At 34.8% G+C, this 72,089-nt stretch overlaps 5 protein-coding genes and 1 long non-coding RNA gene across 11 annotated transcripts; 2 read left to right on the forward strand and 4 right to left on the reverse strand.

Annotated features, from left to right (window-relative positions):
* Positions 1-9,122: 9,122 nt before the first annotated feature.
* On the reverse strand, positions 9,123-10,679 carry LOC120079794 (photosystem II reaction center W protein, chloroplastic-like). Its single transcript, XM_039034191.1, has 2 exons — positions 10,487-10,679; positions 9,123-9,641 (listed from the first exon to the last, which is right to left on the reverse strand). Exons 1-2 carry the CDS (start codon positions 10,569-10,571, stop codon positions 9,325-9,327), a joined length of 402 nt encoding a protein of 133 aa, XP_038890119.1. The 5' UTR covers positions 10,572-10,679; the 3' UTR covers positions 9,123-9,324.
* Positions 10,680-11,658: 979 nt separating this feature from the next.
* On the reverse strand, positions 11,659-18,105 carry LOC120079792 (E3 ubiquitin protein ligase DRIP2-like). Of its 2 annotated transcripts, none has more exons than XM_039034190.1 (7): positions 17,656-18,105; positions 15,905-16,001; positions 14,375-14,711; positions 13,749-14,251; positions 13,614-13,664; positions 13,034-13,106; positions 11,659-12,025 (listed from the first exon to the last, which is right to left on the reverse strand). In XM_039034190.1, exons 1-7 carry the CDS (start codon positions 17,768-17,770, stop codon positions 11,852-11,854), a joined length of 1,350 nt encoding a protein of 449 aa, XP_038890118.1. In that variant the 5' UTR covers positions 17,771-18,105; the 3' UTR covers positions 11,659-11,851. The 2 variants fall into 2 exon arrangements, with proteins under 2 accessions (XP_038890118.1, XP_038890117.1); XM_039034189.1 differs by having other exon boundaries at positions 13,614-13,670.
* A 2,913-nt stretch (positions 18,106-21,018) lies between these two features.
* LOC120080027 (probable prefoldin subunit 4) lies at positions 21,019-22,639 on the forward strand. The gene is made up of 3 exons (XM_039034560.1): positions 21,019-21,144; positions 21,257-21,367; positions 22,138-22,639. The coding sequence occupies exons 1-3, from the start codon at positions 21,136-21,138 to the stop codon at positions 22,396-22,398; spliced, it is 381 nt and encodes a 126-aa protein (XP_038890488.1). The 5' UTR covers positions 21,019-21,135; the 3' UTR covers positions 22,399-22,639.
* Positions 22,640-27,411: 4,772 nt separating this feature from the next.
* LOC120080593 (PRA1 family protein F3) lies at positions 27,412-28,776 on the reverse strand. The gene has a single exon (XM_039035311.1). The coding sequence runs from the start codon at positions 28,496-28,498 to the stop codon at positions 27,857-27,859; it is 642 nt and encodes a 213-aa protein (XP_038891239.1). The 5' UTR covers positions 28,499-28,776; the 3' UTR covers positions 27,412-27,856.
* A 1,498-nt stretch (positions 28,777-30,274) lies between these two features.
* LOC120080104 lies at positions 30,275-31,578 on the forward strand. Of its 2 annotated transcripts, XR_005482422.1 has the most exons (4): positions 30,275-30,650; positions 30,742-30,807; positions 30,892-30,935; positions 31,516-31,578. It is a non-coding gene; the product is annotated as an uncharacterized LOC120080104 (long non-coding RNA). The 2 variants fall into 2 exon arrangements; XR_005482421.1 differs by lacking the exon at positions 31,516-31,578 and having other exon boundaries at positions 30,277-30,650; positions 30,742-31,054.
* A 1,875-nt stretch (positions 31,579-33,453) lies between these two features.
* LOC120079947 (ankyrin-1) lies at positions 33,454-57,431 on the reverse strand. 4 transcript variants are annotated; one of them, XR_005482372.1, is made up of 19 exons: positions 57,228-57,430; positions 57,025-57,087; positions 56,728-56,898; positions 56,030-56,161; positions 55,425-55,564; positions 49,709-49,795; positions 42,905-43,030; positions 42,083-42,235; positions 41,408-41,476; positions 40,571-40,672; positions 40,277-40,447; positions 40,051-40,130; positions 39,424-39,532; positions 35,997-36,724; positions 35,768-35,917; positions 35,210-35,690; positions 34,189-34,512; positions 34,080-34,116; positions 33,454-33,998 (listed from the first exon to the last, which is right to left on the reverse strand). XR_005482372.1 is itself a non-coding variant. In XM_039034420.1 (13 exons), the coding sequence occupies exons 1-13, from the start codon at positions 57,256-57,258 to the stop codon at positions 39,478-39,480; spliced, it is 1,380 nt and encodes a 459-aa protein (XP_038890348.1). In that variant the 5' UTR covers positions 57,259-57,430; the 3' UTR covers positions 39,222-39,477. The 4 variants fall into 4 exon arrangements, 1 of the variants encoding a protein (XP_038890348.1); XR_005482373.1 differs by lacking the exons at positions 33,454-33,998; positions 34,080-34,116; positions 34,189-34,512 and having other exon boundaries at positions 35,046-35,690; positions 56,036-56,161; positions 57,228-57,431; XR_005482371.1 differs by lacking the exons at positions 33,454-33,998; positions 34,080-34,116; positions 34,189-34,512 and having other exon boundaries at positions 35,046-35,690.
* Between the last annotated feature and the right edge of the window lie 14,658 nt (positions 57,432-72,089).

Below are 72,089 nucleotides of genomic sequence, written 5' to 3' on the forward strand. Positions count from 1 at the left end.
AAAATGGGAACATAGTGAGTCGAACTTCCTCAGTTGAGATATTCGGGAATACAAAAATGTTGCAGATTTCTATGAAGCTCTAGAGGTGGGCGTGCAGGTCTTCGCCACGCCTTCCTCCAAACTACCAGCAGCTTGGATCATCTGCAATATTATCGACTTCATTTAAAAATTCGATCCATCTAATGCCGACCTCATGATTCCTGGAGAGAAATCATAGAGGTTAGGTGACGCATAATCCCAGATGGGTATATTGCGGTCATTCGCCAGAAGGATGAGGTTGGCCATAATATTGTTCGCGTTAGCGGCCCTTGCTTCCGGTTGCTCCGCATTCTTGGTGTTCTCTCTTGTTGTTGGCAGTTGTCTCTTAGTCTGCGTCTAAATGTCCTCTTAATCTCCGAGTCGTAATTCGCCAGAGATTGAGAGTCTGGAAAGAAATCAGAAAAATCATCGTTAGCATATTATTTTGCCGAAGTCCCCAGCAACGACGCCAAAAACTTGATGTTTGATTTTATGAAGTAAATTGTGGATGATATGGGATGGTGAAATTGCGTTATGCACTCAAGTTTCCTCAGTGGAATCCAAGTGTAAATTCCACTGAGTTTTCTGGTAAGTTCAGGGTCGAACTCAAGGACTTGTGAAAATAGATTGCAATGGTAATTTTATGAAAACCTTGTGGTAACCGATAACTCAATTAATTGGGGGTTTGTTATTGATTGCGTTAATGAAAAATAAACAAATGCGGTGAATTTGAGAAAAGTCAGTTGTGTGATAGATGCACTGAGTATACGGATGAACGGGTTGAGATGATCTTTAGCTAGCGTTATTTGGGAATGCATCAGACTATGCGATCATGCTACAACCATGCACAGCAAGTCATTTTCCAATGTAAATATGATGCTCCTAAGTCTAGGACGCATGTGTTGAATGCAAAAGTGTCCATAGAGCTTATCCTTAGGTCTCTACTTTTTTCCTATGCGATGATGCAAAATGCATAAAGGCAAGGTGACCGCATACAATCATATCCTATCTCTAGGATGTATGCGATGCGTTGATAACAAATAATGCTTATTCCTAAGCTCCTATCTCTTGTTTATGCATTCTAATCTGACTCTCCCGAGCCTAGATTCTAACCTAACCTTCCCAAGCCTAGATCTTGTCTTTAGACTACCCTCCCGAGTATCTCTAATGGACGAATGAAGCATACATAATACAAGATAATCGCATAGAATGAAGATTCCCTAGTTGTGCTAGCTAAATGCTTCTCAACCCATTCAACAGATTTAGCTACTCATGCGTAAATAACAAAAAGTGAATAGATATAGAGAAGGAAATTCCATTTTTATAAATGAGTTTGAGTACAAAATAACAATGGAAAATAAAGGTAGAGAGCCTGGTAGAAATTCCTTGCTGACCGAGGCTGTTACACTGTCAATCTTTATTCGGTTCCAAAGATATTCCTGCTTCCGCAGGCGTCGACCCTCTCTCTGTTCTGGCAGCTTTCGGCGCTCTCCCAATATTACCGAAATGATCTGTCAGCACCACCTTCCTCTCTCGCGTCCGCCTTAAAACGAAAGGAAAACTATGAACAAAGACGTGCGAACTGAAGTATGAAATTTCGAACTGCTGAACCCCTTTTCTAAAGGTTGCCTCTGGTATTTATAGAACATCCAACGTGAACGGTGGCTTCTCTTTCATGATTACACTAATAGGACGGCTTTAATTCCTATAACTGATGCACCGAATATTTGTCACCGAAAAGCTAAATGTACTTGTTATCCTTAATCAGTTGTCAACTTAATTCGGATTCGACTGCCATCAGCTTTCTGTCCCATCGCGATTAATTAACCTTTCACCCAAATGCGCCCACCATGTTGCGCTAACCAAGTTGCAGCAATGCTTCTCAGGCGAATATTTTCGAACACAATCACCACAAAGCCTTGCGGTAATGCTGCGTTCGACCAATGATTTCCTATTATCGCAATTTCCGCCTTGCGTCATCGCATATTCTGCACAAAAATATAAAAATCAACTATTCTAATGCGATGAATGCATGTGACCGCAATATTATGAAATTGATGCTTAATGGACGCAATTTAACATGTTTTATCAACGCAAGCCAACATTGTTTAAGAACTTAGCACTATGATAACATGCATTTCTACCCGTTATCAGCCGCCTTTTTTCATCTTTCCTTCTCTTCTCATAACTTTTTCTTTTCTTTTCTCATATTTTTCATGTTTCTACTAATGCGTTGAACCTTCTCCTTTTCTTTCCTCTTCTCCACTATCTTCTCTCATCTCTTCCTCAAATGCTATTGTGGCACGATTCGCACTGTCCATTGATTCTTCTGTTTCACGCGTCGCAGCACCAGCATCTTCAATCTCTTCGTCGCGTGTCTCATGATGGAATTCTGTTGTTACGATGAGGGATTTGGTTTCTTTCCTTGTCTCCTTGAAGCCTTCTCTAATCTTCTTTACTTTTATGGTCACCTTGGCCGCCAACTGCTTTCCAGATGAGGCAAGCAGAACTACTTCTTCCTCTAGGTTTATGTATAGTGTCGTCATCCTTTCCTCAACGCCTTCCTTCAGCCTTCTCGTCACCTGCTTTTGCTCAAATGCGATGAACATATTTTTTTTAAAGATCGTTCCTTGACCCTAGCTAGGCTTGGTGCATTGGAAGCTAACACCTTAGGACCGCTTCCAGCCATCGCCTTGCTGGGCCGCTTCACTACTCCTTCTTCATTTAAAGACTCAAATTGCTTAAGATTCATAAGAATTTCCCCATAAACTCCACGCTCGTCACTCCTTCTCTCTTCACTAGTACCCTCCATCTTGATAGTGCATGAAGTTTATTGTTCCTCTTTTCTTTTATGGATGACAATCGAGACAATGCCTACTCTTGGTGAGGTTTTGTGTCAGGCGTGAGAAGGTTGAGGTTAAACGGTGGAATTTCTCCAACCATGGGTGGTGGTGCATAGACAAGTGCGGCCATGATCGAAATTTTGATAGGGTTGAAACCTACCAACAACATTACTACTTCGTATAAAGACAATGAAGCTTCCGCAGGGTTGGATGAAGCAAGGCTGAGTTAGTGGGCCATTTCGAAGATTTTGGGAAGAAAATGAAGATGTTTGAAGGTTTGGAAGGTTGAGGGTCTTTGAAAATTTCGTCGGAATCTGAAGGCTTTAGGGTTCTATGAAAGTATGAGAGGATGAAAAGGGGAGAAATGGGGTTTAAAAAAGTTTGGGGAAGACACGTTTTGAGGCTGACATCACCCTAATGATGGATTATTTAATAAAAGCGTGATATGACGGAATTTCAGACGGCGTGCGTGATGGACATCCTTTCATGTACTATCAACGGTCAAATTTAGACGTTTTAGGTACCCTTTCAAGCGATGATGATATAAGATACGTTGAACTATGCATTCCATACTCATCGCAGCGCCCATTCATTTTCCAACCCTAATTCTAAGTGATTCCCAAAGTAATTCCAACCATGTGAAGCAATCATATTTCACAAAAGTTTCAAATAGAAATAATTAAATAAACATAAATTAAAATTCAAGCTAAGAAAAAAATACAAAAAGATGCGATACGTCCCTAAAAAGATGTCGCCTTTGCCATCAAGGGACTTTTCCACCGCACCATTCAGGTTTTCCCAAGCCGATGGAGGTCTTCTCATGATCAACATTGCCTTCATAGTATGGCTTGAGTCTTTGACCATTAACCTTGAATGGGTTCGATCTGTCCTCTTGTGTTAGTTCCATCGCTCCATAAGGGTAGATCTTCTTAATTACAAATGGTCTGACCATCGTGATTTCAATTTCCTTGGGAACAATTAAAAATATGATTTATGTCTAATCTCAAAAATTTTATTACTTATGCGTTAGTCGTGCCAATGCTTCATGCACTCTTTATAGATTTTGTCATTCTCGTACACCTATAATCTTCATTCATCTAACTCATGCAGCTACAATTTTCTTCCTTTCCCTGTTGCGTCGATATTGAAGTTGAGTTTCTTGGTTGTCCAAAACACTTTATGCTCAAATTCCAAGGGCAAATGCAAGATTTACCAAATACGAGCACGTAAGGAAACATTCCAATAGGCGTTTTGTACGTCGTTCGGTAAGACCATGATGCCTCATCCAACTTATGTGCCCAATATTTCCGTGTTGCATCAATGACCTTCTTAAGTATGGACTTGATTTCTCTATTGGACACTTTAGCTAGCCCATTGGTTCGGAGATGGTAAGCTGTCACAATTTTGTGATGGACATTATATTTGGGTAAAAGCTTCCAATAATGCAATTGATGAAGTGGGTGCCCTTATCACTTATGATGGCACACAGAGTGCCAAAGCGGGTGAAGATATTTTTTTAAAGGAATTTTGATTCTGTCGCCACATCATTTGAGGCACAGGAAATCGCTTCAACCCATTTCAAGACATAGTCAACAGCTATTAAAATGTAGCTGTGACCGTGGACGGTGGGAATGGGCCCATGAAGTTTATTCCCCAGACATCAAATAACTCAACTTCTAAGATAACAATTAATGGCATCTCATTTCTTCCAGAAATATTTCTAGTGCATTGCCAATTGTTGCATCTCATTACATATTCCCTGACATCTTTGAAAAGCGTTGGCCAATAATACCCACTTTGAAGTACCTTAGTTATTGTACACTGATGGTGACTCATAACATTGATATAAGATGCGTTGATATGCAGTCTCCGATACACATTGTCTGAAAATATGGTTTGGACCTCGCTTGTAAAGGTAAAGCTCGTCCCAATAATAGAATTTGCATTCATGTACCAGCTTCTTATTTTGTTGTGAAATGTATTCTTCTGGGAATTGCTTGCATACCAGATAATTGACAATATCAGTGTACCAGGGCAAAATGTCATCAATCTTCAATATCGCCTCATCAGGGAAATAGGCGTTAATCTCTAGTTGTAGTCGATTGTATTCAAGGTTTTTAAACCGCGATAAGTGGTCTGCTACCTTGTTCTCTAATCCCTTGCTATCAACATTTTCTGTATCAAACTCTTACAACAGCAAACCCATCTAATCAACCACAGTTTGTATCCTTTTTGGTCATTAGATACTTGATCGTCGAGTGATCTGTATGGATAATAATTTTGAGCCCAACAAATAAGGTCTGAATTTCTCAATTGCAAACACTACTGCAAGTAACTGTATATTTCATCTGTGCACTATCAAGAGTTTCTTGCATATGCGGCTGAAGAATTCTGTCTTTGCATTGTGCTAGGGCTTCCCCCATCGTATAGTCACATGCATCGCACATTAATTCAAATGAACTTGACCAATCAAGTGCGATCAAAATAGGCGTTGTGACTAGCGCTTGCTTTAGTTTCAAATTCTCTCAAACAATCATGGTCGAATTCAAAAGTTCTAGTAACTTCCAACAGCAAGTTCAAAGGATGTGCGATCTTTAAGAAGTCTTTGACAAATCGACGATAGAACTCAGAATGTCCAAGAAAGCTTCGTAGTGTCTTAACATTTGTAGGCGGTGGCAGTTTTTCCAACAGCATGTTCAAAGGATGTGCGATCTTTAAGAAGTCTTTGGCAAATCGACGATAGAACCCGGAATGTCCAAGAAAGCTTCGTAGTGTCTTAACATTTGTATGCGGTGGCAGTTTTTCCACGGCTTCTATTATCGTTTTGTGAACCTCTAACCCCAACTTGAACACCTTGTGCCCAAGCAAAATCCCTTCTATTACCATAAACGATCGTAGTGTTAGAAAGAAAGAACACAGGAGTTTAAGTAGTTCGGCCAAAGTCCTACGTCCACTGTGCAAATCGGGAGGGTCTCTTTTATTACTTCTTCTTCAAAGTTATTACAGAACGAATGCCTTGCTCTCTCTCGTTTTCTTATTCTCTCTTACACTCTTCTCATATTCGTTTTTCTTTTATATACAGGCGCAATGGTCAACGATGAAGCTCTGGTGGTTACAACACATAACAAAATGATGTCGACAACGGTTCAACTGCCTGCAACGATGTTCTTCTTGTTTTCGAGTCTTTCTGTAACACATAGCCCAAAGGACATGCGTCGAAAGGCAAATGTCCCATATGGGTAGGTAAAGGTTGTTTTCTTTTAATCCTTTGGTGCAATCATTATTTGATTGTACCCTGCATAGACGTCTAAAATGCAGAAGAAGTCATTCCCTGCTAATCTATCTAGCATCTGATCAATAAGAGGTAAGGGGAAGTGGTCATTCTTTGTCATTGTGTTAAGCTTTCTATAGTCCATATAGATCCTACATCCCGTGACGTAAGGATGAGTTCATTGTTTTAATTAGGGATTACAGTGAAACCGCCTTTTTTTAGGAATGCAATGTATGAGGCTTACCCATTTATTGTCTGATTTCTTTCTGTATAACTTCCTTCATCGTGGGATTGAGCCTGCATTGATGTTCAATAAAGTCGTCCTTTCCATCTTCAAGTCGAATTTTATGCATGCAATAAGAGGGGTTGATTCCTTAATATCTGCTAAGGTTCATCTATCACCTTAATATACTTCTTCAAAATCTTTAAAAGAGAATCTCTACTCTCTTCAGAGAGTGTGGCTGGGATGATGATAGATAGAGTGTCATTTTCACCGGGAAACGTATACTTTAAATGATTTCTTTTATCTGAATTTCTTTTACTGCATAACATGATTCAAGTTGTTGAGCGTTCATCTTGTCTTTCTCTTCTTTCATCACTTTATTGATTTCAAATTCAAGCCTGTAAGGCCAATCTTCTTCCAACTCAATTACATGACATGCATTGGTTTATTTAGGATATTCCATCACTTTGAGAATGTTAAACTTCATCTTCTGATCGTTTACCTACATGGTGATTTCTCTTTTGTATACATCGATTTGCATTTATCCTTCTTCCTCTACTACAAGTGTAAATCTTGAACTCTAACTCAAGATTTCTCAAATGGAAAACTTGGGTATGTTTTGGACAGAAATCGTGTGGTTATTTATAGGCATCGATGGGGATTTTTTGCGTCTCTCACTAATGATTACACTAACACCAGGCATTAATTTTCATACTTTGTCGTGTCGCCTTCCTCGCGTCAATAGTTCATTGGCTCTATCGCGAACCTTTCATGTAAACTACCAACTTTGATTTGACCTCCATCACTCATGCATCAGTTATATTTAATGTCTTGTCTCCTCTTATCGCATTTAACTTATGTGATTCCATTTTGGGCATCAGGATTTTCCATGTGCTCCGACGGTAGCAATCGCTTCATTGCTTTAAGTAGATTTCTGTGTTCAAAAAACTCAAATTTTATAATTTACGAGGAATATGAATTTTGCATGCTAGTAATCGTGTAATTTAATTAATTGCGTGATTTTCTTTTTAAGCTAACGCATTTTCGATGATTTTTCTTAATTGTTTTAGATAAAAGAAGTAAAATAACTTATATTTCTAAAAGTTATCATCAACCATTGTAAATCATTCATTGTGATTACCTTTGAAAATCATCCATGTATTAATTCTAAAATGTGTGTAAACTTCATCAAATGATGGTTTTACAAAATGGATTATTAGACTAAATGCATGATTTATTTTCAAAGGAAATTTTGTCTAAAAATCTAAGTTGATCCATTTATGAAAGTTTAACAGTTTAATTGATACAATTATAAGCAGGAAAAAAAAATAAAGTTTTACATTCTTTTAGTTTAACAAGGAATCGAGAGTTCCAAACTTTTTATCGAAAGTACACCTTTTATGACAGTTCAAATTCAGCTATGTTCATCAATTTTAGTGTTTTAAATTATTAATATCATGTAAAATTGTTGTTTTCAACAAAGGTCATTGTTTAGAAACAATAAAATTTAAAATGAGATGTCGAAATGTTATAATGGAGTTTTTTTCTCATCAAAATTGATGGTGACAAAATTCACAAGTGCACTTTATCATTTCAAATATCTGGTAAAAGATTGTCAATTTAACTAAACTAATCCTATTATTTCCTTTTTTTTAATACGTGGGATAAAAGGATTCAACTTCAGATATTAAATTAATAGTATAAGTTTATTTCATTTGAGCTATGTTCTAATAATTAATTTTAGTTTAAAACATTATCCAACAATAATTACTATTTTTGTGATGTAATACTATATATTAATGAAAGAATACACATGAACGAACGACGTTAATATCTTTATCATTTAACTCATAATATTACTTTCTATTTAGGTTGAATCTTCAAACGTTTATCCTATAGTTTTTTTAAGTATTATTTTTATCCTTATAATTGTAACATTATGTTGTAATTAAAAAATCATATTATAATATCATTAAAAACATAATAAATTATTATGAAGAAATTACAAAAATAAATTATTATTGAAATGTAGAAGTCTCCATTAAAATTTTTATTATTAATATTATATCCATATTAATGATATTTTATTTATATATCTGTTAAATTTTGTCTTTTTTTATATATAGTGAAAATTTTGATATATTCGTGTTGAACCATGACCACATAGAATTATCAATAAAAATATCGAGAAAAATTTAAACTTTCATTGATAAGAAATCCTAGATTTGGAAGTTAGAGCACTCCGAATGTCAGCTATGATTTTGTGAATGGTTAATGTCCAATCCTCTTAGCAAAAAATGAAAGAAAAGGACAAAAGGATTGTGAGATGATTAATAAACTTTATTGTCATCATACTCATTAAATTACAATTAATTCTCTATTAAAGATTCAAATCTCCCTATCTTTCTATCTCATCATTTTATTAAAATCAAATAAAATATTAAATATTTTATCTACAATAATGAATTCAAAATCTATAAAATAGACATTGACTTGGATACATCTTAAATTACACCTATCTTTTCGCAGATCACCCCAGTCACGGAATAAAAAGAATTCATAAATATTAAAAATATATATAATTTGTCACATGACAAACTACAGTTGAACAGTCGAATGAGTTACAAAAAGATAAGTTTAGCTCTATATTATAATTAACTCATAATTTATATATCTAGATAAAATAACAAACATTTATTATGCATTGAATTCAAAATGTATAATCTATTCTGTACCGTATCCATCTTTTCGCAGCTTAGCCCAACCATACAGCAAAAGAAATACAAAATTAATATTAAAGGGATAAAAATTGATACATGAAAAAACTATAGTTTTAGATGAACGACAAAAAGATGAGGACGACTTAGAATGCACCTCAATATTTATCTATCTTAAAACTCCATTGGATAACGATTACTACCTATTTAAAAATCATTCAATTTTTTTATTAAGAAATTTTGGTGATGGATTCAGAGTGACAAACCAGAGTCTTCATCCTCATCCAAAGATGAAGCATAGACAAAATATAGAGCCCAAATTAAAGCAAACACCCCAGCCAAAATCCACCCAAGAAGGTTGTTGCTTAAACCAAAAGGCAGCCCTGTCCCTTCTGTGCTCAACCTCTCATCCACCAGTGCCACCGCGGGTCCCGCCGCTGCCAATGCAGCCATCGCCACCGCCGCCATCGTGCCTGAAACCAGGCTTTCTTCTGACTTCTTCCCTTCTGGCTTCTCTTCCACCCTACACTTTATCCCTCCCTTCTTCATCTTTTGCAACATAGGCAACCCTGAAAAGGTTTACTCCCCTTTCAACTTTCTTTCCCATCAAACTCAAACTTATCAACTGACACATTGGTTAAATCAGTTGAGGAAATATGCTTAAACCAATTGAGTTATGTTCAGATAAAAGTGTGTACTCAAACTCCCTCTTACCTATTTCCTCGTAATTCGATGACGAATATGATGTTTTCTTGTTTTTTTTCTTTTACATAGATTCAAACTTAAACGATCAACATGACCTAAACTTCAGTTCGTCCGTCGATCGAAGAGCGACTAACAAAAGGGAAAAGGTAGGATGAGCAAGAGTCAATCCAGTTTAACCTTTTGCATATATTCTTTATCAAATCTAACCTTATTACCTGTCTAACCATATCTAATCAAAATATGACAGTTGATAAGAAATTAAAGGCGTATTTAGGAATGATTTTGAAATTGCTAAAATCATTTTTGTTGTATTCAAAATCATTCACAAACATGCTTTCAAGTTTCAACTATTTAAAATCAACTAAATGTTTGTTTTCACACTTTTAAACATTATTTTCATATCATCAAAATTGTTTTAAATTGATTAAAAATGTATTTTAAAGTGATTTTAACCCTTTCAAAAACAATCCCAAATATGCCATAAACAATGTAGAAATTTGGAAAAGCTGCAATAACTGAATTATGGGGACTATAATGCTACTTTTACCAGCAGATTCAGTTTAACCAAAAAGATAATTAAACTATAAAAACAGAACATTGAGTCAAAACCCAGTTCGTTCTTCAAATGAAGAGAAAGAAAGTTGAAGTTTTTTCTGTAATTGGGTAATAAAAAGTAGTGAAAAAGCTGTTTGGAATTGAAGAAACTTACTGTGAGCTGCCACTGGTGGGGATGGAAGAACCTTGGATGATCCTTTGAGTAAAAGCCTGGAGTGAGAAAGCAGGGTGGAAGCCATTTTTGCAGCCAATAACACCTGCTTGAGAGTGAGAAGGCTTTGTTTGGCTGTGATATTTGGATCTAGAGAATTTTCTTCTATTCTTTTGTGTTCTTAAGTTGAGGCGGGTAATGGAAAGTTTTCATTTTCATGCACCACACAATTTGGATATGGGAACAGCCAAATAGTTTTCTATACTCAATCCTTATTCATCCAATCTTTGCTCTCCACGTGTCCATCCCATCCCATGTGCATTAGTGAAATATTGAGTCGTAATCTATGACTCTATGATGGTTGTTGATTGTTTGGTTGGGAGAGAAATAAAGGGGGGGAAAAAAAGGTATTTTGTACTGATGACTTAAATTGTGCTCAACTAATATTTAACTGATTTTTTTTAAAACAAGCTTTTCTAATCATTCACTAGCGTTCTGATTTTTTTTTTTTTTTTAATTTTTATCTTTGAATTCCTCTTTTTCCTTCGTAGGAAGAAGATAGGGAGAATTGGTGACAACTAAACACGACTGAGAGGGATGAAGAAAAAGAGTCAGAAGTTTTGCACAGTAAGGCAGGAGGAGAGGAGAAAGCATGAGGAAAGAGGAGAAGAAAAGCTAAAAATTAGGTCAAATCTAAATTGGACACAATTTTTTAATCTAAAAAATTTCATGAAAATGGGGTAGAAATCCTTTCATTTCTTCTTATTTAGTACAATTGGAAGAGTGAGAATTTAGACCTCTGACCTATCTAAAAGATAGTAAATGCCACTTAGCACTTCAGAAGAGATTGATATGATATTCTAAATTATCATTTTGTTCCCTTCTTTTTATTCAGTCACAATATTTGGCAAACTCTAGATTGTGGTGTAAAAGAGCCCCATTTCTCAAAATCTATCTGCTGTTCCTTTCCATACAAATATTAACATTTTGTTGAAATACACAAACTGAGCTCAACTCTCAAGACATTAGCAGAGCCTCCAATGAGGCTTAAACTGGAATATTCTATCACAGAGAAAGATAAAAACTACATTGTGGGCAGATAAATTTGGTAAAATGAGTGAGACCTGAGACCTATGACTGAAGTAAAAGGAGTCAAAAATGGAATGAGACAGCACTGGACCAATGTTCATTCTGTATGGGTATACCGTTGAAATAAAACAATCAAAGAATTCGGATATATAATAATCACCTGCATGTTCACACAAATATGACGAACCCGAAGGGTTCGGGTCCCTACTCTGATACTCATTAAACATAACAAGAAGATGCAAACGACGTACAGAAGCAAAAACAGGATTTTGAAAATTGTCAAGGGGTCTGGACTTTTCGACAGTACGATAGGACCATAACAAAGTCCTTGGCAGATGAACCAACAGATGCTGGAATTTTCTTTGCTGTCGATGCCGTTCGAAACCACAAGTCGACCAAGTTCTGTAGCTGCTGTGTTGGTCGTACCGGCTGACCCCGACACAATATTTCCACCTGAAACGTAAGATGATTTTTAAAAATATATATCTATATAGGCAATGTATTTGGGCACTTTGAGATCAATCAAGAATTCAAGCTCATGTAAACATTTCAAGTTTTAAACACACCCCCCCCCCCCCCCAAACAAAGATGTCATTTTGCATTATGCTACAAAAGTAAAATTACCCAGATAATATAATCAGCAACTATTGAAACACCAGGTGGACCAAGATTTTCAATGTGATCAAATCTTCACACCAAAACTAGAAGAAAATTTCAATTTCTTAGTGTAGAAAAGAAAGAGGGGGAAAAGTTAAAGTGAGACCAGAAGCAATTCTAGAGACATGCAAAATCTCATTTATGTATGCCATGATTAAGTGGATGGAACATTATTTCTCAAGGATTAAACAGTAATTCCACAGAAGGAAAAACCATGCTGAAACACTTTGTTAATAGGAAATGGAACATATTTTAGAAAAAGCTATGAGGCTTTTCTAGATAAAGCCAACATATTGCATTGATAAAAGCTACCATACTCTTGAGTTCAGCCAATAGTATATATTGTATCCAGGGAAGGAAATATCAACTGCTATATTAGTACAGGTTCAACAATGAGATCAAAGAATAATTGATATTTCTATTTCATTGTAAGAATATCAATGAATTATAAAAATATATATACCAACAAAACATCGCTAATGTGAAGATGAATTGCATTTTAGTTGTGAAATGCTTATTTGTTTCCAAGACTAATACTAATAATAGTTTTGATTTTTTTTCTTTTTTCTTTTCTTTTCTTTCTTTCTTTTTTTTTTTTTTTTTTTTTTTTTTTTTTTTTGTTTCCATGACTTATTAAATAACATCCATTCATCAATATTTTCATCGAAAATTCAATGACATTGAGATCGACATGTTTATTGACATCGAAATTAAATCTGTGATTAAAATACATGTCCAAGAGGTTAAAATTTTATAACTTTGGTTAGTTTCCCCAACTTTTTTGGAAGGTAACAGACAACTCACCTCAGCTTCACTCTTAAGATCTAGTTTCTTTACAAGATACTTTTGGATAGAAGAAACAGGCATTTTCCCATCCCTGTAATGTAATAAATGATTAAACAAAAAGTCAGAACACCATAGTTATCAGCAAGTGAGAATCAGTTACTTCATATATCTTAGAGAAATAACTGAACTACAATTGAAAATAGAAACAGAGTTAAAAGGATGTCACAGAGATTTTGGACATTATGCCATATGAATTACATGGAAAATGATTGGTTTGACCATACAAATTCCAAAAAACTACACTACAAATTACAAAATACAAGGAAAAAAAAAACTTCATGCTTTCAAACCATGATTTTAAAACTTAATCAGCACAAAAATTAATACCGATCAAGATCATTTTCTTCCTGGGGAGTTGTAACATTAATGTTTTGACACAACATAGAAAAGTATATAAAGATATCACTGTCTATATGCAGTCTTCTGAACGTATTTGATCTAACAAGATTCATACAAGGTATGCCTTTATAGTGTCAACGTAAAATAAAATTTAATAAACAGACAAACTAAATGAAGTAATAAGACGCGAGGAACTTACTTTATTCTCAAGTAAGAAGTTGATATTTGAGGCAACGGAAAACCTCCTTTCCTAAAACTTTTAATAACAAATCAGTTGCACAAAACTTAAAAACAGATTCCACTTTACAAAAACTTGATAGTTGGAGTATAATACCTGTCTTCGGAAGCAATTAATGTGAACCAAATTGGACTATTTCTTCTACATTTAGCAGCTGATGCATCAAGCAGGACTTGTGCTGGAGAACCTAGCTCACCAGATGCAGCTGCCTTGTTACGAGCAGTTGCCCGCAACCTTTTGCGTTTCATGGATTCCGGGAGTGATGTGGTCCCGTTGTTATGGTTATCTTTTGCCTTTGGGTTGCTTCCATGCTCCTTATTTCTTGTTTTGGGCATATATAATCCATAATTTGGAGCACCAAGGGACAGTGCTTTCTCCTTACTTTCTTGTGCATCAACATCACCATTGGCAACATTGGATGGTTCTAGTTTGGCCACCGATGACCCTTGGAAATTTAGCTTGCTAGACTTTGTTCGGTTAGCCGCCTCAACCAAACAATTCAAGGGTGTCCAGAGATCAGCTTTTCCTTCTACTGCTTCAACATTATTCTCAAGATGCTCATGTCTTAGACTGTTAGACGGCTCAGCCATAGATGAGTCCTGCAACAATTTCGTACGTTTATCACTATTGAAAGTTTTCATACAGCTACAAATGTGGGAATTTTTCCAATATTCTAACAAAGTTTCTACAACACAAACCGCCCATCAAGTAAATCCCCTTACCTGTCTTCTGTGCCAGACACTTTTATTCATATAATCGGAAGAGCTGGAACTAGGTGTATGATCTTCTCCAGAATCTTCTTCTTTCTTTAGCGGTTCCTCACTGCCAAAACTACATCCTCGTAAAGCAGCAGCCTTTCTTCCCACATTCTTGGATCTTCTTCCAGTCAAGCCACCACTCTGCATTGACACTTTGGGAGTGTTTACCACCAATGAAGATAGCGATCTCTCCTTCCTTTTTACAGGCAATGAAGCCAAGGGTGAAATTTCAGGTGCATTAATCTTTCTCCTCTTGAGAGGAAATATTTTGGCCCTTATATCTTGCAAATTGTGGTCTGGCCTGCAAAAGATAAATAAAAATCTAAATGTGGCTGCTGAGCACATTTAAATCATGCATCGTCTATTCTTCTTTGTGGAATTACTCCAGCACCATATGGATCAATATTCAATAATATGCAAATCTATTTTCAAGCATATTTAAAAAAGAAGAAAAAGGCACTGTTTTCAGTCTGAGCACATTCAAGATTCTTATAAAATTAAATGCCTGAGCAGCCAAAAGAAAGTGTCTAAATTTCAAAATTACAAAGTCCCATCCAAGGAGACATCAAATTGGAGTCCTTTAAACTTGTTAATCCATATTGATTTACAGGCAAGAGAAAGGGTCTAGACGTTAGCAGTAAGAAATCAAATCCAAGGAAACAACAAACTGAAGTCCTTCCAATAGATTGTGGATCTTAAATGAGTTAATTTACATCTTGAAAGCCATCATATTAACAGCACGTTGTCTTCCTGTCTTGCAATGGTAGTATGAGAAGTTCTAAGAAAGAAGAAGACAATGAATATTTTTTCAGTTCAGCAGCGTTTGGACAAAGTGCGATGCCTCCCCACATTCAGCACAAAGTATCACATATATTTCCAGAATTCTTCCACTAAATATTTCTGTAGAAAAGTTGACATTTTCTTTGAAATCCTCTGTTACGCATGAAAACAAAGAGGTAGTGTGTAAATAAACCTATGCACATCTTGGCTACTTCAGAAAACTAAATTTTAGAAAACTTTGATTGGAAGAGCCCAGGCGATGGTTTTAAACCATGTAATACTGTTCTATTTCTGGTAGTAGTCTAGATCACACTTCACTCCTTCATTTCCTTAAGTGATTGAAGGTTGATCATTAGACAAAAGGGATGAAACCCCCTTGAGGACGGATGAAGTGAACCAGACTAACTCTTCCATAACCAATTTCCCTTTCATCGTCTGTGCTCCATTTCTGTTTTTTTCACTCTTTCTCAATTTCTCTTCCTTTAGGGTCAACCACTAAATTGTCCCGATATCTCAAGCAACACTACACTACCACTGCCGATAGTATCATCAACACTCTTTATAACAAAGAAGAGCATGGAAGCATAAACCTTGATAATTTGTTTAAGAACTTAAGGCAGCTCTTTCTTCCCAACAAAGTACTACATCTAACAGCTATATGCTCAAGAGATGTCAAATTAAAAGGTGAAAAACTGCAAAATTAATATAACAGACCTCAGTTTTTCCACAGGAAGACATCCCAGATCAATGTTGCATACAGGACAACAATCAACCTCGTCTGAGAGTTTCTCAGATATGCATTTCCTGCAAACTGGTGTACAACCAAAATTTAAATGTATTAGAAAGCAAGCATTTGAAAATCCACCAATATATGAGTTTGAGTAAGTAATGGTATGTTATTTAGATATATTCACAAAAGTCACAAACAAACACAGTATGAGAGGTGCAATTTCAGAGTTTGCAGACGAACATACACTTATTTTAGCTGGCAAACAAGATCTTTAAGAACACATTTGATGAAGTTTTTTGTTTTGGTTTTCTGTTTCATAAATTAAGTTTATTTGCCAACAATTTTCTTCTTATTCTAATAACTTTATAAAACAAAAACCTTTTTCCAATAAATTTTGAAATTATTAAGAACATTCGTTTCCAAAAATCTGTTTTTTGTTTTTAAAATTTGGCCAAAAGTAACAAAAAGTGAAAACAGAACAAACAAAACATTAGTACAACTATTTTTCATAAGAATAGGTTTTAAAAACAGAAAATCAAAAACAAAACTATTATCAAATGGGACCAATAATTTTCAAAATTGAAAAGTTACTAAAAAAATATACAGGGAAGTCTTATTATCCCATTTGTAGCAGGAGGCTTCAATAGACAGAACAAATTCGATGCAACAGCATTGTTGGGCGTGTCAATACAGAAAGTACAAAACACAATCATCTAAAAACATATGCATTATAACGTCTGACGAATAAAAGATCGATTTTGAGAATTCCAAACATATTCGATAACCATGTAGAGTTAGAAATTGCTTGATGTTCGATAGGCAAACACAGAGACGAGAAATATTAATGTAAACATCAACAGACGATATCATTGCATGCATAAATCCATTGATCTGAAAAGTTTATATTCTTAGAAGATTAGGATTAATATCTCTAGGACTTCTAATACAACACATCTTGATCTTAGTTCTTAATAATATGTGAAGATAATTATCCACCACATTAACAATAACCCACAGTACCACGCAAAAACTACAGTCAATTTTGCAATTTTTGATTCACATGTAAACAATTAGGCATCTAAGACAAAGGCTCGCATATCCTTAAAACATCCCGAGCAACTATCACAATATTAGCTTATTAAGAAACACAACATCATCTAAAAATTCCAGTATTTAGTTATTTAAGTAGAATGCAGAGCAACTGAAATCAAGTCAGTAAAGATATGAATTCAGTTAAAATTTTGAATCTTTGCAGTGTAACCAAATGATCAGCAAACAGACTTGTTGAAGGACAGAAGAAAAAACAACCAAAATCAGCTAAACCCAGCTGGAGTGAACTGTTCAAAGAAGCCATGAGAAATCAAAGAATTGGGGAAGAGAAGAGAGAACACTAAACACATATATTGATCCAAATATCATGATACGAGAATCAAAGCCATAAGATGAAAAATTTTACGTAAGAAATTTGGAATAGTTCAATCTAAAGAAACAAAAAAGCTCTGGCTATATCACATTAGTTCACATGAATCAAAATGAAAAAGCTCCAAAAAGCCATCACAAGGAGCAAAATTGGGAGCAACCCAGATCATAAAACAACTAAAAGAGACAAACCCAAGAAGGGGAAAAACATGCAGAACAAAAAGAAACAGAGAGAGAGAGACATAAATGGAAGGAAAGATCAAAAATAAAGAAGAACCATTAAAAGGGAAAAAAAGAAGAAAAGAAAAGAACTTACACGTGTGAAGGCAAAGAGATATGGTAGTAGCTTCCTTCAAGAGCTTGTTGCAAAGAGGGCACGTCATGCATGCTTCAAGAATTTCCCTCTTCACTCTCACCACTTGACCCGCCATAACCACACCTTCTTTCTTCCCTCTTTCTCTTTAAACCCTTTCTCTAAACCACATTGAAAGAAACACAGAGAATCACAAATCCACACAGAATCAAACCCAGATTGTGAAGGGCAGAGTTTTGATTGAGTTAAACGACTGAAAGCTATGGATCTGAGGTTGAATGCGAGGCAAAAGGGAATTTGGGGGAAATTCAGAGATGGGTTTTGATCCGAATGCGGAAAAATTACGTGGGGTTGGGTTCTTGGTTTGATTTCGGACAAGAAAGGTATAGGAGAAGGGGAAGGTTTGAGGTTTCGATGAAATAGCATGGTCTTTAAGAAATAAATGTATATATTTTATGTATATCTTATAAATTATATATATACGCATCAAAGGGGGAGCGGGTGCGAGCACTATTTGGCAGATTTGTGCATTGTTTTAAGGAAAAAGTGAGTTGGAGATCGAGTTGAAGAGTGAGTTGGGGTTCGAGTTTGGTAATTAGGTAGGAGAAGTGGATAAATTGCGCCGTCAATCCTTTGCCCACGTTATCCAAAATAACCCTATTTTTTCACCATTTGCAAAATTCTCTCCTTTTTTGGGTTGTAAATTCTTTTTCCTTCCATTCATTTTGGTTCTTTATGTTTATTTTAAAAAAGAAAATACAACTCTACTTAAATAAATAATAATTACGTATATTTATCTTCATATATCTCTTTCAATTACAAAAAAAAAATGATAAATTTGTCACATAACGACTTGTGATTGAACATTTGGATGGGCCACATAAACATAGTTACAGCTCATAATGCATCCAAGTAATTTTGCTACTCATTTTTGTGCATCCATCCAATTGACAAACCTTTTATTTTTTAAAAATATTTGTTAATTTTGTGTGTGTGATTTATGAGATGCATAAAGATGGGTACATCCTCATTTTGATTTTTTTTTTATCTCTGTATATATATTTTTATTGTACAATATGTGAGGTGAGAGAATCGAACTTGTGGCTTTATAGTTGATGGCACGAGGTGTATATCAGTTGCGTTATGCTCATTTTGACTATCTTTATATATTTTAGTACATATGCTTTCAAGATGTTCATTTAGTATTTTTAAGGTTTTTTTTTTCTCTACTTGCAAAATTCTAGCTCAAATGTTATACATGTGGGTTGTTGTTAATATAGAGATAGGTAATAGTTTAACATTTTCAACGAGTATCTTATTGTGTTGAAATTTTGATCAAAAAACAAGATAAAAAAGAAAATAAAATGTATTGTAATCATTATATTTTAAAATATAAATATCAAACCATTGTAGGTTGGGCTGGTGGTAAAAAGAGAGACATAGTGTCAAGTTAAAAGGCCAAGGTTCAATCCATGATGGTCACACAAGTTGTCCCATTAAATTAGTTGGAGTACGCTTCAGATGGCCTTCGACATTCATTAAACACTCATTATATATATATCAAAATAGACTTTTGGTTTTAAAAGTATGCAAGACTAAAATAGGGGGCCAATTGAATATTTGAGTTATTAAATTGAAAATATATGTCAAATTGGGATTGTTTTGTTTGGAGCTTAGATTTGTTTCCATTTTTTGTGTTTTTCAATTCCTAGACAATATTTAGCTTTGGTTGCATTTATGGTATTATGTTTTATATTTGAATGGTAAAGAAAAAAAATATTTATAATTGGTATGGTATTTTTGTTAAATTTTTAGTTAGGTTGGTATATTTAAATTTCCAATCATATGTTCCACCAACTAAGGTCTTGTTACCAATTCTCGGCATAATTAGGTCTAAAGTCCCTTCATTTGAAATTTCTTCTTTTTTTTTTTTTCCAATTTGAGTTCAAATATATAAATCCATCTTTTGAATATTTAATGGTAATTGATGTCTTTAGTATATTATACTTAGGTTGGTCTTTCATTTGTAATGTTACACCAAAAATATAGTTTTTTAATCGAGAAAATAGATAGATAATTTTTATTTTTGAATTATCAATTATATAAAGAAAAATTAATTTTTTTTGGTCTATGAGATTTTTAGGTTAGATGGTACAAGGGTCCATGAGTTTTCATTCTCAACGATTTGCTGCCTTAAAGTTTAAGTATCGTGTCGTTTTAACTAATTAACGAAAAAACTATGAAATTGTTAAAATAAAATCAAACATAAGCTTCATGGGTGAAATCGTTGAATTTGAAAATTTAGGAACCTAAATGCAACCTAATACAAACTTAAAAACTAAAAGTGTAGGGCTCATTTGGTAATTATTTCATTTTTTGTTGTTGGTTATTGAAAATTAAGCATATTTCCTTATATTTTTTTTACAATGATTTACATTTTTTTTAAGTAAAAGAGTTGAATTCTTAGTTAATTTTGAAAAATAAAAATAGTTCTAGAAAATTTTGTAATTCGTGAATTAAACTTGTAATTTAACCTAAATATATATTCAATAAAAGTTGCACATACCACCATCCCTTAATTATGGAATTTGTTACAATTAGAACTCTTAACTTTTAATTTGATCCATTAGTTCCCTATAATTTTTTAATGGTTGAGATTGTAATCAACCCAGATAATTTGTTAAATTTTAAATTTCATTCGATAGATGCTATTCCAAAATATATAAAATTTAAATTTTATAAATAAAATTGGCAAAAGAAATCGAACTAGAATAAAAATAAAATTGAAAACTTCTAATTAGAAAAAATTAAAAGTTTAAGAATAAAATTTTACATTTATCCTTATTAGTAAGCTATAAATGTATCTTTAATTTTTTTTTTTTTTATTGAAGTGGCATTCAATAAAATTTCAAGTTAAAATGTAAAAATAAAATTTAAAAATTATTTATTCAAAAAAATTAAATAATTAATAAATAACATTTAAAATTAAAGATGAAGTCGAGGTCAAGTATTGATGTAAGTTAAAATAAATTAAAATATGGACATGCAGTAAGTTGATATGTTTTAACGATTATTATTTGAAATCACTATAAAGGAACATTCAAAATTATTGATTAAAATATCAATATCAATCTCAAAATTTAAATTTTACAAATATATTGATATTCTTACTAATACAGGAATTGTACACCATTATTAAATTATCAAAGTTAATTGATGAAATTAAAAATTTAAGAAGGTAACTGTAACAAACTATATAATATATAATTTAAGTTAAAAGTTTAGAGGGGTAATACTAGCAAATTTCATATTCCTAGGGTGATTTTGTGCAATTTTTCTAGTGTAATAATACCCTAACATAGTAGGGTTAATTTGGTCATTTCAAGCAGGACTCGTCTCCAAGTGACTAGTTCGTTCCATTTCTCTCTTAACCGGGAGAGCTTTCTTTCTTATTTTTCACTACGAGCGATTGACCGTTCGAACATGCAGCAGGTAAACGAAAACCCTAATCAAATTCCTATTCAACCACAATTTTTTTTTTTTTTTAATTTCTCTTCAATTTCCGTTATTTTACAATGTTGGTCTTGATACCTAATGTGCACAGGGCGGAGGATCTGAATCGGAGGTCACATGGGAGGACCAACAGAATATTAACAAATTTAGTAGGTTGAACAATCGGTTCCACGAGCTTGAAGATGAGATTAGAACCGCCAAGGTATTGATTGCATTCGAGGGATTGGATATTTCATGATCTGCTCTTCTTGTTATTTTTACTTTAAATTTCTGACGCCCTTTGCTGAATTTCTGATGGGTTTTGATTATCAATGTGATATGAACTTAGAGTTTCTCCTGAAATATTATTAAAATTTTCAATTGGGTTGTTTCTTGATACCATTTCCTATTTAGATTTAATTTTTTTTTACTTACAAGGAGGCAAGTGGATTTAAACATGATGGAACTTTTGTCCTCTTTTTTACTAGAGGGAGAAAAAAGCCATATAAATGGGGTTGGATAAATCAAGTGATATAAATTCCCTAAAAGATTGATTAGTTTGCTTTTAATTTGTACAATGTGTTTAATTTATTCACCCCCAGATTTTTCTTGTTTTGTTCTTCAGCATAATGTGTTTTCTTCCCCACCTTTACTTTCTGGTGGTATTTGGGAGACTCTAGTTAGTGAAGCGATTCTTCAATACTCAACCTTGTGTCTCCCACAATGTGCCCTGCAACCAAATGTTTATTAGAGTGAATGAGTGTGTATGACTTTTGAGGGTAATGCTTTTAAGGGTTTTTTGTTTTTTCCAATAAGCAATTTGGAAAAAAGCACTGGTTAGTTTCTTTCTCCATAATCATCTCAAAGTGCCTTCAAGGGGAATTTTCAAATTCACTTTTGAATTCCATGAAAATTTTGTGAACTGCTATAAATTGGCTAAACACACTTCTGGTTATTCATATTGAACTCACCTTCAATAGTGACTTTTCATAGGAGACAAATGATAATCTTGAGGATGCGAGTAATGAGTTGATTCTCAGTGATGAAGATGTGATTCGTTTCCATATTGGGGAAGTTTTTGCCCATATACCAAGGGAAGAAGTAGAAGGCAGATTGGAAGAAATGAAAGAGGAAAATGTTAAGAACTTGGAGAAACTTGAGGTAGAAAGGGATTCTATTGTAGCCCAGATGGCTGAGTTGAAGAAAATTCTGTACGGGAAGTTCAAAGATTCCATCAATCTAGAAGATGATTAGCACAGATAAGTTTTCTGAAGCTGTTTTGGTTCTATGTTCTTTGGATCTTGATGTTGTATTCTTGATGTAGTCTTGGAATCCTCTGGAATTTGATTTGAGAAAGTGACCTGATAGAAGGTTGATTATTTACTCAAGATCAACAGATGTTTGTAGCAGCATTTTTGTCTCTATAATATACATGAATACCTGGTGTTCCTTAACTAGTCTTGTTAAATGGATGGATTCACTCATTGGTTGCTAATTGATTCCCTCTTTATTCTAAAACTCTAGGGGAAAAAGGGTCCCCTTGATCTGTTAACTCATGGCTATTTGTTTAGTTGCACGCACACCCAAATTCCATATTGACTCATTGATAGCTTTGCTTCAAAATTTCCACTTATACTTGCCTAAATACTCATTCTCTAAATGTGTCATTGCCTTCATTCATTTCGTCCTTATTTTTCTCCATTTCAGTCATTCTCTAAAGAGTTCGATTATACCTTTAGCAATACGAGTTTTTCTTACTAGTACACCCGTATAGTCTTATATTTATGTCAATTTTGCCTCCCTATCTTGGTTTCAGTTTCTTCCTTGTATTTTAATTGGTTAATCTCAATAGTTAGTCTGTCAATATCAGCCTCATATGTTTATTTTTTATTAAATGCAACACAATATTTTCACCAACTTGAGCATAGTTCAATTGATTTTAGGCATTTATTCTTGACTCGAAAGGTCAAAGGTTCAAATTACTCTAGCTACTTCTATTGAACTCCAAGAAAAAAAAATTTAACACAATATTCCTGGGTTCAAAAATATATGAAGGTGGAGGATTACTTTAGATCGAGGCATGTATCGTAATCAATTGAGATACTTTATTCGTTCATGATAAAAATTACATAAAATTTTCACTCAATCTATTATTTCTTCAACAAAGCTTTCAGCCACCATATGTCATGCCACCCAGCAAACTCTTGTAACATTTGATGCCATATCTCGATCCTTATCGTAGCAACCTTGTTGCAGTCACCATCTTTGCATACCCACCTTGCCTCACCACTGCCCGTTTCTCAAGATCAACCCGAGAAACCTAACCAGGAAAACAAACATCAATCCCAATTGGCTTTGATCCTAACTAATATTTAGTTTAGTTTGGTCTGATCCCTCTAATATATGATATCGAACAACTGAACCCAGTTGATTCAGCTCGGTTCAACCTGTTTGAAAACCAAACTGTATCAGAGCAACTCACATCCGTTTGAGTTGTATGAATTAAGATCTGGTGTGTTAGTTCTTACTGGGTATTTGATGGCAATATGAAAAGGTGAAATCTGCAACAATAGCACAGTGTAGGAGTAGGAGACATTCCCACTTCATCCCCACGTCCCCACCTGAGTTTATTCCCTTTGCCAGATGTGGATGTTTCCTTTTTTTTTTTTTTTTTTTTTTTTTAATTTTATTTTATTTCAGATAAACTTTAACTGAAATTAATAAATCCTGAAACTTTTAACAGCATCTTTAACACAGGTTTTTTCCCCTCAGAAAGTGTTTATGAAGCTAGAGATTACTCATTGAAATCTATATCTATGAATAATAGAGGAATTTGTAAGATGAGGATGATAAGAGGGTGCGGACGTCATTAATTCCCTTCCGATGACGTCATTTTACATTTATTATAAATGGAATATGATTAATTACACATTACAGTTAAGAATGTGGGCTAATGCTAACCTTACCCACCACAGCTAATAATAATAAATAATCAATTAAAAAAAATTATGATTCTTTTGTTAGTTTGTTTATTTGGATCCAGCTGAGATTAGCAATAATTCGTGCACTCATTGGTGCCAAGTCATTTCCTCAAATTTCCCAACTCCTTTTCACATTCTAATCCAACCCTTCTTTTTATTTTCCTTAAATTTTGTGTCAGTCCCTGCGTTTTTTTTTTTTTTATAAACTTTATTTTCTTCATTTTGAATTTTGTGTTTAGTTTTTACTTGATACTTAGATTGCCAAAGTTACTTTTACATTTTGTTTTCATTTAGTTTATAAGTTTTAAGATTTATATTCATATTTTTAATTTTTTTATTAAATACACACTTTCTTTCATTGAGGTTAATTTCTATTAATTCATTTAAAATATTTAAGTTAGTTTTCACTAATTTTCTTTTAATCTTTTAGAATAGAATTGTTTTCAAATATAAAAAAAAATTAGTCACCTTATTTATAAATATAGCAAAATATCACTGTCTATCCAACAATGAAATTTTACTATATTTAAAAATATTTTCAACAATTTTGTCATTTAAAACTATTATCCTTTAAAAAATTATATCATAATATTTCAAATAAACTTTAATACCAAAGATTAAAAGTGAGTATTAATAAAAACTCTAAAGTAATAAGGTAAAACATTGAAGGCTAGGAACTAAAGAGAAATTAGAATCAAAATTAAAAAGTAAAAAATGTAGCATGTTGATATTTAGAGACTAAATAAAAATTAAATTCATATGTAAAAATGTAGCATTTAGAAATTTTAAAATCAAATGGAAACTAGACTCAAAACTAAACATGCACAAATTATTGTTCCATATGTCTAATATAGCTTCATTAAACTTTAATCTAAATTTGGATTTTGTCTAGTGAAATCATTGTTCCATATCCAATATAGTTTATTAAACTTTAATCTAAATTTGGATTTTATCTCAAGAAACTTTATATTTTTAATTTTGTATGTAGTAGATTAAAAAAATGAAAATACAGGATTAGAAAGATCGAGACTAAATGCAAACAAACTTCAAAATTCATAGACTAATCAAGTTGATACTTTTGCAAATTGTTTTTTTTTATTATTATTAAAAGAAAATACCTAAATCTTATTTAAGTCCTATTATTTTACCAGTCTTGTTGTTCGATAGGTAATTGGATTCTATATTTTCAAATTTTACTGTTTCATGTTGTTATATGATATATTATAAATCATATGTTTTTTACAAAATAATAATTATGCAAAAAATTTTAAAATATATATTTATAAATTAATTAATATTTGATGCAGCAAAAAAAATACTTAGGTTAAATTCACGGCTAAATTAGGAAAATTCTCCTTAAAATGAGAAGATTCTCTAAGAGAACCAAGTGTTCATATATTCAAATGGATTGTCAAAAACTTTTTATTACAACCATAAATTATTTATTTATAGCCTTACAATAAAATAAGATAATTAACTAATTAATTCTAACCAATATAAATTAACAAATAAACTAAATATAAAATAAAAATATACTAATAATCCTAATTCTCCTCTTTATTATTAACTACAACTAATTTTATAGTTTATAAGTGTATATTACTAAATAAATCTTGAACGATGGTTTAAATTAGAATACAATTTTTAAATAATACCTATCTAAATACATAAAATACAATTTTTTTTTAATTGAATTCCTTATTTTCATATTTTACTCTCATCAGAGTCTTATCCTTTGCCTTATGCTCAACCCTCACAAATCAAACCCCGAGGACGTTTCATTGAAGGTATCTCCCATTCAAACTCCTAACCACCAGTAGGAACTATTGGTAGTTAAGAAAGGAAACCCTCGCTAACTACATTGCTCTCACTCTCGCGCTCATTCAAACTCTCTCTTCACCTAGGTACCTCTCTCTCACGAACTATATTGCTCATGCTCTAGCTAATCATCTTTTTCTTGCTCTCGGTCTCGTTGACTATCTTGTCTCACTCTCGCATCCACTCAAACTCTCTCTTTACCTAATCTTTTGGTTATTTTTCAAAAAATTGTCATAAATAGCATGTTTAAGTTTTCACACTCAGTAACAATAAGTCCATCTCTTGCAAGATGCCCACCGAGATTTAGTTTAAAAAAATGAATTTTTTCTAACTTATCGATTATCACCGAAATTTTTGGTAAAAAAAACCTAAATGTTACATAGTCTTCCCAAATCTTTCCAAAATTAAAAAATCACACTACCAAATATTACACAATTTAAAGAGATTTGTAACATTTGCAAGACTTTATAATATAAGATTTGGAAAATATTGTAAAAGAAAATTCGGAAAGATGTAAGATTTGGATAGATCTTTGAAAAGATTACGTGGACCTTGGTGTTAATCCCGAGCAAAATAATATCGATATTCTATATATTTTGGACTTTCTCAATGAAATCCCGAACATAATTAATACCAAAATTCATATCTTTAAGCTTTCTCAAGGGAATCTCGAACAAGATTAACATCAATATTTTAGAAATTCATATAATTGCAAAACAGTTAAAAATTCACAATATGTAATAATTTGATATAAGATTTGGGAAAATTACATACAAATATTAGCAAATCTCATCCAAAAATTAGCAAATCTCGGTGTATAATTAGACGTGAGTTAAAACTATTATTATGGGTTTTCAAAAAGCATACTAATTTTGTATGGTGAAAATTTAAACGTGATATTTCTGATAATTTCCCTTATTTCTCCCTTCGCTCTCTGCAACTACTGCATACTCCACCCGTCTTCAAAAACACCTTTGGTACACTTCCAGCCTCTCAAACTTTCATTACATGCAACTTCTGAAACATCTACAAGTACTCAGAGATAAAATGATAATGTTCGCCGTGCAAACATATAGATGAAACAAGGTCTAGAGTTGAGAGCCCAACACACATCCGCAATAAAGTTATAATTTATACAGAATAAAAGAAGATTTAAAAAACAAAATAATACAAAACTCAGTTTCATAAAGTGAAGCAAATACAATTTTGGACCCAAATTTTGAGTTTATAGGAGATTCAAATTTATGATCTATTCGTTAAAGGTATATGTTTAAACCAATTTTGGCTTTCAATCCCAAAACTTCTCTAGGTCATATTTTCTATCTTTTATCTTTCCTTTTCTATATCAACATCATACAAATGACTTAATGTTTGGTATGTATAAATGACTTTAAAGATAAACAGAAGCCCACATCATAGCATTGTTCAATCAAGCCATGGAAACCATGATCACATTCAAAAGATCAAATCAAAAAAAGCAAGCACAAGATTTATAGGACAAGGCAAATCATGGTTCCTCCAGCTAAATAAACCGAAGCCATCGTTGATCATTGAATATTTTACATATACATATGTAAAAAAGAGGCAAAAGCATGAAGAACCCTTCAAAACCCGGAAAATAAACACCAAATTCAAGAAATCCTCTGCATCCTAAAATCCAATCAAACCAGAGAAACTAAATCTCCCAAAAAAGAAATTGATGCTTCAAACTAGCATCTTCGACATCCAAACTCAAGAATCCAAACCAAAAAGCACAATGTGAAAATAAACCCTACAAATGAATTGGATTATGCATCTTCAAGAACCAGATGAATCCAAGTAAGCAACAAGGAACCAAATCCAACCTTCTTGAAGTTCAAGAAATTGAGACATACCCATCAAAAATAGCCACAACTCTGAATGAAAATCGAGAATCAAATCCGAGTGTAACCTCGTTGTTGTTGCTGATTTCCCACAACCGACAGCAATCCCCCTTCTGCAGCCGTCTCCTCATCGAGAAAATGATCCGCCGTAATCCGAAACGCCGCGTGTAGTCCAACCACAGCAACACCTGTAATTAGGGCTCCTAAAACATTCGATCCCACATCAGTCGAAACAAGAGCAATGATGGTAAAAATGCTCAGAACCCCCAAAACAACTTTATCATCGAACGTTTGGTTGAAGAGAACGAGAGGCTGATCACGAAAGAAGTAGAAGAAAAACCAAGCGACAAATATGAGCAAGAAGACGATGATCGAAAACGGGTGCCAGAACAGGCTGAAGAAAACTATGATGAGCATCACCAAGGCGTAATTAACACGGAAGTAGTTGACATTCTGGCGGATTCTGGCCATGGCATCGTCGTAGTTTAAAGGGAGAGAGAAAGCAGAGAAATCGAAGAGCTCTCGCCATGGCCGCTGTGTGGCGATTAGGGATTGCGTGGTGATTTTGGCGCGTTCGAGGAAGGAGGAACTGGAGGGTAAAGATGGTGGGGCTCCGGAAGAAGTGGTGGGGATCGTGGCGGCGGCTGGAGAGGGAACGGCGCCGTAGCCGGTGGAGAACTTTGCCGATGACATTGGGGGAGGATTTGAGGGTTTGGGAGTGGAATTTGCACGGATCTGAGGGTTTCTTGGGGGAGAATTTGTGGTTTGGCGATGGGGGAAATGGGTTTTGATTTTCTGAGGAAATTATTGAAGAATGGAGGGATGGGAATGGGTTCCCATCTCCAGTTCTTGCTTGTTTCTGAATCGTTTTTTACATTCCTTCTGTTTGCAGAGAATATAATATAAAGAAGATGAAGATGGAGACTTTTTTTCTGTTGTAATTTCTACAGTTTTCTAAATAACAATTTAATTGAAAAGTTTGAATGTCACCCAGATACACTGATATTTTTACTTAAATTTTGGGAAAATTTTGTATGTACGGTCTTTTTTTTTTTTTTTTTTTGTCAAAATGTCAAATGACCCATTTTAGAAAAATAATGTCAATTGACTTCCGATATAATTACCATACCAAATTACGTAAATTACCCTCACAAGTGTATAAGTCTCGCTTTAGTCTGGTCAAACACTCTCGCTCTCGCTTTAAATTCCCTGGTTTGATGTGATTTTTCGTCGTATTTGACAATTTTCACAACTGATGCCTCAAATCACTAATATCTTAACACAATACAATGGTGATTTCTTTAAACTCTAAATTTCATTTCAACAGTGATTACTTCCCTGATTTTCAATGGTGTTTTGTTGAACGAAATTTTTTCGAACATGGATTTTCAAGACGAGGCTTTTTTAGAACGGAATAGGTTTTTCAAAACGGTGTTTCACTGTTTTTGTTGTGTTATTTATGGAAAGGTAGGAATTGAGCATTACGAAATTTTTTATTGGGAGAGAGAAAGCGAGAGATAGAACGAGAGTGAGAGAGAGTGAGTTTAAGAGAGAGTAAGATTAAGAAAGAGTGACAGTACTTCAATTGCTTGTACAACTTAATGACAAATGTTCTCTTGTTTTGTAGAATGACAGAAAAATGTCTACTTATTCGATATGAAGGTGATTGGGACAGACGTTGAAGTTGGTCAACTATTTTTTTTTAGTAAAAATGACTTGAAAATGCGATTATCTATTTTGTCCATGAACAAAAATTTTGAATTTAGGATTAGTAAGTCAACCAAATCTTTGTTCATTGTCAAATGTATTGGAGAGACTTATAAGTGGAGCTTTCGTGCATTGCAAATAGAAGGGTCTGGTATATTCAAGATCACAAAGTACTCACGTTGGTACACATATTCCATCGAAATTCTGAATCACGACCATAGACAAGCAACTGCTACAGTTGTTGGTCAGTTGATTAAAGATAAGTTTACGGCATATGACGTATTTATAAACTTTGTCATATCGTTGAGGATATGAGAGAGATTATGGCGTGAACATAAGTTATGATAAAGTGTTGCGTGCAAGGGAAGCCGCATATGATCTCACTAGAAGTACTTTAAAATACTCATACTCCATACTATATGCTTATGCGGAAGCGTTAAAAATAGAGAATCCGGATACAGTGTTTGAGATTGAACTTGAAGATAATTGTTAATGGGTCGCACTTGAAAGGAAAGTACAAATGTAACACCCCACACATTTTTTTGTAATAATATAATTTCAATAATTTTATTATTTAGAATTTCAGTAATTGTTATTAGTTTAAGGACATTTTTGAAATTTTGGATTTCAGTAATTGTTATTTATAATTTTAAGTATAAGTGCTTGACATGAAAATTATTCAATTTGAAAATTAATGACAATAATTAATTTTTTTTTGAAAATGAAAGAAATTTAATAGTGTAAAATAAATAAGAAAATGAATTAAATATAATTATAAAACAAAAACCTCTTTCTCCTTCTTCTTCCTCACGCCTCCCTACCCGAAACCCCTTCCCTGTTTTTCCTCTTCACGCAAAACGCTCCAGCCGGCACTACGTGCGTCCGACCAAGCCGCCACAATCGCCGGTCGTTCATTCGTGGGTTGCCGTTCGCGCCGCTCGCCCCTCCGCGCGCCGATCTCGCCCAGCTGGTCAGAGTCGCGTCCACGCCGCTGCCGCTCCAGCCACTTGACCGCTGCGTGTCGCGCCCGTCTCCCAACAGCTTGAGCCGCCGCCGCCTTCAGCCGATCTACTCTACCGTCCATGGCCGCGCTGCCTGTCTTCTGTTACGTGGATCTTTGTCGGACTCTCAGATTTGGGTAAGATTATTTTTCTTTCTATTGGGTCGGGTTTCTTGAAGGATTTTTGGATGGAATGGAAGTTCAATTAATCGCATTATTTTGATTTTAGATCTGAGCTTGAAAATTTTTAGAAGCGGTTGTCCAGCGGATTCGAGATTGTTCGGCAAAAGTTTTGGTGAGAGTTGTGATCCTTGTTGTTGGTTTGTGGGCACACATTGATTATTGAATTAAATTTTGACTTAACCCTTGTACCTTTAAGGTTGGAGTCGAAATCTTGGGAGTGGTTGTTAATCAAGTTTGTTGGTAAGTTGTTGGGTATTTTTTATTTGAATATGAGGTTTCGCAATTATTGTTGGACTGAAATTTAATGGTGTTAGCATGATAAATTGATAGTATGATCTGAATCAAAGTATGTTCTGGTACGAGATTTGAATTATTTAATTATGCACATAAACACTTGAATGCTAGTATGAGATGGTATGTGCTTCCATATGATTATAATTGATCTGATGATGTTGAGGTATACATGTATGTTGTAGAACCATGATGTTGAGATATATGTGTATGTGGTAGAGTCATGGTGTTGAGGATTATATGTATGTCATATATTTATGATTTTGATGTTGAAACTGTGTAAATGTCCTTACTAATTAGTTAGATGCCTATTAGATTTTGTATTTCTTTTGGGATTCACCAGTTTGTGTTTCTCTCGGGATTCACCAGAGGTAGTGGGCATACTTAACTACAGTAGAATAGGACTCAGTCTTCTTCTTGTTTCATTTGTATATGTGCCAGAGGTGGGTATCTAGAGGACATAGATACCCAGCCTGACCCCAGTAGAGGGGTTATTTACTGAGTATTTTATACTCATTCTTTGTTTCAGGTAAGGGTGATGGACAAGCGGAATTGGTGATCGAGCCACTGGGACTAATTTTTACGCTTTCGCATCATGAGATTTAGGGTTCTTTTCATGTTTCTCTTAATGTTTAGTTTTGATGTTTGAAATTTATTAGTAAAAATTGTTTTTCATATTTATTTATTAAATTTTATGATTTATGAGTATCCTATTATTGTTTTAACATTTGCATTTAATAAAGGACTTTTGAACTCCCCTTATCTATTTAGCATTTATTTCAACATAAAGGGAGTGTCGTTTTAAATGTCATGCATGCATGTATTTTAGTAACGGCCTAACTTAAGTCCTAGGGGGTCGGGTCGTTACAACAAAGGGTCATGTTGGTTGTAGTTTCTATGGATGGGAATAATCAATTATACCCACTAGCATATGCAATAGTGAACAATGAAACCGATCGATCATGAAAATAGTTTATGTCGAATTTGAAATGCAGTATCGAAGAACTCGATAATCTGGTTTTTGTGTCGATCAGATGTATCTATCAATAATGCTATTTGTGCATTTTTCCCATCGCATTTCATGGATTGTGCACGTGGCACATAGAACAAAATTTTATTACAAACTTTAAGGACAATACGATTGTTGGGATATCTAGAGATGCAACAAGAGCATTTCGCATGACAGAGTTTCAGACAAAATAGGACAAATTCCGTAATTTTTGAAACGGTGTTGTCATGAAATATCTAGAAGACATCGGTCTTCAAAGGTGGGCACGAGTTTACCAAATAGAACAAAGATATGACAACATGACGTTCAACAGTGCAAAGTGTTTCAATTTGTTAACTAAAGAGTATCGGTTATTGCCCATAGTATGCATAATTGAATATGTTAGAGGAATGTTCCAATCATGGTTCTACGAATGGAGGAGTTACTGGGCATATCTAACGACATTGCACTCTAACTACTGTGAAACCTGATTGGCAAGTGAGGCCGATAAGGGCAGATGATATCAGGTTGAGCCTATCGATTATTATCAGGTCCACGTATGAGATAATCGATCGGACGGTATTGTGAATCTTCACACGAAGGAATGCATGTGTAAGGAATTCGACTCACTTGGTATCTCGTGTTCGCATGAAATTATGGCCGCCAAGGAACGAAACATACCTATTTAGAGTCTTTGCAGATGATTTTATACAGTGGACTCGCTAATGACTGCGTATTTTTCTCGTAGAGTCTTTGCAAATGATTTTATACAGTGGACTCGCTAATGACTGCGTATGTGAAGCCTATAAATCCACTCGAGCACATATCTGAATGGAAGAGAACTCCTAGATATGAAGAAAAGACTATCCTTCCTCTAAAGTTTGTGGCACAATTCAGGCGACAGAGAGCGAGAAAAATACCATCCAAATGAGAATTTCGCAAACAAATAAAATGTGATAGGTGTGGGAATTATGGGCATAATCGCCAAAATTGTAGCGAACCATCTACAACTATGCGACGTACTGAAAATGGAAGAAATGACTCAAATGTTGGTCGAAGTTGATTGTCTAAATATAGACCCAATTATGTACTCACTCTATATATCTCGATCTCTTACAATGTCATTCATCCGTACAAATTTATGTATAAACTCTTAGAATGTCACTCATGAATACCATCAGAATGTGAAATCTTGCTCTTTCCTAAAATCTCGTTTTCTCTCAAAGTCTTGCTCTCTCGATCTCGCCCTCTCTCAAAATCTCGCTCTTTCTCAAAACTCGCTCTCTCAATGTTTGAACTTTGTGAACTTTGATGTAATGTTTTATATACCATTGATATAATGAAAAGAGCAATAGCTCAATAATACATGTTTTGATAAAATGTATCATATTAAACTTTGAACTTTGAATTTTGAACTTTGATAAAATTATTTTATACATGTTTCATATAAATAAAAAATACAATAAAAAATACATGTTTTATACACATAAAAAATACGGAGTGTTTGCCCACAATTGACACGTTGACTGCATCATATATTCACTCATTTTCTCCTGAGTGATTATAGAAGGATCAACACTAGTCACCAAATGTTCTAGTAATTTTATTGCAAAGATGCCACAATCAAGCGAGCCGTGTTGTATTTTGGCGTTCATAGGTCGGGTGATTTTTCAACGGTATGTGGATAGGTCCGACTTTGAACGATCCACATCATAGTAGTGAAGTAGGGATGGTACTGTGACAGTCAATGGCTCCAGCCAAGTCCACGGCTTCGTCATTGGTGTGTATGACGGAAGTGAATCGAACACGAATATATGACCTCTATTAATGTCCATTGCAAAGACCATCCAGTGCTCATTGATGTTCATTGTCGTATACACGAAATCCACGTCTGCCCATATGACATCGAATTTATCGGTGACGTAGTCCTTGTACGTGTCTTCATCCTCCCATACTAGGGCAGCCTCTAGTCTCGACTTATTCTTCATTTGTTTAAATACCCCGCTACGAGCATTAAGGTGACTCTACAAAATAAAATGAGAAGTTAAGTAACGAAATATATCATAGTAAAATGACTCTGCACAACAAAATATATCAAAGTTTACCGTTACTCCAATTGGCAAGATGGTGAGTATTTATGGTCTGTACAAAAAATTACTGTCAGTCAAAGTACAAGATATCCAATTGTAAAGAAGTCAAGACTAGGAAACTTACATCGCACTCAACCCACGAACTCGGTTCAATCAATTCCTTGAAAAATTGCTTCAATAGTGGCTTAAAGGAATTCTCTCGAACCTCATTATCAGTATTCTCATCTATGATCCAGCCCATCATTTCTGTAAAGATATTAAGTAGAACGTCATATGCTACGTTGTACCCGATAATCGCTCTGAATAATGACGTAGGCACACCCGGGAGAGGATATTTAACCTCTTCAAACGGAAGGTATACCCTAAAATCCACACTTTTCTTCTTTAGTTGAGCTGGAGGTGTATATTTATCAACACCTTTCCTCTTACGAGTAGTTCTTCGAGATTCCTACATAAACAGATAACAAAAAATTACTCATCAAGAAATATAAAAAATATATAATTTCAAATCACGAAATATAAACAAAAATTACTAATCAATAAATTATTTACAAATGTAACTCCTTCCGTGGTCGTAACAATATTAGAAGTGTCGACCTCGGGATGTCAGACACGTCGGTCTCTATATGTGACATGGTGAGAAAGTCAGACGTGTCGGCCTCTGGATGTGGGATGTCAGTGGGTGAGGTAGGCACGTCAGACTGTGTATATGGGACATCAGCCTCTATAGGTTGGACGTCAATGGGTGATATTGTGGTATTGGGCTCTAGAGGGGAGATAAGAGTAGGTGTGGTGGTAGTATTTTGAGGCTCTAAAGGGGGGGATGGGAGTATGAGACGCAGTCGCATAGTGGTATCGGGATCCTAAGATGGGATGAGCGACATCGTGGCATCGTCATCTATATGTGGGATGGCTGACCTTGTCGTCTCCTTAATCACCGTGGAACCATTCAATTAGAAACTAAAATGATGAGTTCACGAATACGTAAAAACTAAACACGTAAAAACATAAAATGATAGTAAATGCAAACCCTGCACATAGACTGCAACAATGACAGGATGGCTGACAATTGTCCTTTCATGTCTATCATGTTTTCCTCGATCTTAAATACACAACTATCTAAACTCAATATACAATCATCCAACCTCGATAGTGAGCTGTTAATGCTCCGCATGTACGAATAAATAGAATCATTGGGATTGGCTCCCTCCCTGCGGCCAACACACTCAGGACACTTATCATCCATAGATCGCTCTCTATGGAAATCCGCAAGATGGACATCAAGTGGGTTCAACTCATCCTCATTGCGTACATCCCCCATCACATCATGGAACATATCATCACTAGGTGTGTATGTCCCTTCCTCCCCCCTTCCACATTCAGCATCCTCGTGCTCAGAATGCTTATGTTCATCCCTTCCCTCCACCCTTTCACATTCAGCATCCTCGTGTTGAGAATGCTCGTGTTCATCATTGTTACCTCCACAATACCCCCACTACTCGACTTACTGCCACTTTCAGCACTATCATCATTGACACCTAGATCGAATATAGGTCGCCTGTCCATTGGGGTATCCCCAAACTCCCTCTCAATGTCGGTCATGGCAAGATCTTCTTTAACCTTTGTCTGTATTAACATCCCAGTAAAATGGTTAATGTCAATTTAACAACCAAATAAACATATTATGCATAGAGTAAACTTACATTGTTAGACTCGAATATGTCTCTCTCGAGTACTTTGAAGGACATTGAGTGAGAGCATGATCATCATAATATACGAGGCAAAGCCACTTTGCTCCTTCGCTCCGCAATGTTCCCAACTATCGATGCTGCTAGAATCTCGTACGTCCATACCTAAATAAAATTTAACATATATTAAGAACAATAGTAATGTTAAATCAAACAACACGGTTATTATGTTAAGCAAATTTACCTGGAACGCTTGTGGAAATTCACGCAAATAGTACTTCACGACATAATTTTTATTTCCTTTCACCTTCATCTTGTATAAACTACTCTTATCATTCAATGCAATCTTTAGGGCATCAAGTGCCCTCTCCCAAATAATGGTATCCCAATTTAGACTATTGTAGTACTCTATGTTATGAACGTCCTTAAAACGTTTAAGGTCCACTGCACTTTTCTACTTATGCTTTCCCATCATTACAACCTCTGTGTAGTACGTTAATGTGATCTTAACAGCATCCTTGTCATCTTCAAACTTCAACTCCTTGTATTTTTCTTCTAGTAGACTGATATGTAAGGTGTCCTTCATCACTTGATTACCGAAATACTTGATTGCAAGTTCATAGGAGGACTGCTCATTCTGATCAACTCGCGTAGGGGATCGCCACAAACCAGTCATAAAAAAATCATCCTTCGAAAACATGACGACCTTTGCACCAATAGAGAATCTCATTGAGTCAACTCTTGTGCTCTTCACTTCTTTCAACAACATATGATGGATAATTGGGTTGTTGAACACCATGTCAATGTCTACAAATCGCCCAAAAATTGTTCTCTTGAACATTCTAACTGTCGTGGGATAAGCTTCTCCTTCATAGTCTTGTTCACATTAACAATGTGGGCTAAGCTTGTTACTTGACCGGAAAATCGATCAACTACAGGTATTCTGAAACGTGTTGACATCTTAAATCACTCCTGCATGAAATAAAGATTCAATCAATAATCTCCCTCTGGTGTCGCTCTCTCTAGTATCGCTCTCGCTAATTTCGCTCTCACTTATCTCGCTCACATTCTCTCTTTTTACTCGTCTTCAACCTCAAAACACATCGGGGGAAAAAAAATATAGGTTCACAGTATTTCTAAACTCCAAAGCAACTCATCCTTTCCGGTGTCGCTCCCTCTAGTATCGCTCTCACCAATTTCACTCTCACTTATCTCACTCACATTCCCTCTTTTTACTCATCTACAATCTCAAAACGCATCGGAAAAAAAAAAAAAAAAAAAAAACAAACAAACAAAGAAACCATAGGTTTACAGTATTTCTAAACCCAGAATGACCAACTCTTTCCCTATTATCGATCAATTTAAGACATTTTCAGGCACAGATTGAAATTACTTACCAATCAGATTCAATTTTTCGAGAGCAGTGGAATCTTTTGCAAGCTCCAATGATAGATTTTAAAACGCAACGAAAAAGTCCAAAACTTATGAGCAATACGAAGCTGTTACGCTTGAAGAGTTTTTAATTTTGATTGGTTTTCAATAAAAAAAAAAAAAAAAAAAAGTAAGAAAACAAAGAGGTGAGGACAATTTATGTAATTTAATATGGCGATGATATCAACAGATGATCAATTGACATTATGTTTTAAAAATTGGTCATTTGACATTTTGGGCTCAAAATATGGATCATTCGTACAAATTTCTCAATTTTTTGTCCAAATAAATAGAAAATTATCATAAATAACCTTTAAATGTTTACATCTTCTACAAAATTAGATTTGGATAAAAAAAAAAGGTACTTTTTCAACTTTTGAGCCTTTTCAGAGAAATATCGTTGAATATCAACAACAAAGTTTAATTTTTTTAAATATTATACAATACTTCCAAATCATATATCAAATGTTAAATCTTTCTGTCTTGCATAATTTTTCAAATATTTCACCCAATTTTTATTTCCACTAAGTTTTCAAATTTCAATTTACCTATTATCCAAATAAGTTTTCCAAATGGATGTTAAGTGCTCGAATTTTAAAATTGCGAAGTGAGTCTTGAGAAATATATAAAATCAGTTAATCGTGCTCAAGATTTTACTGAAAAACACAAATATATAAAATATAGGTGTTAATCCTACCCAAAATTTTACGAGAAAAGCCCAAACATTCAATTGAATTAAGTTAATTTTTTATCAAAATTTTGGTGATCGATCTCAGACAAAAAGAACTATTTCAACAAATTTTCTAAAATTGTACTAGTTCTAAAAGATGAAAACTTTTGGGGTAATTTTGCCAATTTCCCAAAATAAATCTTTCCTACCTTCTTAAACCTTTTTTTAAGGTTTACTTGTGTCATTGTTGATTAATTTTAACCTTATTGCTCTTGCTACTATACATCCTTCCTTTTTATTCTAACTCTTGACTTTAGCTACTTTTTCACTTAAGCGAGAGCAGGAAAAAAAAATGTTTATTTTTACCTTTCATTTGAGTATTCAAAAAGTGGTCATCCAAGAAAAACCAAGAAATGCTCATTTTTACCCTTTATTTCTAATTTCACTCAATCAAGCCTACGTTCTAGTTAGTATATGTCAATTTTCGTCTCTGGATTTCCAACTTCTCAAAAATATATTGCAAATTTCAGCTTGTTTATACCAAATTTAATCAAGTGGATGAAACCATATAGGATTTCCCAATGCCAATATAAGCATAACAGGACTTGTTTGGTAATTAAAAACAAAAAAAACCAAAAAAAAAATCTCAAAAAGAAAACAAAATCAATTAAATAAGGCATTACCAAAATATTCAAATTCCTACTTGTTGGACCCCCAAAAAAAGGGAAAAGAACATATTTTCCCTTAAATAAGTAGCCGTATTATATATGATGGAAGCCTTAACAAAGTATAATTAATAAACTAATAGAACGTTTAGAACAAAGAATTGTAGAGTTTGTCCTAATTTAGCCTAAATTCTTAAGCTGTCGTTGTTGGCCACGTCTTTCATCTCCTTTTTTTCTTCATTTAAAATTGTCACACGTCCTCTTCCATATTATTATCATATATCCAATATCAACACATTTTCTCACGCAACTATTAAAACAAACAAGCTTAATTAATAATAACCACCAACTAATCTAAACCACACGAGGCCGAAAGACATTTTGGTGTAATCTATTAGATTTAGGTTCGTTGTTTATTTGATCTCGAAGTTTCAAGACCCGTTTGACAACGATTTTTTAACTTTAATCTTTGTAAAACTAAAAGAAGTAATTTCTAAAAATTGTTTTTGTTTTTAAAATTTGATTAGAAATACAACTTTTGTACGGACTTAAATAAAATACAAATCATTGTAAGAAATAGAAAAAAAAAATATACTTAATTTTCAAGAACATAAAACAAAATAGTTACCAAACGGATCATAAGTATCCCTTTCAAAACTTAACCCAAACTTCAATACCAACGGCTATTGATACTAATTCAACATTAGAACAGATAGAATATCAAATAAATTGAATAATAAAGAGAAAACGGTCACTTTTAAGTTATTCTATTAGAGGGTCTGATCATCATGAATTCCACACCTCAATTTCTCTCTATCAAGGTCAAAACTTTCATTGCTGCCATCTATAACACCCACCCCAAAAAGAAATAAATTACAAGACAAATAAAAGTAGAAGAAAATAACCTGGTCAGCACTATTAGATCTGATCATCTCTAAAATCAGACCATGGATGATGGATTATGATTTTTGTTTATCTGTGCCATGAAACTTTCTACCTGCTTCAACTGCTTCCCTGCAAAGCAAGCAAATATTGTGATGAGTTGTGAACTTGGTACTAAATTCCAAACAATTTTCATGGATTCGACATCGGAGTAAATTAACATTTCCATTATATAGTAAAAAAAAATCTATGAAACATATAAGAATAAGTAACAAAATGTCACTATTGTAATTATAATATAAATAAACATTTTAACTTGTTTAAAAAGAATAAAATGTTTATTTATTAATTCAAATATTTTCTTTTTTACTTTTTTATTTTATAATTCTTCCAGAAATATCCAGGAGCATCTTCAAACAGATTGGGGGAAGGAAGCATATACCAACCCGAAAGGACTTCTACTGTTATCATCAAGTCATTCCATTTTTGTAGTTATAATAAATGATGACTTTCAACAAAACTGAGTAATTACCATAAGGAACTACCAAAAGCAAACAGAAATGCATAACATAGGCTATCTAAAACGAAACCTTCAAATCGAAATGAAAACAACACATGGGTATAAGAAACAGATTGAGATTAATAAGAACCTGAAAGCATTAACTAGGGCCATATTGTTAGGATCAAGCTGGACGCCCTCGTAGAAAGAGTTTGCTGCTTCTTCAAACCTCTGCAGTTATGACCAATGAGTTCAATGGCATAATAAGAAAAGTCTTCCAATTTAAACTTAATATTGAAAAAAAATGAAAATATTGAGTAGTGATGTTGACGAAATCAATGCCCATGAAATGATTCACAGTGAAACTGAAGACTTGCCTGCAATAATCGTAAAGCTGCACCTTCGCGATAGCAAGCTTTAGGCCAATCTGGTTTCAATGCTCTGCATGCCTTTGCATCTGCTAAGGCATGCTCCGCTTGACCTAACCGTATCCAGCAAAGACTTCGATTGGAAAATAACGTACCATCAGTTGGATCCAGGTCGATGGCCTACAAAATTCACCTTGTATCAGTAGTCCGGTAGCATCATCCATGCTTTACTTTACAATTCAGTCTTTGCAAAACATCTCATAACTTCAAAAGAATAGCCCACCAAGAAATTTGAAGATCTACCTGTGTATAGGCATCAACCGCTGTATGAAAATCCTTTGTATTGAAAGCATCATCCCCTCTAGATTTGGCCTCTGCGGCTTTCTTTTTTGCTTCGGGTGACACCTAGTAGTTAAGTACCATTTGGTGTTAAGACTTGAAAGCAGCAGTCACAACGGAGAATTGTCATACCATTTACCACTTATAAACATCATTTTAGTTTCTGTGCTTCATAAGCATTTTTATTTTATCATTTGAACAAAAAGTTGATCGTTATGGGAGAGGAAAGAAGTAAACTATTTCATGAAACTTCCAGGCACAAATTTATCAAACCATTATGACCAATTTTGGATATAATTCAAACCACCACATCAAAATTTAGTAAATATCCTGTTGATACCTAATTTCAAAAACTTATGGCAACATGCATATTTTGATGAAAATAAAACTTCCACTGAAAAGAAATGGGAGAAACTTCCATATTTTGAATAATCCATAACATAAATAATTTGATTTTCCATTGGCAACCTACAGAGTACAATTCAATTCACAAACTGCCCAATGACTCATCTTAAGAAAGGTTTGATAGCCCTTGATGCTTAATTTCCTCCTAGTGAAATGTTGAACATCTAAACCAATATTTATTCTTTCCTCAAAAATGAAATTGTAGTTGTTCCTTTCTCTCACACACACACAACCAGGAAAAAAATATTTTCCCAACTAATCTATTCAATGACATTGACAAATGTAAGTTACCATTTTACGTAGCCGTTTTATTTCATAATCGTCATCGCTTATCGATCATGTTGGAGTTTAGAATGGAACATATATGAAAAACGTCGGACAGATGTATAAATGCACCTCAGGTAAATTTTGCTCTCGTGCTGCAGAGTCTTTATGTTTATTAACCTCCAGATTTCTGGCAACCTCCTACAAAAGTTAGTCCTTGCAGTTAAGTTATGAAGCAGAGCTGAGAAACAAGAAACAATATACGGGGAGATTCAAACGCTGCACTTGATAGAAACGTAGTAAATACAATCCCTCTGCTACTATATCCCAACTTAAAGGGTGAGAGTAATGTATTTCCACTAGTTAAAGCAATATTTTTTTCATTATCATTATTTTCATTGCTCTCTCCATTCCGTAGTTCAGATTTCTTTACATAATCTTTTTTAATAGATAGTCTAATTTGCGATGCAACGGTTAAGTTATCAAAAATAGAAACCTCATTTCGCATTTTTGGCTAATCTTAGATATATGACTCAGCTTCTTCCCTTTATTTTGAACAATTTCCTGGTTCTGATAAAAGATTTATTTCCGTAAAGAAAAAACAAACCTACTACCAATAGCAGGAGACTATCCGAGGGATGCTGCAACCTAAAGGTCCATATGGGAGCAGAGACTAAATCAAGTGTATAATTTGATAACGAAAAGCGGAGTGTTTCAGAAACCTATAAAAGCTAATGGAAAAAATGAGGGTATCATGAATAACCTATCTGCTATGTAGACAGCCAAAAAAGAATTACAAGATCATACCTGATCTTTGTTGGTTTCATTCTGCATATACTCGATTATACTGTCAGCAGTCCAATTGGGAATTTCCTTGACTGCTGAAGTCAAGGGAAGAAGAATCTCGACACCTGCCCGACTACCTCTAGCTCCTGCAACCTGTATTGGCTTTAGCCCATCCTACAATACAACAATAACAATTTTATGCTTGAAAGAGTTTTTCTTTTATATAACTTTGTTCATTTCTTGATTAGCAAACAAATTACCCTGAAGAGCAAACAAAAAAACCATAATGATCACAGCAGAAAACTACACAGCTTTTAGCTGATGTATAAGTTAAAAACACGGAGTAAAACCATTAAAGTCTACCTAGAGTTTGAAAAAGATCTAGCACAGATTCATAATCACTACAAGATGTACCAATGAAATACTTAAAAGTTAAAATGCTTGAAAGTAAGCAACCATTTGTTTCTATTTTCTTAGAGTGGAGAATTCAAATATCAATGAAAATTTTCCATTTTCAGTAGCCTGTAGGGAGGCGTAAGATATGATATATTGATTATTTCAATTTTTTTGGTGTCCCTCTCCCTACTACCTTTGTAATGACCTAAAGTTGGTGTGGTTTTGTAAGCTACTTTCCATAAAGTTTAAAGATTTCATTGCATTTTCTACTGCAATTTTTTCATAACTACCACTATATCCAGAAAAGACCTGAGAAAGAAGAAAAAGATGTTACATAGAAATCTCATCCCATAAATCAGCAAAAGTTAGGGTAAGAACAAATTGAAGGAGTAATAACTGTTAGTGCCTAGCTGTAAAACTTTGTCCATGGACTATGCTCCACACTACCTCATCAGTGGCATTAGGATCGGCCCCAGCTTGTAACAAACTATTAATAATTTCAAGGTTCCCGCTATCAGCAGCAATATGAAGAGGGGTTGCTCCACCAGCACTAATATTAACTTTTGCACCTGCCTGTAGATTAAATGCAAAGGATGCCAAAATGTCAAAATTCTACAAGAAATGGACAGAGCAATCCTTGCTGATTCAAAATTTAGCATAAAGCAAGAGAACTGTCCAACAAATACACCGAATAAAGCACATTTCCCCTCACTCGACAAATATGGATTTCATTTGGATAAAATACACTCAAACAATTTTCAAAAGGAAGAAAGACAAATTAGGTAAAAAGGATAATCAACTTTCTTATTTGCTCCTTTCCCTAACATCCTAATCCCTAATTGTAATGTGTTCTCATTAATAACTTTCAAGTCCCAGTAGAGACTGCCTTTTGCCAAGTTTTCAGTCCAGTCTTAATTTTCTCAAGTTTGAAAAAAAAAAAAAAAAAAAAGACCCAATGGACACTTTCAAACCATACAATTCTTTCTTCCACTGCTCTTCTACAGCAAGCATTTAGAAGAATGTGTTCAAAATGTTTAGATTCCAATGATGATCCCCCAATAAACACCCGTGCTCCAAATGGTTTTTTTTTTTAATGAAATAACTTTCATTGAGAAAAATGAAAAAAAAAAATACAAGGGAATTGTTAGACCCCCAATCATACACACTTATAGATGGAGGGACAGGAAGGGAATTACACCTCGAATTGTGGGTGAAGGAAGAATTAACGAAGAGAATGAAAAAGCATGACGAGGGGGTGGGACCACAGATTCGGTTATAAAACAGAAAGGAGAGAGAGGCAGAGGGAGGAATCATTTTTGGGAAAAAGCTGGAGCAGCGTTTGGAGGAGAGAATTCTGGCCCTCTCGAATTGGCTGGTTCTTAATTTCCATTCTTGTTATCTCTTTTAGTCTCTTCTTGCTTTTTGTACTGTTATTTCCATTGTAATTTTCCCTTGAAGTAGATAAATAAATAATACAAGAGCTTTGCTCTCTTTTCTGGGAATTGTCTTATTGGGTATTTACTGTTGGCAGATTTGGATACCTAACAAATTGGTATCAGAGCCATCAACCTAGGGCAAACAAAGCAAATAGCTCAAAAACAAATCGATGAAAGAATGGAGGCGAACGAGACTACGAGAGAGAGGTTCTGGGAATGAAGGAGTTGATCTTGGGACTTTGTAAAAGCGTTGAGAAACTCTCTGAAGACTATGCAGAAATAGCTCTGTGAGGAAGAACGAAGAATCCAGCGTGGTTGATAGGAAAGGGAAAGGAAAACCGAAGGTTGATTCAACCACTACTCAAGGAATAAGAGCAAATATAAGAGACCGGAGATGCCAATCTTGGCTGGAGAGAATCCGGAATCATGGATTTATCGTGTTGAGCATTACTTCAAATTCCATGAATGAACGATGCTGAGAAGGTGAAGGTGGCGGTAGCGAACTTCACCCCTGATGAAGTAGACTGGTTCCGATGGAGCCATAATTGAAAGGCGATCAGCACTTGGAAGGAACTAAAGAGGGGATGTTCAAACACTTCTGACTTACGGCTGAAGGGAATCTCGGAACGAGGTTGCTTCGTATCAAACAAGAAGGTAGCTACACAAATTACGTGAAGAAATTTGTGACCTATTCAGCACCGTTGCTGGAGATGTCTGAGAGTGTCCTTGTGGATGTATTCCTGAACGGACTTGAACCGTCGATCCGGGCCGAAGTTATTAGCCGACATCTTGTGGGCTTGGATGATAGTATGTGTGAGGCCTAACTCATCAATGATCAAAACTTGGCCCTTAAATTGGCCTTTAATGAATTAGGTATTAATGGGTTAAGCAAAGGGGAGGCCCAAACGAGTACAAAAACGAATAATGGGATGGCGAAGGGAAACCCTAAAGCAGCAGAGAATGAGGGAGTTTGATAGGTGACGATTCCCGTCAAGGGAAATGCCGTGAAGAAAGACATGCCAGTGAAGAAATTATCAGACAACGAATATAAGGAACAGTTGGAGAAGGGTTGTGTTTTCGTGGCAACGAGCAATGTACGCATGGACACTGTTGTAAGATAAAAGAAAATCGTGAGTTAATGTTGTTTATTACGAACGAGAGTGACTGGGAGGCAGAAGCGGTTGTCGAAGAGAACAAGGAGACTCCGGAATTAAACGCAATGGAAGTAATCGAAGACGCTAAAATCTCTCTCCGCTCGATGATGGGTTTCTCCAAGCAAGGTACTATGAAATTGAGAGGAGCCATTGGGGGTAAGGAGGTAATAATTATGGTGGACTGTGGAGCCACTCATAACTTCATCCACCAGAGATTGATTGACGAGCTAAAACTGCCAGTAACACGAACAATAAGGTACGAAGTGATAATCGGGAATGGCGAAGAGATCCAGGGCGATGGAGTTTGTAAATCAGTGATAGTCAAGTTACAAGAATTGGTGGTTAAGGCAGATTTTCTTCCGATGGACTTGGGAAAAATGGATGTAGTGCTAGGAATGCAATGGTTGTTTACGAACCTCGTGGGCGTACATTGGCCCTCACTGACGAGCTTCATGGAAGGAGACCGGATTGTGACATTGATAGGTGACCCAGTGCTTACACGATCGAAGATTTCCTTGAAGGCTTTAGCCAAGGTCTGGGAGGAAGAGGATCAAGGTTTTTTTTATTGAATTTCATAATGTGAAGATACCTGATCATCGAGACATGATCCTTGAGGAGCCCAATTAGGAAGAAGAAGAATTACCTATCATGATACAAGCCTTATTAAGTGAAACCGAGGACATCTTTGAGATCCCATATGAGCTCCCACCTAAACGTGGAATTGATCATGAGATCAATACGAAAGGACAGTTACTTGTTAACATGAGACCATATAAGTATGGGCACCATTAGAAAGAGGAGATCGAAAGGCTTGCAGGAGAGATGCTCCAAGCAGGGATTATAAGACCAAGTCATAGCCCATACTCGAGTCCGGATCTGTTGGTTAAAAAAAAGAAGGGGGATGGAGGTTCTGTGTGGATTATAGGAAGTTGAATCAGATTACCATTACGGATAAATTTCCCAAACCTGTCATCAAAGAACTATTAGACAAACTCGGGTCTGCTGTCTACTCAAAACTGGATCTACGATCAGGCTGTCATCAAATCCGAATGAATGAGAGAGATATTGAGAAGACAACATTCCGAACTCATGAGGGACACTACGAGTTCTTGGTGATGCCCTTCCGTCTAATCAATGCTCCTGCAACATTTCAATCATTGATGAATCATATTTTTGGGCCACCTCCGAAGGTTTATCTTAGTATTCATTGACGACATCCTGATTTACAACCCAGACGTTACTATTCATGAAACTCATTTGGTCGTGGTGTTTAATATCCTAAGGGATCAGAAGCTATACGCTAACCGGAAGAAATGTACCTTTTGCCAAACTCAAATACAGTATCTAGGCCATTGGGTATCGCAAGAAAGGGTAGAAGTTGATGAAGAAAAGGTAAAAGCAATGGTTCATTGGCCACGACCAAAGATTATAACTGAACTCAGAGGTTTCCTCGGTCTCATTGGATACTATAAGAGGTTTGTACAGAGGTATGGACAAACTACAGCTCCTTTAACTCAACTACTTCAAAAAATCCATTTATGAGAGCCCCTTGAGCACAGAAAAAATCCATTTATGAGAGAGAGTTCGTGTCTGTGGTGTTAGCAGTACAAAAATGACGGCATTACCCATTGGGAAATCGATTTACAGTGATCTCGGTCCAGAAAGTCTTGAAGTTTCTGATAGAACAAAGAGAAGTGCAACCACAATTCAAAAGATGGCATACTAAATTAATGGGATACGATTTTGAGATATTGTACTAGCCCGATCTTTAGAACCAGGCAGTCGATGCACTATCTCGATTACCACCAACAAAAGAGTTATTTGTGTTAACTACTCCGACACTACTAGATGTGGAACTAGTATTAAAGGAAGTGAGTGAGGATGAAGACTTACAAAAGATCATTGCAATATTGAAGGAGGATCCAGAGGGAAAGCCAAAATATCAATGGCATAGGGATAAGTTGTTGTATAAAGGGAGGTCGGTTCTTTTGGAACATTCGACTTTAATTCCCTCCCTCCACACATTTCATGATTCAATTTCTAGGGGGACACTTTGGATTTCTTTGAACTTATAAAAGGATTTCGGGAGAATTCTTTTGGCAAGGAATGAAATTGGATGTTAATAGGTATGTTGAACAATGCGAGATCTGTCAACAGAATAAAACAAATTCTTTAGAACCAACAAGTCTACTCCAGCCCCTTCCAATACCAGAACAAATTTGGGATGATTTATCCATGGACTTTGTGGAAGGCCTACCAAAATCAAAAGGGTATGATTCTATTATGGTGGTAATGGATCGATTAAGCAGATATGCTCATTTTGTTCAGCTGGGACATCCACCTTTAGCAAAACACGTAGTAGAGGTTTTTACTCAAAGGGCGATACGACATCACAGAGTGCCAAAATCGATTATGACTGACCGAGATAAGATCTTCCTTAGTAATTTCTGGAAGGAGTTGTGGGAACGTTATTAAAAAGAAGCACATCATTCCACCCTCAAACTGATGGTCAGACCGAAAGGGTAAACTGATGCCTTGAGACTTATGAGATGCTTTTGTAGTGAGCAACCATCTAAATGGAGCAAATGGATACCGTGGGCTAAAATTTGGTACAATACCACATTCCATACATCGATTAAGACAACCCCCATCAAGCAGTCTTTGGAAGGAAACCTCCACCTCTTGTTTCATATGGGGAGAAGAAGACCTCGGACGACTTAGTAGAACAACAACTGATAGCTCAGGATGCCGTTTTGAACACTCTTAAAGAGCACTTGGTGATTGCACAAAATCGAATGAAGAAGCAGGCTAATTCAAACATAAGGGAGCTACAGTTTAAGGTGGGAGATAAGGTATTCTTGAAGCTCCGCCCTTATAGACAGAAGTCCCTAGAAAGGAAGAGATGTGAGAAACTAGCCCCCAAGTACTACGGCCCATATCGAGTCCTGGAACGCATTGTAGAGGTGGCATATAAGCTAGATTTACCAGCAAAAGCAAACGTCAACAATGTGTTTCACATTCCACAGCTAAAAAAGAAATTGGGAAGGTTGGCCCAAGTACAACAGCACCCCCCAATTTTGACGAGGAGTTTGAGTTGTAGGTGGTACCAGAAATGATTTTAGGGATGAGATGGAATAGAGATTTGGCTGCCAACAAATGGCTTGTGAAATGGAAAGGATTACTTGATAGTGAAGCTACAAGAGCTGGCCTACTTGATTAATGAACAATTTCCCCAACTCCATCTCGAGGACAAGGTGCAATTCGAGGCGGACGGTATTGTTAGACCCCCAATCATACACACTTATAAACGGAGGGGCAGGAAGGGAATTACACCTTGAATTGTGGGTGAATGAAGAATTCACCGAGAGAATGACGAAGCATGACAAGGGGGTGGGACCACAGATTCGGTGATAAAACAGAAAGGAGGGATGGAAAAAGTTGGAACAATTTTTGGAGGAGAGAATTTTGGCCCTCTCGAATGGGTTGGTTCTTAGTTTCCATTCTTGTTATTTCTTTTAGTCTCTTCCTGCTTTTAGTACTGTTATTTCCATTATAATTTTCCCTTGAAGTAGATAAATAAATCATACAAGAGTTTTGCTCTATTTCTTGGGAATTTTCTTGTTGGGTATTTACTGTTTGTATATTTGAATACCTAACAGGCATACAAAAAGAAAGAAAAGACATGCCCTCAAAAGGGAGCCCAGGGAGCCCTTCAGAATAATTGCACTTATAGAGTAATTGCAAAAGCTCTTTGAAGTCAAAATCCAAAGAGAAACATAAAATCTAACTAAAAATTTAATCATTCGAAGGATCCCACTCCAAACCTCGAAACACTCCATTATTTATCTCACACCAAAGATCCCACAAAATAGTACATATCCTAGCAAGCCATAAAAACTGGTCCTTTTTACCAAACGGTTGATGGAGGAGGATATCACTAGTATTCCTATGTCCAACAAGTCACATATTAGAATTTAAGTAAAAGCTATTATGAGGACCAGCTGCTTGATAGCTATTGTTCAGTAACTTCAGCTATTTATTGTGAATAGGGAATAAGATTCCTCATTAGCTTGAAGGGATGTCGAGAATTTTGAAGGAAATTTTTTATTCTTAGCCTCTAGGTGGTGTATACTGGATTAGATATAAATTTTCCAACTATTCATCACTTTTTACTCATACCAACTGGATTTTTTTTTTTTTTTTTTTTTGCTCTACAATGGTGAATGCACAGATTCTGATGCCTTGCGCATCAATCACTTTTTGTCATATTCTCTTCTGTAAATGAAATGCTTCTGATACCAAGAAGATGAAGAAGCAAAGAGTTTACCTCTACGTGGTGTACACTAGACTAGATATAAATTTTTCTAATTATTATTATTTTTATTCATACCAACTGGATAGCTTTTTGGTGCTCTAGAGCGGGTGGATGCACAGGTTCTGATACCTTGTGCTTCCATCATTTTTTGTACTATTCTTTTCTCTAAATGAGACGCTTCTGATCAAAGAAGCAATAAGGTAGTTTATTTACACATGTCAGCTTGAAGTGATCAGAATTTGGTAAAATATCATTGGTATGTGACAACAAAGGACCAAAAAAAAAAACCACAAAAAGAATAATAAAAATACACACGCACACACACGAGAGTTGACAGAAACAAAACCTGAATCAACAAATCCAAGCAAGCCAGAGAACCAGCAGCCACTGCTGACAATAGGGGGGTAATATCATCATCAGTTTCAGCATTGGGCTGAAAGAGATTAGAGAATATTTATCACATTAATCCATGTTTAAATTATTTAAAACATGTTATTGAAAAAATAGTGATATGGCAAACTAGTGAATGTAAAATAAAAGAGATGCTGAAAGAAGAAAAGTTAAGAATATAAATTGTAGCTGGAGATAATCCACAATCAATGAAAAAGACCCAATAATAAATCTTTGAATTCTTTTAAATGGAGGACCAATACTCTTCTCTACAGCTAAACCATTACCGACCTCCCACAAGTAGAGATCTTCATAGAGAAATCTGTTAGGCTTCCAATTATATAAAACGTATGTGAGAAAGAATAAGAGAGGACAGGGGAGTGTGGTTGTGGAGACCGGGTCAGATTAGCTGAAGTGAGAATTAGGTGATGAGGGGGGACCACCGGGAAGGAGGTATAGGTTTATATTGGTTGTTTACCGTGGGGAGGAAGACATTGGAGAGTCTAGTAAAACCTTCTCGAGAGTGAGAGGTTGAGGGGGAACCAATTGCACATGATCGTGCTCTAGTGTCTTTGCATATCTTGTACTGTTTCTTTGAATAACAAGAATCGATACCTTTCATATTGGTATCTCAGAGCTTCACACTAGGAAGGTTTGGAAAAATGGCACGAAAGAGAATGGAGGAGAAGATTGAAGCGATAGATGCGAAGATCTCTGGAATTAGAGTTGAGATTCAGAAATTATCGGTGATGGAAGAAACAATGAAATCGTTGGCAAAAAGCATTGAGTGACTGAATTTTAAGCCGATTTACAACAACAATCTTCAGAAGAGACGTGGACGTTATTAGCGAACTTGCTAGCGGAAGTTTCTCAATCTAGATCTATGACGATGATGCCTTCAAGAGAGGGAAGTTCCAATGGAACTGTGAAAGCAAAAGTGGAAGGAGTGATGTTAGCGAAGTCAAATGAGTTGTCGAAAATGGGAGTTGGAGATGTCAAAAATGAATTCAATAAGTTAAAGAGAGTTGAAATGCCAGTGTTCAATGGAACAGATTTAGATGCCTGGTTATTTCAAACGAAGAGATATTTTCATATTCATAACCTTACTGAAGCGAAGAAGACGATTGTGACTGTTATTAGCTTCGAATATGTGGCATGGATGGTATCGAGCAAAGGAAGAGCATGAATTATTTTCCTATTGGAAGAATTTGAAGATGCAGCTTCTTCAACATTTCTGATCTCCCCGTCAAGGTACGGACTGTGGTCAATTCTTAGCAATAAAACAAGAACTACTATAGAGGAATAAATTGGTAGCGCCACTACCACATCTTACGAATGAAATATTAAAAAATACTTCTATGAATGGGTTGAATCTGTTGGTAAGGGCCGAGGTTGAATGTTGGGAACCGGTTTGGCTTGTGAATATGATGAAAGTGGCCCAACGTGTGGATAGTAGAGATATTATTCGTTCAGAAGTATTCGTGGGAGATATCGATTCAAAGAAGGTGCAAAATCCGAAGGAAAACCATAAGGCGGTGAACATTGCAACTCCGAAGGAAGTTGTTAAGCCTCTGGAATTTGTTTTGATGAGAATGATTACTCTTTGAGGAGTAACAACGACTGGAGTGAAGCAAGAAGGACCGACTAAACATTTGTCGGACGCGGAATTTCGATTGCGAAAGGACAAAGGGTTGTGTTTCCGTTGTGACAAACGATACACTGTTGGTCATCGATGTAAAATCAAAGAACAGCACGAGTTGAGGGTTTTGCTGGTGCAAGATAATGTTGAGGAATTAGAGTTATTCGAGGATGTTAAAGAAGAGCTTGAGCCTGTGGAACTTCAAGTAGTGAATGTGGAGTTGTCGATGAATTCTATAGGAGGTCTACCTAATTCGAGAATGATGAAAGTAAGAAGGGAAGTTTCAAATTGAAGTGTAGTGGTATTGATAGACTGCGGTGCGACTCATAATTTCATGGCTCAATGCTCGGTTAAGGAGTTGAAGTTGAAAATAAATTATACCGATCGTTATGGTGTGATTTTGGGATCGGAAACTGCAGTCAAAGGAAAAGGCATGTGTAAGGGAGTACGGTTGAAGATAGGAGATCTAGCAATTGTTGATGAATTTTTGCCTTTGAAGTTAGGAGGAGTGGATATGATATTGGGAATGCAGTGGCTTCATACATTGGGAGTGACAAAGATAGACTAGAAAACTTTAACTATGAAGTTTATGCAAGGCAATAAGATGGTGGTCTTGAAGGGTGATTCGTGCTTGAAGAAAATGTAGGTCAGTATGAGAAGGATAATAAAATCCTGGGATGGAGGAGATCAGGGATTTTTGGTGGAGTGTCAAACATTAGAGAAGGTTGAAACTCCGGAAGGATTTTATGGAATTGATGAAATTTTTAATCCGATGGAGGCATTGACTAAAGTTATTTTGAAATATGATGATGTTTTGAGTGGCCTAGAGATTTACCTCCATGAAAGGGGTGGAACGTCACATTCATTTGAAATCGAGTGCTGGACCAGTAAATGTGAGACCATATCGCTATGCACATAACCAGAAGAGTGAAATGGAAAAGCCGGTTACAAAAATGTTAGCTTCAGGAATTATTAAACCTAGTTCTAGTCCCTATTCAAGCCCAATATTATTGGTAAAAGAAAAAAGGATGGTGGTTGGAGATTCTATGTTTACTACCGAGCTTTAAATAATGTGACTATTCCTGACACGTTTTCGATACTTGTTATTGAAAAGTTATTTGATGAACTGAATGGGGCAGTATGGTTCTCTAAGATTGATCTGAAATCCAGATATCATCCAATTTAGATGAATCCAGCTGATGCAGAGAAAACTACGTTTCGCATGCATGAAGGGCATTGTCAATTTTTGGTCATGCCTTTTGGTTTGACAAATGCCTCATCAACTTTCCAAACATTGATGAACAAGGTATTTAAGCCTTAGAGGAAGTTGTGCTAGTGTTTTTCGACAACATTTTGGTGTATGGTAAAGACTTGGAGGAACATGTGAAGCATCTAGATTGTGTGCTAGCAATCTTAAAGGATAATATGTATGCTAATCGAAACAATGAGGGCGAAGATTGAGTATCTGGGGCATCGAATTTCAAGCAAGGAAATTGAGGCTGATCCGGGAAAAGTTCGAGCCATGCTCGAATGGCCAACCCTTACTTGTATACGGTAAGTGAGGATTTTTGGGCTTAACAAGATATTATAGGTGTTTTGTGCAAAACTATTGGAGTATAGCTGCTCCATTAATTCAACTGTTGAAGAAAGGAGCTAATGAATGGTCCAAGGCTGCTCAAGAAGCTTTTGAAAAACTGAAAAACGCTATGGTAACACTTCCTGTGCTTTCTTTGCCAGACTTCAGTAAATCTTTTGATTTTGAGATAGACACCGATGCTTGGTTTTGGTCTCAGAGCAGTGTTAATGCGACAACTGATTGCATATTTTAGCCATACTTTGTCTACAAGAGACCGTAGCAAGCCAGTTTATGAGAGAGAGTTTATGGTTATAGTTATGGTAGTAACTCCAGCGGAACTATTGTTTCCATTGGGTATTCTATATGCTATTTGGGAGGATATATCCATGGATTTCATTGAAGGAGTACCTAAGTTGTAAGGCTTTTCTTCCCTGCAACAAACAATCGACAGACAAACAAGAAAAAGAAGAGAAAATAGAAAACAGGGGAAAAGAGAGAATGATCTCTTTATTTATAAAACATTCTCCAAGAGTCCTTTCATAGTCACTGAAAAGTAGAAATTAAGGCACTCCCCAAAATGTAGCAACACCTCCCTTAAAACAAAACAAGGAATAGAGCAAAAATGGAAAACAAACATCCCAGCACTTTTGAGAGAGCTGGGTGGTCCTCTCCTATAAAAAGCCTTCTCAGCTTCTACCCAAAATGTTCCTGATTTTCTCCCCTCCTCCTGCTATCCTTTACAACCGTTTCGTGGTCCCTAACCGATATTCCCTTCTTCTGCCACCTTGGTTGCTTGTCCAATTCCTTTTCTGCCATTGCGTTTATAAGTGTAAATGATTTGTGGTCTTACAGAGTACCTAAGTAACAAGGATATGATGTTATATTGGTAGTGGTGGACCGATTGTCAAAATATAGCCATTTTATTGGGCTTAAACATCCATATTCAGCTAAGCTGGTAGCAGATGTGCTTGTTAAGGAGGTACTTCGTTTACATGGTTATCCCAAATCCATTATTTCTGAAAGGGACAAAGGTACTTCATTTACATGGTTATCCTAAATCCATTATTTCTGAAAGGGACAAAGTCTTTCTGAGCAATTTTTGGCAAGAATTATTTCAGGTAGCTGGCACTCATTTGAACCGTAGTACAGCTTATCATCCTCAGTCAGATGGACAGATGAAGGTTGTGAATAAAAGTGTGGAGGTATATTTAAGTTGTTTTTGTGGAAATCGACCTAAACAATGGTATTCTTGGTTGCATTGGGTCGAGTACTGGTATAATACAACGTTTCATATTTCCATTGGAATTACTTCGTTTCAGACGATGTATGGTCGCCAACCTCCAGCTATTGTCTATTATGGTGAACAGTCTACTAATTCCAGCTTGGATCAGTAACTGCGAGAAAAGGATGTGATGTTGAGGGTGTTGAAGGATCATTTGGTAGCAACTCAAGAATGTATGAAAAAATTTGATGATAGGAAGCACAGGGATGTTGAGTGTGTTGTTGGTGATATGGTTTATTTGAAGCTTCATCCTTATCGACAAACCTCTGTAGCCTCGTGAAGGAATGAAAAGTTGTCTCATAAGTATTTTGGACCATATCAAATTGTGCCTCGTGTAGGAATCGTTTTTTGTTGCCGACTAGAGCAACCATTCATCCTATGTTCCATGTTTCACAATTGAAGAAGGCTTTGAGACCTCAAAAAGAGGTACAACTTGATATCCCAAAGTCCTTTGATAAAATGGAATGGCTTACTAAGCCAAAGGAGGTCTTTGGATATCGCAAACATCCTTCTACTCGGGGCTGGGAAGTTTTGGTTGGTTGGGATGGTCTGCCCCAGCATGAAGCTACATGGGAACCAATTGATGATTTTCAACAACAATTTCCTGATTTTCACCTTGAGGACAAGATGCTTCTAGAGGTGGGGAGTAATATTAGGCTTCCAATTGTACATACATATGTGAGAGAGAATAATAAAGAGCAGGGGAGTATGGTTGTGGGGATCACGGGTTAGATTAGCTTAAGTGAGAATTAGGTGATGGGGGACCACAAAGAAGTAGGTATAGTTGATAGGTTTGTATTGGTTGTTTAGCGTGGGGAGGAAGGCATTGGGGAGTCTAGTAAAACCTTCTCGAGAGTGAGAGGTCGAGGGAGAACTGATCACCTGTGATCGTGTTCTAGGGTCTTTGCATATCTTGTACTATTTCTTTGAATAGCACGAATCGATACCTTTCAAAATCTTATAGGAAGAATACAACTTTACAAATGTTGTTCTATGAATATCATGCCAAAGTTAAAACACAAAAATTCCCAATAAGCAACATCTTCATACGAGGAACTTTCATAGTAACAGAATTCAATCAAATAGCGACCTTGGAGTGCACAAGATATTTCAATCAACTGAATATTTAAGAATAAAAAATCTCAAAATGGAGATAAAATTGTGAGCTTATATACATTAGCATGGTGCTCAAGAAGCAGTTTTACAGCTTCCTGTTGGGCATGACCAGCAGCCCAAATCAAAGGGGTGCCCGCATCACTCTGAGAATTAACATCAGGACCTCTTGAGAGTAAAAACTTGAGCAGCTCAATATTTCCTGCATTAGAAATTAGAATTAATAAAAGCTACACAATGTTCTACAAAACTAGTCCTTACTGTTTCAATCTGTTCTAGGCATGGCTTGGTTAAACATTCTCCCTTCCCTCCCACCAAAACCATTAACTCTCACCCCTACCTAAGCAAGCAGTGGGAGAATTTCATGTCTTCAAACAGACACTTGTAGTTGTAACTATTTAAGCAGCCAAGCCACATGATACAAGTCCTAGATGTAAGATGTTCAATGATAAAGCAAAACAGTTCCCTTCTAATAGCCAGACCTATGAAGTAGATGTACAATGATGCAGAACTTGGTTCCCAGAAAGGAACTCTATTGTTACTCAAATGCTTTTTTCTATTTATGAACCATTGCTTACTCAAATGAAAATGCTCATAAACAGAATCTCATTGCCCACAAAGAGCAGGGGCGTGAGAAGAAAGAAGAAGGATAAAAAATTGAATTTACCGATGCCTGCAGAATGATGAAGGGCTGTGGCTCCCAAATCACTTGCTATTGCAGGATTAGCACCACTCTCAACAAGGTATTTTGCAGTATCGGTGTGTCCTTGTCGAGCAGCATGAATAAGTGGGGTTTCACCTGTAAAAACTCCAAATGTTGTCAAACATTGTACTTGGGGGGGGAGAGGGGAGGTGGGGAACACTAGTTGTAAATGAAAACAAGTACAATCCACCTAAATCTGAATGCTAGCAGGGATTCCAAACTAATCTAAGTCTAGCATCCAAACCAGCACCAGTTGTAAATGAAACTTCTTTTTGGGAACGTTTTTCTTCAAGACCAAGCTTGGCAGTTCAGTTATTTACCTTGTTTTGTTTGTTAAACAAAATATAATCATTTCTACAGCACGAAAAGTCCATCTAAAAAGCAAGTCGGAATCCAACTTCATTGATGTGCAAGTGGAGACAATAAAAAAAAAAAAAAAAAAAAGTATATCATATGCATAAAAGGGAATATCAAATTCATTTTCAGCTTTCCTTTAATTAGTACTCATACAAAAGCTAACTAAATTTGAAAATAGTTGAACATTAAGGCAAAAAAAAGGGGGTTAAGAAGGTTTATAGTTCAACAATTGCCAACTCTGATGACTTAACACAAAATTTCCCTTATCTATTAATCCAAATTCCTCCAACAAATAAGTAACTTGCCATCTTCATCTCTTGTATCAACGTCAAGCTTCAAATCCTCAATCAAATACTTGCACACCTCAGTCTTTCCCTCTCTTGCCGCAAAATGAAGTGCACCTCGCTTATTAGCATCCTTAATGTCAGCCACAGTTCCCGACAATCCCTTCCCATCATCAAGCCTAGCAGCCAAATCTGATTGAACATAACGAAGCGTTACATAAGAAGTCGAAAAAATATATAAGGGAAAAATAAAAAAAACAAAAGAACAAATTCAAGTTGACAATTCACAATTAAGAACTCCGCTAATGAAAAACTTACTCTTCAGAAGATCAATGTTTCCAATACGAGCGGCGTTGAGAAATTGTTGGACTGTCTCCCTCGCTGGATAGGATACAGGATTTTGCATTGTATAAATCGTCAGAATGTAAGCAAGAAGCGAAGTTTTTTTTTAATTAAAAAAACACACACACACACACACACAAAACAAAACAAAAGGGCACAGATGCGAGAGGAGGAAGAACCTGCGAGAGCGTCTGAAGCATCGGGGGCCATGTTGATGCAAACCTTGTGAGAGTGGCTCCTAAAACCCTAGAAGAACAAGAAAGTGGAGTCCTGAGACTGGTTTCTAAAACCCTAGAAGAAGGAAGTGCCACTTTAACAACGACAAGGCAGTAATGACGAGGAAGATAGTAGAAGCTTGGGTCTCTGTTTTTCTTGTTTTGTTTTTTTTTTTTATTCATGAACTTTTAATTATGTATCTAATCGGATCCTAAAATTGTAATAGAAAGTATTAAAAAATATCAAAATTAGATGTGGTCGAGACACTATTTTTATCCAACTTAATTGTTGGAGATGTATAATGTTTCAACTAAAACAATATTTATTAAATAATAAATCAAACCATAGAGATTGGAGATTTGATTCCATCCTTAGTTATTGTATTTATTAAAAAATAATAATAATAATCAGGTATATAGTACTAATTACTAGAGTATTCATGGATTGGGTTGGGTTGAATTGAAATCCACCAATTGTTCGAGTTATAAATTTTTTCAACCTAGATAACTCTTATTAAAAAATGAACCCAACTCAACCCAACCATGAAATATTTGGGTTGGGTTGGTTCGGGTTAACAACTCAATCTCAATTTATACCGTGAAAATTTTCTTTCTAAAGTGCAAAAAAAAACTAATTTTGAGAGTTATGGAAGAATAAATTATTAAAAAAATATTGAGATTAAATAAAATTAAAATCAATATATGTGTAAATAATTGTGTTATGAGTAATAAAAAAAATATATTTTAAAGCTAATAATAAATTCGGGTTGGTTTAGGTTATATTAGGTGAACCCATGAACTAATTCAACCCATAAATTTTCATTTATTTGAACCCAACCCAACCCAAACTACATAGGTTGGGTTGGGTTGATCGGTTTTTTCGGGACATCGAGTTTTTTTAATACCCCTATTAATTACACTTTCACCCGAGAAATAACAACTCACGGATTCTTTTGAAATATAGCAAATTATCTTATAAACGTGGGTCGATTTTCCGTTAATCCTAAAATACCTTCCCGACCTTTTTAATTCCATTGTAATTAATTCTACATCTTTCTAATTAATTTATCAAATTTATAATGTGGGCTCTATTAAATTCCTTTGAGATTTTCATTATGAACTAAGTGTCTTTTTTCATGTGGAAAATTTAACATAAATTTCGTAATTTAGTTTGAAAATAATTGAAATATGTATCTTAACAATCTCTATTTTCAAAAACATGTTAACATGTTTTGAATTTTTCTAAATCCTTTCCTACAATGGCTTTTTATATCTATGTTATACTTTCTCTTAATCCTAACTAAATATGTTTTAAAATTATTTTTGTGATTATTTTATTTTGAATTTTCAAATCTTATATTATATTATTTTTTCTAACTAACTTTTTATACATATATTAGATTTTTTTAATCATAACTAAATCATAGGGTTTTTAATTTTCTTTACAATTATCTTTATTATAATTTTGTTCTAAACGTGAAAGAGTAGAAAAATATCTCATTTTTATTAATTAGTATTATTTTAAAACTTTGAATCATATTACTTTTTATTTTAAAGATTTTGATCGAAAGAATGGCAAAATAGAAATTCAATCTTTAACCTTAAAATGTCCATTTTTAGTTAGAGTGTAACTAATTCTCCCATATTTGCTAATCCTGATTTTCTCTTAAATTATCTCTTACACTTTTCGAATTTTAAAATATCAATGCAATTTTTTTCCAAATATTAGATTTGATGGTATCTTCAACTTTGAATTTTATTTTATCTAGTTTTCCAATTTTCATATTTTTTTTATTGGTTTTATTTTTTTTGTTCTCAATCGATGACAAGTCTACTTTTGAGGTTTGACTTGATCGATCAAATCCACCTATACATAGATGGAAGGCTCGAATTAATTGACCATCGACTGAGAGTTCAAGTCACAAAATATTCTTTCCAAAGTGATTCTCATCGAGCCATTGTGAAAAGGTAGATCGGGATCTTAAACCCATCTTGACAAATTCGATCAAGAAAGGATATACCATCGTCGAATATTGTTTGTTTCTATTATGTTCATGAGATATCCACAATTGACATCAACACCACATCATAATTGGATAGTAGTTTCAACTAAATATTTTTAATTGAGATTTTCATTATCCAATCTAAATTGGTCCAATTAATTAGATGAAGTCTTTATCATTCCCGTCCTCACTTTTTAAACTGATATATTGGGTCTAAAACAAGAAAAAGTATTGTTAAAGAATTTTGGATAAGTTCAAGAGCGATTTAGATAATTTGGTTAATTGATTTTCAATTGCAGTGTATTTATTTTTAAATTGATATTTTGGGTCTAAAACAAGAAAAGAGTATTGTTAAAGAATTTTGGATAAGTTCAAGAGCGATTTAGATGGTTTGGTTAATTGATTTTCAATTGCAGTTTTTTTTTTAAAAAAAAAAAAAAGTTTAGTGTATTTGTTGAATGTAGCTTTGAAACCGATTACAATGTATTTGTAGGTCACATAAATATCTCACCGAAAGTGCCAAAAACTTTTGCAGGACCTTTTATGACTACAAAACCCTCATTCGAATTATAGGGCAACTAATTTTTTCCTTTGCATGTTTCTTTTATCGTAAATCTTTATTTTCTCCTAAAATATCTTTCATATTTTAAATTATAAAATCATATTGTTATTTTGTTTCAAATATCAAAACTAAACCATTTTTTCAAATATAATTTTATTTATTTGTTTTGATTTAAATATTTTTCGACTTATTTTATGTTTTTGCATTTTTATTTTTAATTAGTTTGAAAAAAATTATACAATAAAATATCAACCCACAGCGTTCCACGCCCTCTCCCATCTTCTTTTCATGCCAATTGCTTCCTTAGAGTAGTAGAGCAAAGAGTGAAGGCAGACCAAACGCATTTAAAGTAGTAGTGGAGAGGGAATTATGGTTAAATGATAGGTTCATAGATAGTGATTTTATTTACGACAGCACCATTGTTAGGGGTTGAGGTTGACGACGGAACCTGTGTCGGAGGAGTTGAGATAGAAGAATATGAAATTGGAGTGATCACTGGTGGTTCCGAAGGAGCAATAAACAAGACGGTGGAGAAGAAGTTGAAGTCGAAGCCGAAGCTGGTGGTGAAGTTTTGGTGGAAGAAGAATGAGTCACACCCGACGGAGCAAGGGATGAAGACATAATTGAAGTCGAAGATGTCACCACTGTTGCTGAAGGGGCCGATTTCGGAAAGGAAAATGGCGGTGACTTGGTTGGAGAAGAGGTCAGTGCGGTGCTCAGAGCCTGACCAAGAGAGACACCAATGGTCCCTAGATGTTTGTTTTAATTATAGTGTAATTACGACTATTTCTTAATAAGTCAATTGCAATCTCATTTGTATGGTTCAGGGTAGTTTAGAATTTTATAAATTCGTTTATTTTTATTTTTAATTCATTTTTCCATTTTTACGAATGAAATGTTTGATTTGCTATTTTTACAAATGAAAAGTTAAAATATATTATTCCTCCTGATAGCCTTAAAAAATGAATCCAACCCAACCCAAATATGTCATGTCATTTTTTCAAATTTTCGTTTCAAAGTAAAATGATCAGTTATTGAATTTAGATTTGCAACTCAATTCATTATATATTTTGAAAAGTTACATTTCATATATTTAAAAAATAAATGTTTCTAGGAATATTTGGATAACAAATAATCGAAAAATAATTACAAATTTAAATAAAATTAAAATAAATATATGTATATGTAATTGTGTTACAAATAAAAAAAATTAAAATAAGTTTGAGTTGTTCAGTTCGATCCAAATTAACTCTAGTCGTAAATCCAATAATTAACCTAACCCATAATGTCTACACTTATTTCAATCAGTCGAGATCCATAATAAGTTAGTAGCCCAACTAGAATGTACATGTTAAGTTAGGTTGATCATATTCTCTGGGCCTTGAGATTTTTTTAACACCTTTAGGTTTAGTGACTAGACTTATGTAAAACTTGAAAGTTGAGGAATCAAGTAGAGACAAATTTCAAAATTCAAGAACAAGATTTGTAGTTTAACATTTTTTTTAAAGGCTAGATTATATAAAATACCCCTAACTTTGTACTTTGTATCAAGAATACTATTATCGTTAGGTTTTTATGGAAATTGCTAATGTTTTTGTGTATACCTTTGAACTTTCAAAAGTTTTTTAAAAAAATACCCTTGTTCCTTTAAAAAAAAAAAAAATACTCTCATTGTCAATACCGCTTACTTCAATTGGGATATCTATACTATAAAAAAAGAACAATAACAATTGAAGCCCCGAGAGTTAAATGTTTTAACAATGTTGTGCGTTAGTAACAGAGTGTATATCAATAGTCAAATACCAAGAGAACTTAGAACTTAGGGGGTGTTTGGCTCACCAACATGACTTGAGTTAGTATAATATACCAACTCATTGTTTGGCCCACCAATTTTAAATGTTGGTGGGGTTGAGTTGGTATATTTTACAAACTCACCCCAACTCTCCTTTTCTTCCAATATTTTGAATGACTTCACCCATTGACCACTGTCACATTTCATGAACTAACTTTGGACTTCGACAACTACCTCCGATGAAAACTCCGACGACTAACTCCAGGCTCCGACAACCATCTCCGATGACAACTTCGACGACGGAATCCAGGATCTGACAAACCACCTTCGATGATAGTTCCGACGACTAACTCCGGGTTTCGATAACCTTCGCGCGACCAACTCCAACAACCAATTCCGAGCTCCGGTAACCACCTCCGTTGACTCAACTTTGAAGACCACCTTCGTGCTACCAACTCCGATGACCAATTTCAAGCTCCGACAACTACCTCCGACTTCAAACTCCAATGAAAAACACATTTAATGACCACCTTTGAACGAGCAATTTCAATGACCCACTCGGGGCTTCGACAACCACCTCCGACAACAAACTTCGACAACCAACTCTAATACCACCTTCATGCGATTCACATTCGGGCTCCGACAACCACCTTTGACTACAAATCTCTGACAAAAAACATCTTTGATGATCAATTTCGACGACTACCTTCATCCGACCAACATTGGGATTTGAAAAACACATCCGATGACAAACTTCAACAACCAACTCCAATACCACCTTCAACGACCAACTTTAGGATCCGACAACCACCTCCAACTACAAACTTTAGTGAAAGCATCTTCGACAACCACCTCCGACTATTATGAGATTGATAATTGTTAAAGTATGTTGTAGGGTTGTTGATTATATTAAAAAAATATTATTTTGTCTACATTAAGTACAATATTTATACGTAAAAAATTGTAAAAATTATTTTTTATTTAATTGAATTCACATATCAAATGAGTGTTAAGAATATTTAGACGAAAAGTAATATGTAGTTAAAAAGTATGTAACATATTAAAAAAAAAACATAAAATGAGAATTTTTTTCTTGGAATGTTTTCCATCAAGAATTAGTGAAAAATAGAGACTTGTTCTCTGATAATTCTTCAAATTTAAAGGAATTGAAAATGAAATTATTGAAGAAATGTGGTGACATTCCATTGACTGTTAAGATGATGAGAGAGATTTATTTTATTTTTTTTTAAAAAAAAAGAACTCATTACATAGTAAAAGTATAGAGCAACAACATGAAGAATAAGAAAAAAAAAAGAAGATGATAATGAAATTCATGGAAAAAAAAATAGGAATCAAAAGTTTTGACTTCTCTTTGGTTCCTCATTTTATTTAATTATATTTCTACAATAAATGTAATGAGTTAATTGTTGTTCATTGACCAATAAAGAAAAAAAGAAAGAAAGAAAAGTTTTAACAATTAAAAGTAAAAAAAATGCAATCTATATTTTATTCAAACAAAGATAGGTAAAATTACTGAATAAAAAAGTTACAAAACAAAAATAGTAAAAGTATATTACTTAGAGTTCAAGAAACTGCACCAGATATCCCAGACATATGAACTCATACTCAACCTTACACCCTAAACATAAACATATGAACTCAAGCCAAATAACTCTGCACCCCAAACACAGACATGTAAAATCTAGAGATATATAAACTCTACAGACATATGAACTCCAGACATCCTATCTCAACTCAGTGCCCCAAACAGCCTCTTAAATGTTTGACAATTTTGTATTTGGGATATTTTAATTTTAAAATTTTGTGAGATTTTATGTTTAACTTGCTAAAAAAATTAGTGTAAGAATTGGACAAATAAGAGAAAAATGGAAGTATCTATAAGGGAAAAATGCGGTCATTTAAATAATTTGTTTCGAATTTGGTTATTTTCAAACTCATGAAAATTTCTAACAAATTGATTATTGTCTGTAGGTACATTCTTAAAATATTTTATTTTGAAATTTGAGTTATTTTTGCAATGAGGTATTAACAATTTATATTCATAAACTAATATTAAGGGTATTTTTTATTTTTATTTTTTTAATTGAAGGATTTTTTTTATACTTTTGAAAATTCAATGGTATTTTTTAAACAAAATTGATGGATGGATAAAATGCATGTTTTTGGACATTGTTCTTGATACTTTTCTCTAGTAAAAGACATCAATTTAGTGTTATTTCCCCCCTTAAATGGTATTAATTGGATAAATGACTAAGTATGAGTCATTTGGCTAGCTAAAGCGTGTTATGAGTGATTTTGGCTGATTATACGAACTATACAATAAATATTGACTGTTTTGCAGATTTTGTCATTGATGTGCTTGCATCGCCTAAAATGATGTGCCAGCAATGAAGCTTTAATATTATAGAATCATGCCCAATCTTCTGAAGTTGTTATTTCCTCGGTCAATAGTTGTTGGTCAACAATGAAATTACCTGGGAGTCCTTCTAGACGTAAAATTCGACCATTTCTCAACCATTTTGGTCTATATAAAGGAGTGGATGCCTCATTTTTCAACCATTTTCAAAATCCATCAGTTCAAAGGATAGACCTCATCGCTCCACCCAGAAGTTCTTCAAGAACGAGAGTTCCACTTGAGAACCCTAGGTTTAGATCATCTCTACCTTATGAGAATGAGTGTAGAGAAAGGATTCGACCTTGAGAGAGGTGAATCCGACCTAGAGAGTGCTATGAGTGTGAGGTTGATTCAGTGGAGTCTTGTTATGTACATTATCCAACATGACTTTAGTTATATTTTCGCACTTTGTCATTTCCTTTGTTTTTCCTTTGAAACATTGATATTGTAACCATGACTTTTGAATAAATGAAATCCATTCATTCTTTATTAGTTATGAGTTAAATTTCAAAGGGATTTAGTCATGTGGATATCTTAAAATATTATGGCTGATGTTAATGCATCTTTTTCTACTTTGATTTATACATTTACGTTGTTAATTTTAATAACAATGTGTTAAGTAGAATTAACTACTTAACATACTATTGGAGTCTTAATGCTGAGAAGGTTGGGATATAAATTGATTTCATAAAGAAATACTAGACTATGAGCCTAAAGATAAGACTGCGATGTATGCTTATAGATAAGGTACATCATAGGATAGAGAATTGCATGAAAATGATAAGATTCAGTTAGTTATAGAGATATAGGTCTAACGACTTAGGCTCCTAAAGGAGCTTGATACAAGATTGAATAGGAAATGTTTTCTGTCTATGTTAAGTCATTGTCGATCTAACGCGGTCACATAGCTCAAGGCATAATGCCCTTTTGGTTGAAGCTAGACTTGTTTACTGTTTTTATTCAGCATTCATTTCAACCATCACTTATTTTACTTGGTTACCATCGGTTTCGTTGTTTACATTGCTTAACAACAAACTAAACATATCAAGTCTCATGGGATACAATACCTGAAATGCTCCCAAGTTTTATTACTCATTAATAATGTATACCTACACTAGACCATTCTTGTTTATATTTTTATCACACATACACATTTGGTCAATAAAAAAACACTAACAATCTTTCTTTTAATGGTAAGGGTATTTTTTAACCTTTTTTTTTTTTTGCAAGTTTAAGTGTATTTTTTAAACTTTTTAAAGTTTGGGTTGTTTGACACAAATTACAAAGTTCAAGGGCATTTTATACAATCTAGCCTTTTAAAAATACACTTTTGATTAAATGGTTGTTTTCGTATATAGCAAATAGGCAAATTATGTATGTTATGATGTATTAATCAGTAATCTATATTGTACAAAAGAGTATAGGGGTTTAAATACAAAGAATACAGACCAGACCAAAAATAGGACCTAAAATCTCTTTTTAACAACCTAATTTACACAGTAAACGTCCACATCCTCCCTCAAACTCAAGGTGGCAAGGTAGAAACCAACTTGAGTTTGTTAAGCAACCGATGGAAGCATCCAAATGACAACGCTTTGGTGAAAATATCAGTTGGTTGCTCAATAGTGGAAATATACCATAAAAGAAGAATTTTACTTAGGAGATGATGATGAACAAAGTGGCAGTCATCCTCAATATGTTTGGTACATTCATGAAATACATCATTGTGAGCAATTTGGATGGCACTACAATTGTCATAGTGAAGTATAGTTGCATATTGCTGAGGAACTCTCATATAAACAAGAAGCCAACGAAGCCATAATAAATCTGATGTAGCATCATCCAGAGCGTGGTACTCATATTCAGTACTAGAACAAGAGATAATACGCTGTCTCTTACTCCGCCAAGAAATGAGAGAGTCCCCTAGGTAGAAACATTCATTCGAGGTAGAGCACCTATCAGTAGGATCACCAGCTCAATCAGCATCAAAGTAGCCAGATAATACCAAGGTCGATTGCAAAGAAAACTAAAGGTTGTGCCCTATGGTACCCTTGACATAGCAAAGAATACAGAGGACAATAGTAAAATGAATGGTCAACTATGAACTGACTAACAATATGAACGACATATGCAATGTCTAGATTAGTTACTGTCAGATAAATAAGGCTACTAACAAGTCAATGATAAAGATTGACATCTTAGTGGAATCCCATCAGACGGAGTCAAGCGAACACTGAGATCAAGTAATGCTGGTGTTATGGTAAAGTTAGTGATGCCTGAGTCAGCCAATAGATCAGAGACATATTTTGCTTGAGACAACAAATAACCAACAAAGCTTATTGACATTTCAAGACCAAGAAAGTAATTAAGTAAACCCAAATCTTTCATCTCAAAGTATTCAGTTGAATGATGGTAGAATTGAAAGTCGCAAACTAAGCTTGTAGAGCCTAGTTTAAACCATACAATGCACGACGAAGTAAACACACTTTTTGGGGTGGAAGAGAAATACCTGGCGGTGGTTGCATGTATACTTCCTCATATAAGACCCTATTAAGTAAGGCATTCTTGACATTAGGGTTGGTAATGGGACCGAGGCGGGGCGGGAGAGAGTTCCCCATCCCTGTCCCCGCCATTTGAAGGCGGGACAGGGCGGAGATTCCCTGTCGGGAAAATGGGTCCCCGCAGGGACCCATTCCCCATTTTCCCTTTTGTTTTCCCATGAGAACTCCCCCCTCCCTTCCCCCCAAAAAAAAATCCTATTTGGATTGAGCTTGGACACTTTAATTGGGCTTAGATTGGGTTAAATTAAAAACTAGGCTAAATGTAAAAAGTTAAATACCTAATTGAAGGAACTCGTTTTACAGAGATCTTTGAGCGGAAGCGGAACGTCCAATTTTTTTTTTTTTTTTTTTTTTATTGAAAACTGAATTTACAATAAACATACAAGATATGCATTCATAAACAAATTACAACATGCTTTTTACAAGGAAAAAAGGATTCAAAAGATATCACCTTAAAAGAACCTTTCTTCATGTATATCCCTTGAACGGTCATGAACCTCGAACTCAGCAACTTCATGATGACCTTCTTCAAGAACTTCACGAACCAAATAAATTAGACACAACCACAGTGAGCCTTTGGTATTCTCAGGGTTAGAACCCAAGAGTGGTGGGCTCTGACTATTTTGGTTTGGAGGATTTATTTGAGTTTGGAGGAGGAAGAAGATTGAAGAAGACAAAATGTTTTTGTGAAAAACTCTATCATATAAACAATCTCCAATTGTGTAGTAGTTTTGTCGTGTGTCTTAGAAGGAAGAAAAGAAATTAATTTCTTTTATTTATTCTTGCCACAAAACCAAATAACCACCAACTAAGGTGGTTGGAGAGAAAAAAATGAATTTATTATTCAAAATAATAAAATAATATAAATAAATATGATAACTACCAACTATGATATTATATTATATTATATAACCACCAACTAAGGTGGTTGGAGAGAAAAAAATGAATTTATTATTCAAAATAATAAAATAATATAAATAAATATGATAACTACCAACTATGATATTATATTATATTATATAACCACCAACTAAGGTGGTTGGAGAGAAAAATATCACATTATATTTATATTAAACTATATGTTATATCAAATATAACACATAACCTATAGTTTTAATATTGTATCACATACAATATAAACTATAGTTTATTTTCTCTATTTCATGGCATTTAATATAAATCATATTTATATTAAATTTAACAATTATGAATCTCATTCAAATATTTATTTCCTCCAAATAAACTATAATGTATCAAATACATTATAACAATTATATCATATATAATTGAATCAATATATAATTAAATTCCCTCTTATTAATTTGAGCAATTCAAATTAACCCAAAAACTTATTCTCAACTAAATCCCTTTGAGCTACCACGGGGACCTTATGGACCTATACCTTGAAGCTCCAACGGTACGTGAATAATTAATTAAACTCTTTAATTACATTATCCACCATCCGTTAACTATCGGACACTCCATTAAAAATCGACAGCTGCACTCTTCGCACCATATATATATTTCTTTGTCCATTAGATATAACCAATCAACAGTATGATGACCCTTCACTAATTGCTCGTAAGTACATTTGGGCCAAATTACCGTTTTGCCCTTGTAGTTACATTTAACTTCTTAAGTACCACTGATCCCTCTAATGAACAATAGATCATAGTCCCACTATGATTAAACCCCTATCGGGCCAGGAGATGGTGTGGTGCCACATTGTTCAAGACTCGGAATCAGCCCTTAAGGGAGCAATTTATCTACTTACCCTTTCTTTAGGGAAGGAGTGAATTTCATCTTGTGTAGATGAGTTCCTAGTTCCTTAATCAAATGAATCCCCAAAATGGTAGGCTTGTTGAGTCGGCGATCTGGCCACTCTCACCTATACAAATCAAAGGACCGCCTTCATAGGCAGGAGTTCACAACTCACTCAAGATTAAGGTCATGTTGCCTATGGCCATCCTGTGAAATGAAAGTGTCTGTTATGAACGGTGTTATATAATGAGACTAAATATTTCGTGGTTCGGTCTTATACAAACTCCTTTGTATAGAATATCCCTGCTTGCATGTCTAATACATGAATGATTAGGATCAGATCATTTGTAGCACTTTACAACAATTGTAACACCTACAAAGCGGGCCATACTCGTAGTGTCACCAGGATAAGGTACTCACCTTATCCATATACTACAGACCATTTAGGTTATCATTTAAACATGCACCTGTATGTCTCCATATACATGTTTAAGTTACAATGATAACCTTGGATGTTAGCTTATTGGTTTGTGGTTAATGCAACTAAAATATCACATATTTTATAGACAAGGTGAATAAATATCATATATCATTAATCACATAAGAGTTTGTTCATACAGAGTTTACAAACTATAAGACTCTACGAGATTTAGAGCATCAACCCCAATTTACGCCTTATCCCCGATTTGACCCTATCCGCGGTCAAGTTGAGGATTCCTCACCCCGATCGAGGTGGAGCCCCACGAAAAATTTTGCCAACCCTACTTGATATCTATTTGAAGGAGAGGCCACTGCTTGACAGCAACAACTGCTAAGAGACTCCGAACAGATGTCATCTCTGCCATAGGAGAAACCGTCTCTTCATAGTCGATGCCATACTCTTGAGAATATCCTTTCACCACAAGTCGAGTCTTATATTGTTTGATAGAACCATCAGAGTGAGTCTTGATCTTGTAGACCCACTTGCAACCAATGGGTCTTTTACCATGGGGCATATCAACATAGTTTTATGTATGCATCTTTTCTAAAGCTTGGAGTTCTTCATTCATTGTTTGCTGCCACAAAGGGTTAGTACTTGCCTTATAAAAGGCAGGTTCAATCAAGGAAACGATAAAGGAAAAACAATGAAAATCTTGAAGATGAATGAGAGGTGCCCTTACTTGAGTGGATGACCGAATAAGAGAAGCAAACAGGTTCAGGTTCAACAGTTGAGACATAAGTTGATCGGGATTGGCAGAGACTGGTCCAGATTGCTCAAGCTCAGTATCATGAACGGACTCAGATGAAGGAAAAAGATCGATAGAAACATTAGTCAGAAAGGGACGGAAACTTGAGAGAGAAGAATGAAAGGATGAGAGGTTGGAGAACATAGTATGTGTTGGGGTTGATGGCCTAAATCTCGTGGTCTTGTAGTTTGTAATTGTATTTGAACAAACTTTTATTTATCTAATAAAATAAGAGATATTTTATTTGACATTTAATTGTATTAACCCAAAAACCAATAAACTAAGATCCAAGGTTACCTGCTGTAACTTAAACATGTATGTTGAGACATACAGGTGGATCATGTCTAAGTGATAATCAAAACGGTCAGTAATAAATGGATAAGGTTGGGTACCTTATCTTGGTGACATTACGAATACGGTCTGCTTTGTAGTTGTTACAATTTTTGTAAAGTGCTACAAATGATTAGATATTGATCACTCATGTGGAAACACGTGAGTCGGGAATCCTATACAAAGAGTTTGTATAAGACCGGACTACAAACTGAACAGTCTCTCTTTATACACCGCTGCTAGAAAGGACTTACATTTTACCAGGATGACCATAGGTGACTTGACTTGAATCCTGAGTGAATTGTGAACTCTTGCCTATGATGGTGATCTTTTTATTTGTACGGGTGAGAGTGGCTAGATTCGCCGACTTAATAAGCCAGCCATTTTGAGGATTCATCTAATTGGGGAATTGGGAACGTAGCTACACGAGAAGAAATTCACTTATTCCCTTCTGTTAGGGTAAGTAAAAAAATTGTTCCCTTAATGATTGACTCCAAGGCTTGAAAAATGTGGCGACACACCCTTTCCTGGCCCGGGAGGGGTTTGGTTATAGTTGGACTATAATTAATTGTTCATTAGAGGGATCGATGGTGCTTAAGGAGTTAGATATAACTATGGGGACAAAATGGTAATTTTAACCCAACTGTACTTACGAACAACTTGTGAAAGGTCAATGCATTGTTGATTAGTTACATCCAATGGACACAAAAATATATCTATAGTGTGAAGAGTGCAGTTGTCGGTCTTTAGTGGAGTGAGGGGCAATTAATGAAAATTGATTAATTTAATTAAAAAGTTTAATTAGTTAATCATATATCATTGGAGTTTCAATCTATAAGTTCATAAAGTCTCCTTGTTAGCTCCATAGGGGTTCATGAGAATCAAATTAATTTTGGATTAATTTGAATGATTCGAATTAATTAAAGAGAATTAATTATATATGATATAATTAATACATTATATATGATATATTATAATATAAAGTTTTATTTGAGATAAATAAATATTTGAATATGATTCAACTATTAATTTTATGAATGTGATTCACATAAAAACTATAGGTTAAAATTAATATGAATGTAATCCATATTAATATTATAAGTTATGTAGAGAATAATAAACTATAGGTAGAGGTGAGCACGAACACCTGAAAAATCGATCCGAATGATCAAAATCGGTTGAACCAAACGTCAGAAGTCGATTTTTTTTTGTTAGACCAGTCAGGGTCGATTTTTTCAAAACATTGAAGAAAATTGACCAACACTGATCAAAGATGGCTCCAAACATGATCGCTGTCGCCCGATTTTTTAAATGTAGTTTACTTAAATATAGCCCTTACCCCTCAGCCCAACCCACTACCCATGAGCCTATAGGCCACAATCCACTAATCTCCTAGTCTAGCTCTCACCTCTCAGCCTGCCTCACAACCTTGCCTCACGTCACACATTTCACAATTCACATCTCATGAACAAGAAAAAGGAAAACGAAACAACAAGATTCTTCATTCTTTAAACTCATGGCATAGGCACGCGACACTTGGTAGAGAAAACAGACGAATGGCCATATTACAAGTTTACAACTAATGACCAAACATGAACCTTTTTTCATCTTCGCACTTGAAGCTTGAAGCTTTTTCATCTTTCAAACTACCCATTAGTTTTTTTCATCTTTCAAACTTGAAGCTTCATTATTTTTCAATTTTGGTTTGCTTTGAAGTGAAAGTTTATATTATTATATATTTATGTGATAAATATGGAAGTGGAAAAAGAAAAAGCTATGAATACAATGGAAAAGATAGATGAGGCTACCGTTAAAGTTGATGAACATGAAGAAGAAGTCATTTAGAAACCAACAAAAAGGCGCAAGATTGTGAAAAAAATCCATAGTTTGGGAATATTTTGAGCGATTGAAAGGTGATCCTAATGACCCTTATACTAGTTGTAAATATTGTGGAGCTACTTATGCATGTCATAAGTGTAATGGTACCGGGACGATGAAAAATCAATTGGATAATTGTAAAAAATACCCTTACTAAAGAAAGAGAGATCCAACTCAAAAGACTTTAGCTTTCAAACCAAAAGAAGAAAGGGTTGAGGATGGTCATTCACAACTTGCATACGAGGAATTTAATTTACAAAGTTGTCGTGAAGCTTTGGCTAAAATGTTAATTCTAGA

Source organism: Benincasa hispida, chromosome 6 (assembly GCF_009727055.1).
Source record: "Benincasa hispida cultivar B227 chromosome 6, ASM972705v1, whole genome shotgun sequence".
Taxonomy (NCBI): domain Eukaryota; kingdom Viridiplantae; phylum Streptophyta; class Magnoliopsida; order Cucurbitales; family Cucurbitaceae; genus Benincasa; species Benincasa hispida.

Excerpts from the sequence above, each read along its gene's own strand:
- LOC120079794 (XM_039034191.1), bottom strand. The coding sequence starts at position 10,571 with ATGGCTTCCACCCTGCTTTCTCACTCCAGGCTTTTACTCAAAGGATCA. Across the intron at positions 9,642-10,486 it reads CCCACCAGTGGCAGCTCACA|GGTTGCCTATGTTGCAAAAG; the intron begins GTAAGTTTCTTC and ends AAACCTTTTCAG.
- LOC120079792 (XM_039034189.1), bottom strand. The coding sequence starts at position 17,770 with ATGGCGGGTCAAGTGGTGAGAGTGAAGAGGGAAATTCTTGAAGCATGC. Across the intron at positions 14,712-15,904 it reads CTTCCTGTGGAAAAACTGAG|GCCAGACCACAATTTGCAAG; the intron begins GTCTGTTATATT and ends TATCTTTTGCAG. Across the intron at positions 13,671-13,748 it reads TTAATTGCTTCCGAAGACAG|TTTTAGGAAAGGAGGTTTTC; the intron begins GTATTATACTCC and ends TGTTATTAAAAG.
- LOC120080027 (XM_039034560.1), top strand. Across the intron at positions 21,368-22,137 it reads ATGAGATTAGAACCGCCAAG|GAGACAAATGATAATCTTGA; the intron begins GTATTGATTGCA and ends GACTTTTCATAG.
- LOC120080593 (XM_039035311.1), bottom strand. The coding sequence starts at position 28,498 with ATGTCATCGGCAAAGTTCTCCACCGGCTACGGCGCCGTTCCCTCTCCA.
- LOC120079947 (XM_039034420.1), bottom strand. The coding sequence starts at position 57,258 with ATGGCCCCCGATGCTTCAGACGCTCTCGCAG. Across the intron at positions 43,031-49,708 it reads GCTTGGATTTGTTGATTCAG|GCAGGTGCAAAAGTTAATAT; the intron begins GTTTTGTTTCTG and ends TTTAATCTACAG. Across the intron at positions 40,448-40,570 it reads CGGTTGATGCCTATACACAG|GCCATCGACCTGGATCCAAC; the intron begins GTAGATCTTCAA and ends TGAATTTTGTAG.